We start from the raw sequence: 60,948 nt of genomic DNA on the forward strand, positions 1-60,948 counted from the left end.
CTATTTATCATTTCAGTAGTATCGGTCTTTTGCTATGTATTCCTACCATACATTTTTATTGCCATTTCTGGTTTGACTATCTTCTCTAGGAACCTTTGTACTTTACAGTGCAAAACCTCAGATGCAAAGGTAGTCTTTCAGAGCCAGATCCTAAAATTCAAACTCAGACATAAGAGGGCATAATCATCTTTGTTGTGCTCAAGTTTTCAGACTGCTGAGTTAATACACATTTCCTTGATGGATGCTGGGACGACTTCCCAATAGTTTCTCAAACATGTTGTGTGGATAACGGTGATAACAAAGCCAAAGCCAAAGGCTGAGTTTAGCTATGAAGCCAGACCTTTTATCAACTACCTACTGCAACACTGGCAGGAAGACAGGGTCAAAAGAGCTTCTGTTGAAATACGTCTTTGTTTTGGGCTTAGCCAGGCTGAAGTGTGCCCTGATGCCCTGATATTGGACTGCCAGGCACTGGAAGCCCAATACTTAGAAAGAATAATTCTTCCAATAATGCAACACCATGGCCATTGTCATAAAATTAAGAAGGGCTTTGTGCTAGTAAAAAACTGTAATATGTGATTTCTATTATCTGGCTTTAAGTTTACATGGGAATAGAACTTACAAGCCTTTAACCTACGCCTACTCCCTCCACAAAGTAATGGGTTTACATTAAGTAAATGCCAAAGAAAACTGACTTCTAATATCTTTCTGACCAGATGACGATTTGTTTTTCATTCCTAAGTTTACTTTCTACATTTTCTTTTGCATTATTTTGTCTCTTTTTAATCCTCTTGGATGATAAACCAGTCCATTCCCATCATTGCGGCTAACCAAGTCATCAAATCAGTGACCTGCCCTTAGTCTGACAGTTCCCATCCCCTTGCTTTATTTCCCACACTGTCCATAAGGTAATAAATTCTGTTTGTAATTAAATAATCCCTGAGTAAAATTCATAAGCAATCTTTTTAGCAGGTATCCTCTTCCAGAGGAATATCTTGTCATCAATCTACAAAACTGTGCTCACTCTTGCTGCCATCTATTACTACAATGAATTGTGAATTCTTTATTAGCGCAGTGGCACTGTTTCACAAAGAAATAGAGGATAAATCCACCCCACAGTAATTAGGAGAAGGGAATTCTGGGACTGAATGTCTCAAGCTGAGGACAAATCTATCAGGTCGGTTCTTTGTTTTCTGCAACTGTGTTAGGGAAATGAATGGCTGATCCATGAGTTTTAAAAAAAAACATGTAGAAACCATGATGGAAGAAGTTACACAGAGTATTGACAACAAATTCCAGCCCAGCACATGTCCTGTTACAGCCCCAAATCAGGTACCAAAGTACCAAAGGACATGGATCTTCGAAACACCTCCAGTTTTGCATTCCATGGACCTTATTTTGAGGTATTTGATTGTCCTCAGGCAGGGCATATGGTGCTCCAAGGGCTCACTCAGGTACAACTTCTCTGTGTTGTGCAGTCCCACACTCCTCACTATCATCTGTATTAATCTTAATAATTACAAAATTGAAAAGAGTATCAATTTATTACCAAATTAATTCAAGGCTACCATCACATAAGAAATACTTTGCATTAACAAAGTAAATTATCAAGCACCAGTCAATCTTTATCTTCTGAGTCACCTACATTAAGATGCACAGTTTACTGCATCATTCACTTTTGAACCAGGGGCTTGCTCAGTCGGCCACAATTTCTTTCTCCTTCAAAAAGTTGCAGTGTTACCTGCAGATCTAGCTGCACACAAACCGGAGAACTGACAACATGTTCATTCACCATCAGGCTGGTATTCAATACTTTGCCTTCCTCTTCTCTCCTTTTTCTTTCTTTTCACTGGCAGCTACTGTTAGTTTGACTTTCCTCTTCAAAATGACCACCTTATGCCCTTATGCAAATCAGGGAGTTTGTGCCTTGAGCAGTTCTTAATGCTAAATGGACTGTATCCCATCTTTTCCTCGTTATGAAGAGGGAACAGGCTCTTTCTTATTTTTTTTTTTTTTTTGGAGGCTTACCTCCGAAACACAGAAGAAAAGAAGGAAACACAGGTGCTAAAAGATTAAAGATTAAATTCTGGGCACTGAGAGATTTTTATGAGAGCTGCCAAAGGTCACAGCAGTAATGCCCAGGAACGTGCATTTGCTAAGTCCCAGTGCAAAGCCTGCTGTTCATCCTTTGTGTTTCTTACAGAACAAGATGGGTTTCAAAGAAGGCTACATCAGGGCAACCCGACATCCTGCTGCAGGCTGGGTGCTGCACCCTTATGTCAGCCTTCCAGTGGTTAAACCACTTGAAATGATTCCTTTCTGGATATTTCAGAAAATCCTTTTGAAAGAAAGGTGCTATAGCCCCCAGAAACAGGATACCAGTGCTATTGCTGATTTAAATGCAACCATTGTGCTGTCAATGCCTATAGTTATCTGATTTATTACTTTGAGTTTTGGCCTTCCCTTTCCATTTGGATGAAAATCTTTGATCTGAGTTAATACCTTCATCTGGAGATTTAGACAGCTGTAGTGTACATACAAGGGATGGTATTGTTTCCATAATGATGGAGGTTTCCTCACCTGCTGTTTCATTTTATCTTTTAATTTAGTTAAATCAGGAGTTCTTATTCTCTTGAATCACCTTCTGCTTGACAATGACAGAATTTGGATCAAAAGGGCAAGGCCAGAGTGTTTTTACCTTCAGAACTCTGCATTTAGCTCCCATTGCTTCTGTCACTTTCATTCAATTATCTCTCACAATTTAAAGCACATCTAAACAGATATTGCAGGTGGCTATAAAATTACAGAAATGGAAAAATACAGACATTTCAATGTATTTGTTGTATTTTGTGCTCAAATTGGAAGCAAATGAATGTTACCATCTTATGACTGCATGTTTCTTTGTATGAGATAATTACTGTACACATTCAGACAAATTAAACTGTGACCTGAGGGCCACATCATAGCAGTCAGCTCCATCACCTTTTGTGAACAAATGTGATACTTAACACTGACATCAGTGATTAGATCAGGTTCTCAGACTATTTCTGAATAACAAATGCTTGTTCAATCAAAATAAATTACGCCTTTGGGGCTACTGCTGAGAAGAGATCATATACGCAAAAGAGTTGCACTATTTAGATGCCTCAGGATGTTTTATTTATAAGTTAAGGTACTGTGACTATCAGTGCTTTTTCAGAAGATGCATCAGAAATCTCAAGGTCAAGCATTCAGTGTTAGAAAATGCCACCAAATTCCACCGTGACAGTGTGCTAGGAAATAAGTTTAATAACATTGTTATATACTCTGTTCCTATGAGTCAGTCTCACCCAAGGGATAGAACAGCCATTAACATCAGACAGGCAGGTATGGAAAGCATCTTTTGACATTTAGCATTCAGTGCACAGCTTTGGGCTCCATACAAGAGCTAAAACCCTGCTCTGAAGAGATATTTTGATTTCCTTACGAACATTTCATGATATTATAGTACCATACATGCCTCACAAACAGTAAATAATCTTTTCTCGAACACTTTAGAAAATGAAAGAATCATTTCTCTCCAAAGGGGGGGGGGGGGGGGATAGAAATTAAAGGAAACATTCTCCATTCAATTTCCATTTAATTTAGGTGAAAAATACGATCCATAGCATTGAATTTTCAAAAAAAAAGGAAATTCAGGGTATTCTTACTTTCAATTTCAGTTCATGGCTCACACTTTGCAGAAGATATGATCTCAGAAAAGCTTCCCTTAAGAGTGATTTACACATTTGTAAAAAATCTGCTGGTAAATGCCTTGAAAAATGCTACACAGGAATTTTGTACTGGAGGCAAGCAAGGAATCTAGTCCCACAGAACTCAGCTGCTGCAATTCCACATTTTACAATTCTGTATTCAACTGTCTGAAACAAAAGAGCATTTTTCCTTTCTCTATGGATCCCTCCATCATAAGAACAGATCACAACACAAAGCCTCTTTCACTACACAATTCTTAGTCTTCCTCAGAACTCTATCCATCCTTCACATTTCCTGTGGGAAAATAATTAATAAAGGACTGTATAATAACAGCAACACAGAAGAAGATTGAATTGAGGTTGCATAGGGAATTTCAGTTCCACTATCTTTCTTCTTGCTACCATAATATTCTTTTATGCACTTTCTAGCCAGCAATTTCCTAGGGTTTTAAGAAAAGTAGGCACAGACCCCAAAAATTCTCTAATGTGGAATTGCAAATTATGTCCACACATAACCTCTCTACATACATAGCAGGATTAAGAGCAAGCTGAAGGGTGGGAAAGCCACGCCTGGACTGCCCACATTATTTACTGTGGACTCTGTTGTAGCTTGGCTGAGAACATTAAAACTGCTTAGAAAAAGCCAGCCTCAGGGTATCTGCTGGTGGATGGGGCTGTGAGCGTGCTTGGCTCAGAATATCCTGACCCTCATGAACTGGGTAAAAGAGAGCTTGGCTCTACTCTAAAGCATCTAGAACATCCAAGCCTTCTTTTCCTTTGGGAGGTCTCTGCAGTCAGCTTCATGTAAGGCTTTCAGGCAGGCCTGATTTCAGGAGCTGTTCTGAAATATCAGGAATGCCTCAGCTTTTAAAGGGAAGGATTCACTATTTTGTCTATTGCTATTCCTACTAAGTTTTTGCCCTGGAAACTCACCTTTTATCCATTAAATTATATCATATCTAAAACCCCTTAAGATAGCCTTTTGCACATTTTCCACTAAAATGTACCAGAATAATCAAGTAAATCTGGTAAATTCTGTTTAGTCTATTGTGCTTACTAAGATATACAAAAGAAATGTTCTATGGAATAAAGTTGTATCATGTACTAATTGTGAACCCTGAAAAAAAGCATATTCATTTTAAAGAGTCTATTAATAGAGATTTGTTTTTATTTCCACTCTGTATGACTGTTTCTAAACAGAAAAATTAAGCCACTAAAAGGAAAAAAAACAGCAGTAAATTATGCCCACATTCTGATCCCTATTAGTACTGTCATGCAAATTGTTACACTCCAGTAGAATGATCTGTCTGTAGCCGAGATAAGCAGCTCCACATGAATGTAGGGATCCAATGCAGAGATCTTACCACGAAGAGCTAACAAAGAGCCCTGGAAAAGTCCTTCTGCCTCAGACGCTCTGGGTAACCAGAGATAGGTCAGAGAGATCCATGGAAGTGTGCATGCACGTGTGTGCCTGTATGTGCAGCCTCTACTGGAATCTGATTTCTATGAACTGTATCAGTCTGATGTTCTAGGAATAAGGAATGCATATCAAATTATTTTATAGCAAGGATGTACCAATGTGCTTTATAAAACAGAACATCATGAATGTGACACAATCTTCAGTTTCTCCTCCGTATGTATATTGATGGAAAGCAGCAATTCTTTTGACTCAACACCTTGTTCCAGGGCACTTTGTGCCTACATGGGTCTCTCTGATAATCTCTGTGGTTAGACTCTGTGGCATGTAAAATCAAATGCCCTTCCCACACACATACTTTATGAGAATTTGTCTGTCTGGCTCTGATTTTACCTCAATATTCCTTCACAGCCACATGATGGCCTTCCAACAAGAACTTCAGCACAATATGCTATTTTATGCTTTACTCAATTGTTAAAAATATGACAGGCTGGAAATCTCCTAACGCCTAAAAGCAATCTAAATCCTGGAATCAAATTTCTTGTGATGGTCTTACCTTGGATGGACAATTATGCTGATAATAAACTGAAGTATTCTTTTCTGTTCTACCTGCACAAATTTCTGTCTGAAAACAGGAGTGTTATAAAGCACAGAAAATTGTTCATATATTATAGTGAAGAACATAAAAGAGGCTAGTAAATACCAGTGACAGCTGAAGTTCTGACAGTTGAAATGCTAATTGCTTCTTTTCACATATCGTTTCGCAACATTATAAAATTGGAAGAAAATGATGTTAAAAAGCAAACACTGTATGTGATGAAGCAAAGACCTTTGATATAGTATTTTTATAATTATTTCCTGATGTTAACTTAAGAGACCACAGCACAAAACATAGTTGTACCACACAGTAAGGGATTTACCTTCTACATCTGCATTGCTTTAATACATGGGGCAGGAGGGAGAAGTTTTCAAGGATGAAAAGTTTTCACATTCACCTGATTCTCATTTTTCAGTTCATTAGGACTTTTTAAATTCTGAACAGAGCACCACATTTTACTGCATTTTAGGAATAGCACTTCATCTGTTTGCTCAACCAAGCCTTAAAAGCACTAAAGATGAACCTGTCCTTTGAAGATAACAAATCACTTCACAGTTCCTGAACAGCTTCAGCATCAAAAAGGTCCTCAGGGAAAAAGTATCAGCTGTAGGCCAGCTGCTTTGCCAAAGACAATATACCAGCCTTCTGCAAGCCTATTTTTCTTCTGTTTGCTAAGGTCTTTGTTGGGTAAATTCAAGTAGGACAAGCTCTGGGTGCGACTGGGTCTCTTTTTGCTGTCTGACACTCTTGAGCCCGTATTGGAGAGCTCTCAAGAGTTGAAGGGCTGAGCTCAATCAAAAAATGAGGCAGTGGCTTTCTGAACCTATGTCCCTACAGTGAAACGGAACCTCTGCCCTGCAGTTTTACTTCACACAGCTCTTTCTGTACCAGCAAGATGGGAAAGAAATGCCAGCACAGCTATGCAAAGCTGAATGGCCAGTCCCCAAGGCAGGGATGGGCACTGAAGGACCATGACAGGTCCTCTGACTGGAATGATTAACATTAAAAGGTCACAGTTCTGGCTTAGTGGGGCACAAGTTATTTGCTGCATAGGATGGTTCTCAGCATCAGAGAGAGGAATGGCTTCAAATAAAAGGTGAAATTAAGAACTCAGGGTAAAATAAAAGAGTAAAATAACATTAAAATGCATGACGTGGAGAGAAGGGGAAAGGTTGATATATAATGCTTTTCTCCTATTTACTGATTAAAAAATACTAAAAAACCAGCTATAAATTAATAGCAGAACACAATCTTTGGCTTCTTTTGGAAACAAGGAGCATAAGATAAAATGTTTGAATACTATAATCACACTGAGTCTGCTGTGAGAGGGACCCAAATCAAGCTCTTTCTCCATTAGACTGTCTTTTATTTTAAACTGCCCTTTAATCAGCATGTTCTTTGACAGCCCACACCCAACTGTACTATATATTCCCTAAAGTATCTCAGCTGGCTCCTGCCAGTCAAGCTGACGAGGATCTCCACCCAGCTTTTAAGAGAACTGCTATTTCAGAAACCGACTGGTTTCCTTCTTTCAAGCAGATGCAATAGGTGAGTACAAGTCACACTCTGAACGGATACACTGAAAATATGCTGAGAAATATTGAGTGAAATGGGGTGATGACAATTTACACAGATACAGTTTCTTATCTCTTACTGACTTTCTCCTCCTGTATTATTCATTTCCCAGTATCATTCTTTTAACAAACACTGTTTCCTTCTCAGATCATCTCTCTCTCTCCATTCCTGCCTTTCCCAACACCACTCCACAGAGTATCAATCTTACCAATAATCTCTTCTCATATAGCAGTCATCCCATCCTCCAAAATCATCTCTCTTTCACACTTCTCTTAAAACAGTCGTTGAAAGCATCCAGCCCAAAGGTTTCTTTTTAGCCAGAAAATTTTCCTTGCTCTACACATCCCAAGATGTACTTCTCTAGCTTTGCAGTGAGAAGCTCTCTGAGTAAAGGAGAGGTAGAGGACTCTTGATCTTTAAGAGAGCTTTATAATTTGATGGAGCATATTGTTTTTTTCTCTTCAGAAAACCAAATAGACAAGAGTTCTTTCACAGTAACATTGTATCATACGCAATTCTGGGACAATAAGCAAATGATGGGCTGCTTAAGGCATTACTAAAATGTCTGAGTGTGTGTTTATGTGAAAATGTTGTGAAACAGAAAACTACTTTCTGCCTTGGACATTCCGGTAGGAGATAAGTACTATCTATATCAGGTGTCTAGCCAAGATTTCAGGCTTGTGGACAGTGTGAGATGGTGAACTCTGCCATGTAGCTTTTCAGGATTTTTTTAAAGTAACACAGTTTAATGACGTGTCAACCATTTAGCTAAAAAGCATTATTTGCAAGGTGTAAAAGAAGGTGGCTTACAAAGGAAGTGTTGGGATTAATTATATGGTCTGGTTGCAGTGTGTATCATAATCGATGCATGTTAAAACTTGAGTTTGAAGGAGCAACTCTCTTGTCTGTCAGGCAGCCATGCCATGGCCAGAGCTTGTTCCACCGCCCCAGACACGTACAGGGTGGCCAGGGGGCACTGGGCCAGGCCCAGCCCCAGGCAGCAGGCAGAACACCACGGGCAGGAGAGGGGGAATCTGGCACAAGGAGCATCAGGACTAATCGGGGTCGTAGGTGTCTTCAGGACCCAGAGAAATTCAGTGCAGAATCTGAAGCACATTCCGACTCCTAGAAGAAAGACTCCATGTCTCCTTCCTGAAATTCCTTTCCTGCAGGAAAAAACCCATGCTTTTTAAGCCGCCTTTGTGGGATAGCTGTCATCTGAGCTATGTATCCCAGGGAAGTGGGATAAAAACCAAAGACCAAAAGTGCCTGCCTTAATGCAGCATCTGATGTATCCACTAGCAGGTTAGGGTGAAGGTAGGTATTGCATTCCCCAATCATTTTAACCTGGGGGTGGATGGAAGGTGTGCACATCGCTCCAAGGAGCAACTTTAATATTGTCCCTGCTTGGCTCCGTGGGGCACCACACGCCCCCACAGACGCACGGGTGGGTTCAGTGTTACAGTCGGTAGCAAAGAGTCGAGAAGGGCATTTGTGTGCATTCTGGCAGGAGCATTTATCGCTGCTACACTGTCAAAGGGTGCACAGGCAAACACGAACAGGAGCCCGAAACTCAGAGTTTTATCTGGGGGTGGGGAAAAGGCAGGACCAGGGAACGGGGACCAATGGGGAAGCTCTGGGGGAGTGACGAGGGGTAGAGGCCAACAGCCAACCAGGGAATCCAAACTGGGATAGATTAACAAAACAGAACATGGCAGCCTGGGGGAAGCCTCTTTCTCTCACCATGACCACTAAGTCTCTGGCACCAGAGATTGTCTTACCAAGACCTCTTTCTGTCAGGCCAATCGGCCACCACACAACTTCATGTGTTTTGGCAAGTTTTATCAGACCTTTAGGAGCAAAATAAGGATTAAATAAAATACATTCTTAACTATATCCAGTTCTAGAACACTCATCTCCAAAAGGGTATATTAAAAACCAGTAAAAGCTAACAGAAGGACAACAAACATTGTAAGTGTGGAATAGCTTCCACAGGAGCAGAGACTGCACAGCTGCACAGTTGTGCTAAGCACCTCATTTAGGAGATACACTTGGGAAGCATACAAATATGTATCCATATACATATGGCTGGATACCAAGGGGGTGGATAGGGATGAGCTCCTTACTGTCCCTTGAACTGAAATGTAGGAGCCAAGGATGATCAAATGAAGTCAGAAGGAACAAGTTTTAAAAACAAAAAAATAGAACTTAATACAATAGGTAACAAACATGTAACCCCGGGAAGAGGTTGAACATAGTCAAGGGAAGATAAGAAATACTTGGGAAATAAATGCATTAAGAGTTATTAAATAACACCACTCAGGATCAGGAAATCACGTGAACTTAAAATAGTTAGAGGATAAATATCATGCATAGCTTTGACCTTTCCTACATGTCCACTTAAAGGAATCACTGGAGACAGGCTAAGGTACAAGACTGAGCTTTGACCCAAAACACTGGTGTTGTAGAGCACTAAATCCAAATTTAGTTTAATTCTGTGTGTTTGTTTCTAAATAACATCAACACAAAATCACGAAATGATTCTTGTTGTACTTTCAATAGTGAATGGTTTGGACACATATTGTTGGAGTTCTCTGTATGCAGAGTTCTGAAACTTTGCTTATGAGCTCAACACATCTTATGAAATTCAGTAGAGATGTGAAGGTAAAAAGACAAGTGCCTTTTGCTGGGTGTGGGAGAGGGTTTTTTAGTGCAGGAACATTCTGGAAGACAGAACCAATTTTTTTAAATCAGTTATTTCTAAAGCTAATTAAAAACCTTACTGTTCTGAGCAGGGAGAAGCACTTTTAGATAAGCTGAAAATACATTTAAACTGCTGTAATATAAAAGATTGACTTCTGCTAAGCAGAATAAAGTAGCTTCAGATGAAGCTACTGAACATCTGACTTCATTGATTCTGCCTTCCTTGCCAACACAACATTCCCAGACAATGTCTGCATGAGAAAGCTTTTTGGTGTGACAGAAACAGATGAACATACTGGAGCATTGAAATCCCTGGACCTACACAACATTTGGTTCAGTGGTTTTACTCTGGACTAAATGTTGTCCAGGGTCCTCAACAGAACATACACATGTGTAGCATTTGAGACTCTCCAAATGACCAAGCTCTCATTTGGATCCCTGTTTCTCCATCTGGACATGAATATGCTTGGCCTGCAGCTGGAACTCACCTTCTGGTTTTATTTCTTCCAGAAGAAATCTAGATCTGAACCAATGCACTGCAAGGCATGGCCTTAGACTGAAAGAAAGGAAAGTGTTAATAGTTTCTCAGCTTGTTTCCTTGAGTACCTACTATGGGCAGAAGTTCTGCAAGAGAAAGGAGGTTTGTGCTCATCAGCAGGGTGTGGGAGGTCAAATCCCCAGCTGACAGGAACTGGTACTAGGAGAGGTGTTAATGGAGTTTTAATGAGTGAGCTGGGCCAATAATCACACATCTACCTGGCTTCCTAACTGCCTTCATGATAGGAATGTAATTTTGAGCCATCTCCTTCTGAAAGATCTGAAAATTTGTACATTCTTATTGAGGTTCATACTAGTTGTCAAATCTGTAGGGAATGAAAAGTAACAGGATTTCACAGATTAAGAACATTTGCATTTCTCCCATTCAAATGCCCAATTATCTATCATATGTGCTGAAAAAAATCAACTGGTCACTGAACTTAAAACCCCTTTTGTTAGGAACAGAATCAGGAACCCCTCTTCATTAGTACTAGCAAATTGCTTTAAGGATTATCAGAAAAGGATGGTAGCAACAGAAGAGCTTAGTAAAATGAGATGACTAACACATGAATCTTTTCCTTAAATTCAGATCAGTGCATAATGATAATCTTCTTTTCTAAATGCAGGGGTGCAGATGTTTTGCTTATAAAGATTATACTTAGGAGGCTGAGTATTGCACTCATACAAAACTCTCTGAATTCAGCTGTTGATGTACACCTGCAAAATAGCTGCTAGGATTAAGAGAATGAATTACAAATAAATAAAATAAAGTAAGAAGGATGTTTATCACATAAACAATCTAACAGCTAACCTGACTTTTCCCTGGTAGAACATTTGTACTCTAGGAATTTAACCTATAGACACACATAATTAGCTCTTTCACCTTAAAGTTGCTGAAAGAATGATTTGCTTAAGAAGATTAGGGTTTTTTAGTGTTCAATAGATGTACTGACAAATGAGCCTAAAATGATTATAAGGGGGCTCTTTTAACACCATCTTCTGATCTTTTATTTTGAAATAGCCTTTCAGTCAAAAACCTTTTAGTCTGACCTTCTGTATTTTTCCAAATCAATGCTCAACTTTTAATACCTTCTGTATACAAATCGTGTATGTGATGAGATGGTTTTCAAGGCTCTTTTCATCCACATGGACGATGACCACAATAGTCTCCTTATATAGAACTTTAGTGCTACTTTATTTCTTCTGCTCATTGTAACTGCATGCAGCTTCCTGTCTGCACTGCAGTACTTCACCATGCCTGTGCTGACAGGACAACTCTTTTTGAACTGTGCTGTACCAAAATCACTTGAGTTAAAAATAATTTTCCAGAAGGGGGGAATTTTAAGGGCAGGTGTAAGACAGAAGAGGTGATACTAAAAAGGAAAGATGGAAGAAAAATGTCTCAGTTGGGTCATAGCTGGGAAATGGATTTTTCCATCATTTTCCCTGTGTACCATAAACTTGAGGTGTGGAGTAAGCACTGTAATAGAGTAAGCATTGTAAGACACCTGCAGTGGCTCTGTGGCTATTGTTTGCATGACAGTCTATTTCCTCATATAAAAGCTAAGGATTGAATACTGGGTTACTGATACAGACTTACAGACTAATCATCTTTTTTAAGGTATAGAATTATCTGGATCCTTCATTGCTAAACAGTTTTATACAAACATTGAAATTAAGTGAGCTTTATTTATATTTTTCCTATTCCTATAATTCTCAAGCTTGGGAAATTTATCCTAGTTAGCTGTTAGCATCATCTGAAAAACTGATGCCACAAACAGAAACCAATTAATATTATTAATTCTTGCTCAGTAAGAGTAGACTTCCCCACTGTAGCTTTAAGTTATGCTGCCATCTACAGATTGAATAAGCACTTGCAATACTCTGCTTAAGATACAGGCAATCCAGGTTGGAAGAGGTCTCAGGCCCCTAGTTCAACACAAAACAATGATAATAATAACAATAATAAAAAAGGAAAAATAATGTGATGCTCCATGCAATTGCTCACCACCCTCTGTTTGATGCCAGACCTCCCCTTCCGAACACAGATCGGCTCCCCTCAGTTTATATACTGGGCATGATGTTCTGTGGTGTGGAATATCCCTTTGGTCATTTGGGCTCACCTGCCCCAGCTATGCTCTCTCCCAGTTTCCTTTGTGTACCTCCTCACTGGCAGAGCATGAGACAAGAAAAAAGCCCTTGACTCAGGATAAACACAACTTAGCAAAAAACCAAATCGTCAGTGTGTTATCAATACCATTCTCATTCTGAATCCAAAATACAGCACTGTAACAGCTACTGAGAAGAAATTAACTTTACCCTAGCTGAAACCAGGAGAGTTGCTAAGAGTTTTATCCCATTTGTTCTTACAAACCTCCTCAGATGGAGGCTGCACTGCCTCTGGGCAACCTGTTCCACTGCCTGACTGTCATCACAGGTAAAAAGTTCTTCCTTTCAACCATTCTATATCTCATTTCAATTAGGCTCGTTGTCTCTCGTTCTCCTGCCCCACACACTATGAAGATCCTGGCTCTGCCTTCTTGCTAACCTCCTCATAAGTACTGGTGAAATGCTGTTGATTCACCCCCAAACTATGTCTTCTCCAAGTTGATGAAGCCCAGGTCCTTCAGCATCTCCTTAAATGACAAGGGCTTCAGTGCACTAAGAGCTCAGGGGCCCTTTGCTGAACTTGGTCCAGTTCTTGTATGTTTTTCTTGTGCTGGGGACCAAAACTGATTGTAAAAGTTAAATGTGGTTGAACAAGTGCTGAAAATTTGGATGTAATACCTTCCCGTGATCTATTGGTTGTGTCCCTACTAACCTGTTTCAGGAGGCTGTTGGCCATTCTTGCTGCCAAGGAACAGAGCTGAACAGGGCCCATGTTCAGCTGCCCACCAGGTCCCTGGGGCCACTCCTGCAGAGCTGCTCTGCAGGCTGGGCTGCTGCCTTGGCACTTCCTTCCCACAGGCAGCCCTTTGCACTTGTCCTTGTTGAGTGTCATACAGTTCCTGTTGGCCTCTTCCTTCAGCATGTCTAGGCTGCCCTGAACAGCAGCCTGACCTTCTAGAATATCATCCATTTGTTCCCTTTATTTAGTGTAATCTGCAGATTCAATGAAGGCGAATTCCATCCACTCCTCCAGACTACTGATAAAGACATGAAGCAGGATGGGGCCCAGAAGACACCCCAGTGACACTTACTCCTGGGAAGGTGTGACCCATTAACCACTCCTCTCTGAGCCTCATCATCCAATCACATTTTCATTCATCTGGTTGTCCACCCATCCAAACCCCATTGTCCTAACTTGGTTTCACAAATATTGTGGTACTGTGGCAAACAGACAAGGTAAATGATGGTTTTTTGTTCTCCCCTTTTTCACAAATCCACTCATTTTATCACAGTTAACTGCCTTTTATTTTCTTAATCAAGAAGAAAATAGACAAGTTTTTTTTTCCAAAGTTGGTTAATATTTTTTTGTGCTACCATAAGGCTTCACAGTAACAGGAACAGGGTCTGCATCCTGTAAACAATGTTACATGGTTTTGGTTTTATTATAAATGTTTTTTCAGTGATGTCAAGTACTCGCCTGATCTCGCAGAGCTTATTGAAATAGGCACTACCAGTTATGCACTACTGAATCCTGGAATTGTCAGCATTAACTTAATTTGGGGCATTCATCGAATGTCTGATAAAGCAACAGACAACTTGTCACTGTTGATTCAGGACTTTTATCTTTTAACACTAAGTACCTGAACACAATGAAAACACAATATATTTAGCAAACCTTGGTACAACAACTTTTCAGTTAGAAACCTTTAGGCTGTAAACTTGTAACATTATTGCTCAAATAGCATTTAGTATAAAACATTTTTAAAAAATACTATAAATTACAAGATACATTTGTTTCCTGCAAATGCTTTTCCAGGACTTAACTTTGCAAGCCAGATATCTATGCAAATAGGAAATTCATGCTGGCTGCCCACAGTTTCTTTACGTTCTGTTAGACCTGCCTGGTGTAACAGAGTTTTACTTCAATGGAGTTTGGAGTGTTTTTGAAACATTCCAAAGGATTTCGGTAAAGTTTTTTTTCCTAATCTGTATGAATCTCAATCTACAGATTTTTCCTGTTCATGAACCTGTTATTCACCCTTATGTTCTTGGCATTACATGTAAAATATCAACAGTGTACAATATTCCTGCAATCTTTCATTAAGTGGAATCTTAAAAGTCACATTTCATTATTTCTCTCAGACAGACTGTTGCATAACATGAAGGATCAAGGTCAAATGATATATGAAGAGAGACTTTCACATCATTCAGATGGTTGTCCTCAATTTTGCTCTCTTTTTCACTACCTTCCAAAAAATATGAGAGATTCTGAACATTTTTCAAAATGAGTCTGTAGCATCCAGGTATATTCAGCTGTAATGGAGAAACTCTGAATTTGCACAACTCCAGCTCATCCTTAGAAAGTCTTTCATGGTACCATTGTCCAACTTTATTACTCGGATACTTGATACTATGTCCCACCATTGGAAGAACCACCTTCAAAGGAAAAAACAAAACAAATGTATTTGAGGTAACGCTCACCCATTCCCCTTTAAATAAATGTGATCATTTTAAATGTGTTCAAGCCTTGTGTTTTGGGGCCTGAAATAGTAAACCAGCAGTTTCTCTTGTGAAATGAAGCTGTGCATGGCAGGTATATTGAATGTAATTAAAGCAGAAAAAATAATCAATGTATTAGGATTCCTAAAACAAACTAGAAATATATAAATATGAATTTTCTTGCTTGCTGGGAAAAATACAGCAGTAAAGAGATTCGGTTGCCATATATTCAGTTGCCATGCAAGACTTCACAACTACACTCTGAAACTTTCAAAAATTAGAACGTCAACTGCTTCTGAAAGTTTTTCCCAGAAGACTGAAATCTTTTCCAAAGTATTCAGTTTCAGGATAAATATTGCCATGCTGCAAATGACACTGTATTTATTTCCACTACCAAGTAAATTTGTTATGAGAGTGAAGATTAGTTCACATGTGTTTTCTTCAATGAGCATTCTGGCAGGGAAGAAGATTGCACCAGATAAATTAGTCACATTATTTAAAACAAAGCATTTTAATCAAATAAAGAGATCAACAACTCAGAATTTTTCATACAGACTTACTTGGTATATAGAATATTTGTTAGCTGATTCTTCTGAAGCAGTGACTACATGGACCTGACAAGAAATTTAAGAAGAAAAAACCACCAACCTTTTAAAAAGTAAAAACATATGCTGTATTTTAGGAATTACGCACTGTACTCACAAACTTGCAAAGAATACTAAGGTTATTTAACTACTGCAAGGGAAATAAACTCAGATATGAAAAAATCTTAAGATATGCTTAATATAAAGTACCTTGCCCTTTACTACTTTACCAAGAAGACTGCTGCATTTTTTGAACAACTGTTACCAGTTTAGACCCAGCATCAGTGAAATTGTGCTAAACAATGCTTTGCCTCTGTAGCTGCAACAAGATTATCAGTTCAGTCTGAGGCCACCTTTCACCCTGGACTTACACTCAGCAATGTGCATAGGAAAGGCCTGATGTGGAGAGCAAGACTCAGATCTGCACTGACTGGTAATATGGGCACACCCAGAGCCCACTCTGAGGGTTTTCCCCAGTCAGATCCTAAGAAGAGCATTATATACCATAGAGAGTAAATCTTATGTGTATCATTTCTGACATTCTGTTCCTTCCTCTCACTTGAATAAACTGAACAGCCAAAACAGATAAAAGCTGCTAATCATTTGTCTAGCTCGTAAGTCTATTTATGGTGAAACAAAAAAAATCCTACATCATGTTTTCCAACTTTGTCACAAATATTAAATATTTCAATGAATGAACCAAAATAAAGGCATTAGAGTATGTCTGCTTATGTATTCAAGTGCATTAAGTTGTTTGGGGTTTTTTGTTGTTGTTGTTTTCTTTTTACAAGAACTACTTTGGGAAGACTCACCTTGTCATTTAGGGAAATGCTTTCATCATTTTCTTCCATGAAAACAAGATCACCCTCAACCACTTTTGAGCCATAAGTCTTCAGCCTATATGATGCTGCTTCATTCCAAATTTTACTGCAATAAGCATGGACATAGAATATGCGCAAGGAATGAGGAATGTTGAGCCATCCTTTGGTACAACCTTCATGATTTACACCATAGCGATTTAAAGCTCGTAGCAGCATCTTCTCTCTTACTTTAAATTCTGGCAGCATCACAAGTGTGCCCTTTGCATCTTCTGATATAAACAAAAATAACCATGTCAGTTATCCCTGATTATTCAAATATTACCTGACACTTAAGAAGATGAAATAATCAAATATGGAAAAAAGGTGTCAGTCTACTATCTCAATGCTTTGATTATTTCCTTTCCTTCAATGTGTCATATTAGACAAATTTCATCTCATATGCCTACCAGCACAGAACCATGAATTTTATTCTGTTTCATGCAGTATAAATTAAATTACCTGTCATTCAGTTATTTGGCCTAGTTTGAAAAAAATTTTTTTTTAGAAACTTACTTTATCACTCCAAGGGCTTTTTTTGAACCAGGTAACTGAAAGTAAAAACCAAGCTGTAAAAGAACATTAAAATCTCTACTTCTGGTCATTTGAAAATATGTATTTCACAGCAGGTAAAAAACATGTCTTTATTTTAAAGGTAAAAATTACATTAGCCTCAGGGAAGTCTGATCCTTAACCAAAATGAAAATACATTTAATTGGATTTGTGCTACATTGTATAAATATATTTAAAATTTTATGGGTTTTTTTTCATGTTACAAGTGATTACCTAACAAAGCCTTTTGCACTGACTTCTACATTTGCTTTCAGGAAAAGGCAAGCAGCTGCTTTCAGGGTCCATGTCAATGTTTTTCCATGCATCATACAGCCATGTACAGAACAGAATCATTCATCTTACATTTTTTTTGTGAAACCAAACATATCTTTGTCTTTTGAAGCTATATATCATAGTTGTTTTGTCAATCTACAGTGATAAGCAGGCTAATAGGTGTGGAATATTTTAAAAGAAAAATATATTTGCAGTTGAGAGCAACTTCAAATTGGAGAGAAAGTTCAGATAAATGATAAAAGCAATAAATATGGCAAACAGAGCACTTTACTTAGCACACTCCTGCCTTTGACATACTTCGTTGATTTTAGTTCAAGAAAGAAAGAAAGTAGATGTGTTAAGTGCTGAGTATGAGTTGGGTGCCACATTCCCGTATACTTCCCTCACTAGGGAGAAGAAGTTCACTATCCAAAAGCAGACAGATGGAAGGAGGCCAAAACTCCTCTGATAAATCTTAAGTCTTTTCCAGCATTATGATATACAGCATTTGCAACTCTGTTGAGTTTCACAGAATGAAGTGTAAGTGGCATAAAGAGTAGGAAAAAAAAGTATCTCCCTGTGCAGCAACACCTTACTACCTCACAATATCAACTCTGCATAAATATATGGACAATTTAAGTGGACATACCAGTTTGAAGAAAGTATCTTTTTGCATTGTTTACAGGATCATCAGTATCTTCGGGTGTGAAAAATAATTTCACAGCTTTCACCTTAAAAGAATAATTTTTTTTTTCAGTTAAATATAACTATTTGTCAGCTAAAGAGATAATCATGCATCCAATTCTGTCTTAACATATTCTGCAAGCTCTCAAAATTAAATCAGTTCTTTAGTGTCAAAGTCAAATTCTCCCTTTCACAGAAGATCCCATGAACCACAGAACAATGTGTTGTGTCCCTTCTCACATTAAAAACAGGTTTTAGTCACCCAGAAAACATAAGACAGTTTTCAAAGATCTGTGAGAAACCAGTCACTTTCTTGGTCATCCAGTTCAAACTTCTCCACTTGAAATTGTCATCATTTTATCCTGAACAGGAAGGCTCCTTCCTTCCATCCTGCATGCTTCCTGCAAAATTTAGACTGAACACTTTCCACAGTCTCATACAGAGGGGCAACCTTTTTTTCTTTTTTTCAATACTGTATTTACAGATTTTAAATCTGTATTAGGTCAGATGACACTGTGACAAGGACAACTACAGGAATCTCTGCTGCTTGCAACATCAGAGGAGCTGCTCAATTTGCTAGTACTTCTACCAACCTGCGACACATGGCTCTTGTCCTCCTCTGTACTGGACTGTGCAAGCACATACTGGCACATTTTTAATATTAAAAAAAAAAAAAGTTCCTACCTATTTTAAATTAAAGTAACTACATTAAAACTAAAGATTTAAATCATTACTCCTCAGGGACTGGCACCTGGTTCAACTGCTATCTGATGTCAGATACATCAATAGTAACTTTTATGGGCTGCCCTCAAATTTTGACTCTTCTATTTGAAAGATAAGTTTTCCTGACTTTTCTCAGAATCAAAACAAGATTAGAAGAAAAGGATACTCAAGTATCCTTTTGACTTTGTAGTGCCTGATTAGTCTTTTCACCTGTGACAAATACTATACCACATACATTTAAAAGTACATTACTCTTATCCTATGAATTATTACTTAATAAGCTCAGAACTGAGAGTTAGGGAAAATAGTCTAGGAATAATGGAAAGCAGCAATCTCTTTCATATAGAAAATAAATTACTGCAGTATTGAAAAAGCAAATCCTTTCTTATGAACTTATGTGTGTTTTTAAGAAGTAAACAGACCCCCAGCACGATAAAGAAGCTACAGTTTGGAGGCGATCAGGATCATGAATAAACACTGTATGAAGACTGATTCTTTTCAGTGTTTAAACCCTTTATGGAATGCAACCACTTTCCTGCCAAGTGGCATGATGACAATCCAAATCACATTCCAATCACAGACAGAACTATCACCCCAGAACTATTTAAAACTTCACTTGCTGTTTAAAAAAGGTTTTTATTTTCAGTAGGAATATCTTCATGCTTATGTTGTGATCTAGCAATTGCTTCCAGCACACAGATGCGTTTATCTCACAAATGAAATTGTTCACTGAGAAGGTCAACTCCAGTGCTAGATATTGCAACAGTAATATGAAATTCTCTTGACAGTAAGTACCCAAATTACAAAATGGAAATACCATATTTTCATTCAGTAAAGCCAATCCTATTTGATCTGTCTGAACAATTTGTCCTTGTCCAAACCGCTGAGGTCCGTAGTAATTTACAAAACCTTTTGTCTATAATGAGAAAGAATAAATAAATATGCTACATGCATGAAAGTACAATATGATTAATAAGACCAGGCATACAACACACATACATCTATATTTACATTCAAAATGCATAAAACCAGGACTTTTAAATCAGAAGTAACATGGAACAAAAGCATAACTCATAATTCATTACCATATTTTGGCACTTAAGTTAGAAACATCTAAAAAGATTATCAAGTTCTACCATTGTCTTCACATCATTAAAAAGGTCACAAGTAAATGAAATAAAATTATTTCTATATAGTTAATTATTATAAATACTACTACAGGTCAAGTCAAAGTAATTAAGCTTTTTAAATATGTCAGATCATGAAATCTCTACTCAAGCAAATGCAGCACAGGTAATGAACAGTAACCACTGTTGGATATTTTTTCTTAAAAACACTAATCTTTTTCACATGAGATAATTTCTATTATTATTGCAATATAAAGGTCAAGAATGAGCACTTCTGCTAACTGGGATTTTAAATCTCCTGATGAGTTCTAGGTCACATGTGAGAAGTAAAATCACAGTCATGTGACCCAAGGAGCACACCTTTTTCTAGAAAATAGTAAGTATACATAGAGTAGACAAACAAAAACATATGATATTTGTTTTTCAAATGGTTATTCAGTTAAAATTTTATAATCTTTGGGCATCTGTAGGTCCCATACACAATTCTGCTTTTACAGAAGATGAAAAATTCATCTTTTGGATTAATACATATCCTGTTTTGTCACACATCATCTGACCAGTAAGGTAAATGTAATAAAGCAAGGCACACAATCATAGGAATTTGTGTTCATTTTCCAAATAGCAAAACAAAACAAGTCAGATGGAGCAGAGAGAAGAAAGCATTAGAGTACCAGCTGAATGCTTTTCTCAATAATAAAATTAATTTCTAAAATACATGTAATGTATTTTGCTTTTGCACACTGGGTAGTTTTTATTCAAGACTTTATTCCTGGATTAATCTTCTTAAAGCAGTTTATATTATAGTTATTACTTAGAAAGATTGAGCAGGAAAATCAATACTGTAAAAAACATCTACAGGTTTTCCCTTCCATTATTTGCTTTTATTTTTGTTAGTAGTTTAAGAATGTCTGATGATAGGCGTTTTCTTCAGGGACTAAGGAAAACAGAATCAAAATCCACTGCATTTCAGGGGAATCTTCTTTCTCAGAAATGGACTTTCTACATATATTCACACCAATAATGTTTTTCACCCAAGCCAACCAAGCATGTTCCTCACATGACCAAAAAAGGCAACCAGCTGTCATGTGCACTGAGCATATGCATGCATATACACGTATTACATACACATTATATAGATGTGTAAGTACATTTTCCCCCTTCATCTGCCACAGTGAGACCCATCACTTTGGTTGGCCTCAGGTCTGTGCACCAATGGCTCTTACATCCATGCTCATTTGTTACTGAATTCCTCTTGCCTTTTGCTGCACCACTCTGGGGTCTCTGGTCTGTAACACAGAATCAATTCACTTGTGGTCCCTCCTTGGAAGGCACTTTTACTCCTGATCCCTTAAGCAATGCAGGAAAGACATAAAACTGCAAAAAGCACCAAACTTGGGAAATACTGCCATTATTGTGCTATTACAAACATTTTCCTCAAAAGTACTTTTTATAACAGCAAAGAATTAAAACTCTGTTCATTATCAGCAACCATGTGTCTTTCTTACCTCAACATTTTCCATTGCTTCAGATATTCTGTCCTTCAAATCTGCAGAAGAGTCATGACTGTGGTTTTGGAGATCTCTCACAACTATGTCAAAGTGATTGCCCTTCAGCTGACCAAGTCTGAGGTGCTGGTATGCTGAACGGATGTTGTATATTCTCATGCCCTTTTTTTCCATTTTGTTTCCAATTTCTTTCAACCTGAATAAATAATTGGGAGAAATTATGAACCATCCTCTACTAAAGCTATACAGCTTCCAAGGAATGTCTTATTCACCTTTGCACTGATATCAAAAACACTTAAATTAAAATGAGATGTCAAACAATTATTATAAGAAAACCAAATCAAATGCAGAGATAGAAATCTTAAAATTTAGTTATAAACCAGAAATGCTTTTTAAATGTTTGCATCATTGGCACTGAAATGATATTGACAGATGCTGGAATGAAGCAATTCATCAAACTTTCTCAAAGAAACTGCACTGAATTTTTGATTTTTTAAATTGAAAAACTAGTCATTTTTTTTACTCTTCATTCTTCAAAACCTGTTTTTCATTAAAGACAAAGGAAAAGGAAAAGAAAAGGTAATGTGCTCTAGCAGACTCCAAAACACAATTGCTCTTTCTCAGTCAGCCTTAACAAAAACAAACTCAGTGCACTGATTCTCTGGGTGTGCTCACATATGCTTGTAATTGGAAACATAGCTGACAGTTCAAATACTTGCCCTTTAAAATATCCACTCAACCTCTTTGTTCTTATGTGTAAATAAGTCATTCGAATCAAAGGAAACTTTCAGCATAAGAGCTTAAATTCTAAGCAATATTTCAATAACTTTATAACTGCTTATTTATAAAAATTATTTATTCTCCTGCTGTGTGGATGCATTTACCTATTCTTCTTCATCATTTAAACACTAATGCAATGTTTTGCTAATTATCTCTTGGACAACTAGCCTTACAGTCCCGTTTGCAGTGGAATTTTACCATTGACTTCAGTGCTAAGCTGCAATTCCCTAAAGCCACAAAAGATCCACTGTGCTCTATACAGGCAAAGGGAAGACAAATCAGTAAGAACATTCCAAGAGACCATACCATGTTGATACTTATTAACACAAAAAACTATGTGCTAAACTGATTGTACCCAGATTCTAAGTACCTCTCAGGAGTCACCTTCTTCACAACCATCGGTTGCAAAGTGATAGCCTTCTTATCTTTGATGCCAGTGTAACTGAAGTCTGAAGGAAGCACATCAAGTTCAGCTGCCAACAAGCCGATTGCTTCTAGCGTTTCTAGATTTTCTTTCTGAAGGGTGAAAGCTGAAAAAATCATCTCAGAATTATTAGGAACTTGCCTTTATGTTTCAGCGTTCTGCCATGACAGACGGGCAGGTTCTTCCCCTCAAACTGTAACAGCATGGAAACTGCAAAGAAACTGTCCTCCTACCCCACAAAACTAAAGTAAATGGGACTTTTACAGCACAGCAGGACAAAAAAAAAAAACAACGCTGTACACAAAACTCAGACCAACCAAAAACCCCTGATACCTTTAAAAATAGTACCTCATAAAATGCAACACAATTCAACAAACATGCATTAGTGTATTGCAGGAAACATTCTCTGTACCAGAAACTGCTTTAAAGAATGAGATCACAAGTCAAATTTGACCTTACTAACTTGTTCACTATCTAGATGCACCTCCTAAAATCCCACAATTACTTTCAAGGGAAAGCTATCACAGTGGGAACGCCACCTAGTTAGTTAGTGGCTACAATCAAAAGAATTGTAACCATTATCACCAAGCAGTTTATGTCAAATCGCTACAGTAACTTGATTCATGCATTTAATTCTCCAGGGATGTAACACCACTGCATTGATAATGATGCATTCAACATAAACAATGGGTTGACCAGGCCTATGTGTCATACAAAAATGATCCTGAGTTTCAGTCTTTCTAGAGAACAGCATAATGCCTGCCATCTTCACTAAAAATGTAGTATTTACCTGTATAAACATCTTGCTTCTCCTGAAAACCACCAGCAGACCGTTTTCTGGACCATTTTTTTTCTCGAAAACGTACCATTATTGACATATTTGGCTGATCATTGACATTTGTCACAGTAAAAGATTTTGTTTCTAAAAGCTTTCCAAATTTTCTATTAATAAAGTGATGAACTATTTTTCTGTGCTCTTTGTTTCCATCAGGCTCAAAGGAAAATGTAGAATTTTCTATCTTTGCATCTAAAAATTTAAAGAAATCACTTGCTTCCTTTTCAGTCACTAATTGACAAAGTTCTCTGTAATCAGGATTTCCTTTTACAATCATTTCATTGTCTTTTGTAACAGTGACTAGAAAGGGGAATTTCTGCCTAACGGCACTGTGTAAATCAGCTCGAATTTTCTTGTCCAGCCTACGTCCTAGCGAGAATTCCCTAGTACCAGCGTCCGCACTGTTTTCCAAGCCCCACGCATCCTTCAGATCACAGGCAAATTTGTTGAGCAGCTCGCTCACGGGCTTGTCGAGTAAGGACTCCAACACAGGGGCTTCCCCGAGGCCGGACTGCAGCTCGGGGTCTCCCTCACGCTCAGTTTCGCCAGGGGATGCAGCACAGCCGCCTCCCGCCCGGCTTGGGCTGCGCCCCGGGGGCCCGGGGGCGGCATCGCGGGGGCACCCAGGGGCACCCGGCCCGGGGGGCTCCGTCCTCCGCTTTTTGTGCTGCCGCGGGCACGGGCTGCTCTGGCCCGGCGGCGCTTCACTGGTCTTCTGGAGCAATTCAGGGCGGGCGTCCCTAAGAAAGAGTTCGGGCACCTCGAGCTCAGTCACTGCGAAGTCCCTCGGAGAGTTTTTGATAGTGCCGCGGAAGCCGGTGTGCTCGGTCAGGTAACTGAAGGAGGGCAGCATGGCGGCGGCCTTCCCCGCTCCCGCCCAGACCCGCCGCACCTGCGACGGGCGGAGAGGAAAAAAGGCAGGGGGGCGGAATAGAATCAACTGCTACAAAAAAGGCTGCTGAAAGCCGGGGAGGGAGGCTGGCAGGCAGGGATGGATACAGGGACGCAGGGATGGAGCGAGGCAGGGATGGAGGCAGGGAAGCGGGAACCCCCACAGCCTCCGGGAGCCGCCGCCAGGGGGCGCCACGACCTCCTCCTCCTCCTCCTCCTCCCATGAAAGGGGCCCAAGGACGTTACCAAGTTCCCCAGGCCCGGCGGGGAGAGAGAACGAGGCAGCGAACCCCCTCCTCGCGGCCGCACATGGTGCGGGCTGGAGGCGGGGCACCTTTCGGGCCGCCTTATGGGAAGGCCGGGTGGGAGAGCGCTTCCGCTGTGTCCTCACCGCGCTGGTGACGTCAGCGCCACCCGGGTTGGGCCCCCGCCTCCTTAAAGGGGAAGGGTTAAAGGTGCAGGGGAAGCAGCGCGCTGGTAACGCCTGATGAGGAGCGGGGCCCGCGGGGATCGTGGGTGCCGCGGCCAGGAGGTGACGGTGAGGGGAGTCCGGGTGGTCCCCGCCGCCGGCTGCGGGGCACAGGGGGCGCTCGCAGCCGGGAATGATGGGCGGGAGCTGCGCCGCTGGGGGCGGGCCGGGGGCGGCTGCCGGAGCCGTGAGGGCGGGGGCGGCTGTGGCGCCTCCTCGGGCGGCCGGGTCCCGGCGAACCGCGCGGGTAACCCTGTGTCCCAGCAGGAGCGGAGGATGGGCGAGCCCGTGACGGATTCCACGTACGTCCGCTGCCTGAGCTACGGGCTCGTGAGGCGGCTGGCAGAGTTCATCGACCCGCAGGAAGGGTGGAAGAAACTTGCGGTGGATATAACCAACCCTTCCGGTGAAAGCAGATACAGCCAAGTGCATATAAGGTCCTACATAAAAGTCCCGTAATGTGAACTCATGCATTGCCCGTTTGACATAAATACCACGTTACTCCCGTTTTTCACCCCATTACTGTAACTTGCTGCACTTTGCGTGCCGGTGGGCACTTGTGTCTTACAGTCCCGTTTCCTTAGGGAACTCAAGGTAATTACTCCTAATTGTTCTGCAGCTCAGTTTTTAGGCAAGCCGCAGAAAATTGAGTAAGGAAATTAGGATTAATTAGAGCTACAGACATAGGTATTTTTAGCAATACAGCACTGGTGGCATAACTTTCTGTAGCCTAAAGACTAGCAGACATTGACCTTATTGTGCCCAAGAGACAGCTGGACTGTAACTCCTAATTCACTGTTTCCAAGAAAATGTCCAACAGACGTGGGGAGCCCGAGGCCTAAAACCAACAAATTTACCTGCGAAGTAATGCTCACAATATTGTATGAGCACGTCATTGCTTGAAGGATTTGTTGAATCATAGTTGAAGCTGTTTCTAAGACTATGAGATTTTTAGATGCTGTATGTATCACCTTGGGATTCCAGTCTTTTCTAGTAATGTTAGTATTAAATCTTTCTTTGTCTTTCAGTAATAGTATTAAATCAGTCAGAATACTGGATCTCATTTTCTTCTTAATGCCCATCTCAAAATATTCAAAATGGGATGTGAATGCTAGATGGATGCAAAGCAATTACTTTTCCATTTGATCTGGGTCTGACTTTGTCTCTGGCTGACATTCTCATTTTCTGACATTAGTCCGAGGTGCCAATATATTATGGATCCTGAACAAACTGCTGAAGCCATGTATATGTGTTTTTCCTGTATTTTGCATGTTTTTCCCCGATTTTGCATGTGTTGGGATTTTTGGCTGTACTTTCAGAAGATTTGTGATTTTTGCAGTACATTCAGAATTTTTTTGTAATGTGGATTGTTTTTTGTCATTTGCCTTTAATCTCTTTCTCTTCATGCTTCTTGAGGTCACTTTTTTTTTAATGTTGGTCTTATCTTTTAAGGAGATTTGAGGCATTTGTACAAATGGGAAAGAGCCCCACATGTGAATTGCTTTATGACTGGGGAACCACAAACTGTACAGTTGCTGATCTTGTGGATCTGCTGATTAGGAATCAATTCCTAGCACCAGCAAGCCTTTTGCTTCCAGGTAACTGTTACTCTTGCACATTTTGTACTGTGTTCTTAGTTTTCTAAGATGCTAAAGAGCTTCACACTAACTTGAAAATAAGAAAGGATTAGGTTAAAATGACCAAAAGTGGATGTATTTTCCATTTTCTATCACTTGTAATAACAGTTTAAATAAGAGTTTCAAGTTTCAACAAGAGTGCTGAAGTTTACACATGGTGGCAGAATATAACCTTGTGATACTTACGTGTCTTCTAATTTTCAAAAATTTCAAAAATATTGGCATTAATATTACTTAGTTTTTTCTGGTTCCTAATGTAGTTAACACTTTCTCTAAATTCCCTTTTCAGAAGCTGTAAGGATGCCACAAGAAGTTACATTACCTCTTTCTTCACAGGAAACCTTGCCTATACATGAGAAACAGCTACCTGTACAGGAAAAAGAAGTGGCGTCTGTAAAGCCTGTTTTAGCTCAGAGTACTGAGAAGCAACATTCAGATCCTTCCTACTTAAGAGAAGAAAACAGCAGCTCACAGTCCAGTAACACAGGTAGACACTTACTTTGGTAGAATTCAGTAATATTTTTTTTTCTGATCTGTCCTTCACCCCATGTGAAATAAATCATAGCAATGCATGAGAGTGATGCCTCTTCCTGTCATGGTGCATCTGTGGGAAACAGCATCTTTTGTCTTGCCAATAAGTCGCCTACTTTGAGGGAAAACTTAACTGTTAATTAAATTGCAGTTTTTTGTGCCGCACATAACCCCATTGCCCTTTTCCAAGATTTATTTTATAGACTGTTCAGCATCTTATGCTTTAAAACTAGATTTTGTATGTCAAAAATGACAAAGAATGCTGGAGAAAAGATGACTAAAGAAGGCATTTTAGGAAAGTGTGTGGTTGGTCTGTTCCTTCCTAAAGGTCTGCTTCTGGGTTGCTGCCAGAAACATGATGTAATCTTGGTATATTTTTTATATTTAAGGCAGTGTGGCTCTCTGCGATCTGCTACATGCTTAATTTCTACTACTTGTATTATGAGTATGAATAAAAATACAATGAGATCGTGCTGCAGTGCTAGTTGTGAAGAAAATTATGCATAGCTAATTATAGATGTTTATCTGCCTTCCTTTTGTTTTCCTGGTATTTTCATCACAGAACTGGAGGTAGGGCTCCACTATGTCAGGTTTTATGTGGTGGCAAGTTTTTGTTTTAAGAGAACTGAAGCAGGAGACCTTGTTCCTTAAGTGAACACGTAGCTTTGTGCTAAATGTTAATGTCTTTCAGATTTCCAGAATTTTTTGTTTCGTGACTTGGAAAGCATTACAAATAATTTTGATGCCCGACCAGAATCAGCTGGAGGTAATAAACTGGGAGAAGGTGGCTTTGGCATTGTGTTCAAAGGCTACATCAACGGCAGAAACGTGGCTGTCAAGAAGCTCATTGCTGTGAGTTGCCCTGAGAATTTTTCATTTTAATGACTTTATAGTACAGACTTGTTTATCTTGTTTATCGTGGAAAGTGTTGAATGAGGCATTTCAAAGTGTTGTCACCATGTTAAACGTTAGTTGGGTTGAGAACCTTATCCTTAGCCCCATCAGTGTTGTGAGTCAGCAGGAGCTAATTCTTGCCTGCCCTGTAGCTCTCCTTTGAGGGGCTCAGGTGGGTTGTTGGGAAGAGCAGATTGCTCCCCCAGTTGTCTTCCACCCCACCCTCAAGAAGTGGCAGAAGTGAAGGGATCCTAAGGAGGTTTCCATTTCAGATGAGGATGGGTAAGATTCACAAGCTAAAGGTATTGTCACAGAATTTTAGTCTTCATTGGTTTGTGTGAATAATGAATTTTGTAATGAGCGAGTGCTATTAGGGGGTAACTGCAGTGAATGGAGTAGGTTGGTGGCTGCTGAAACTAGGTCCATTTGACCAGTAATACAGTGTTCCAAGGAAGTAAAAGTCATGTTCTGATACTTGAACTCAGTAGAAAATGTATTGTAAACACCTAACTAAGAGGCTTACAATTCCTTTTTTTTTTTTTTTTTTTAAATGAACAACTGCATTTTGTTACGGCCACTGATTTTTATGTCAAATACTTCTTTTTATAGATGGTCGATGTTAGTGTTCAGGACTTGAAACAGCAGTTTGAGCAAGAAATAAACATAATGGCAAAGTGAGTACATCATTATACAATTTTTGTCTTTCTAACATAGTGATTTTCATGTTAACTAAAAATGTTTCTTATACAGCACAATCACATTTTGTTTGTTTTAAAGCATCACCACAGAATCCTGGCTTTGTTCAGTAGAGGTGAAACAAGTAACTGGGAATCAAGTTCTCTCTGCCTTTTTTTATTTTTCCCAATAGGTGTCAGCATGAAAATTTAGTAGAATTACTTGGTTTCTCAAGTGATGGTGCTCAGCCATGTCTGGTGTATGAATATATGCCCAATGGTTCGTTGCTTGACAGACTTGCTTGTCTGGTAAGTGAAATCTTTTCTAGCTTCCATTTGCCTTACTTTGCTAAAGTCTAGGAGTCCGTGGAATGTCTTTCAAATGGAGCTGGACCGTGATGGCCAAATGATGTTTTACTACTTTCTTCTTGTGTTTTAGAAAAAAACACAAGTATTCTTCCAATAAGATTTTGTACAAGTGTTTTAGATAGATGAAAGTCAAATCAGGCAGACAATACAATGTCATGTACCGGTACTTGAAGTGTCACAGAAATTTGGACTGACTGTGTCTGTGTAAGGCTGTAAGGCAGTGCAGAGGGTGCTGCAGTCTTGTTCCCAGTTCTGATACTGGCATGTTCTCTGCTAGTTCCTGAGATTCTGCTTTGTGAAATTGCTCTTTGTTCATCGTCCTTGTGGTAGTGGTTATAATACAATGCTCAGTCTGCTTATCTCTTTCTGAAGTACCTAAGTAAATGTCACTTTCATTTTAAAAAAATATTGTTTTGTGTAATGCTTCTGATTTAATCAAATGGTGTATCTTTAGCCTTGGCCTTAAATAAATAATAAGTTGCTTTGGTTTGGTGAGGAAACTGTATCAAGGACACACAGTCCAATAGTAAGCCAGACTTAAGATAGCAGATTAGTGTCTGTGTTAGTTTGTTGAAGGAGTTCCAAAAATCTGCTTTATACTAAGCAGGTGCAGCTTCTGAGGTTGTAATCTGGTGAACATTTTAAATTGGTGATACTTCAACCACCCATGTCCCCAGACCTAAAAATGTTTGGCTTGTGGTTTTTTTCTGCACTGATCCTCTGATTGTACTGGTTCAAGTATCTATTTGTTGGAGAAAGATCTGGGCTAGGGAACTGATCAGGCTGATAAAATAATACTTTGTGAAAAAAATATTTAATTTTCACCTGGAGACATTTCCTCTGTAGGGCTGCACAAATACTTCTGCCCCACTGGGAAAGAAGTGGTGCTATGATGAGAATGAGTAGCAGTGCTTGGGGAAAAGGCTAGCTCTGTTCAGTAGCACTGCTGTCTCAGTTTAGATTGATTGATTTGCTTGCATACACTGCTGCATGTGCAATTATTTTATTTTTTTAACGGAATTAGTGCAAAAAAGAGACTAAGTCTTACCTAAGGACAGTGCAAGTTTATCTGTAGAAATGAGCAGTGCTTAACAAGGATATATATGAAAATGTTCATCCATGTAACTTTGGCCATTATCTTTTAAGTGAGCTTAAAAGATTGGTGATAATTGAAAGGTAAAGGAGAAATAACTGTGTCCTTTAAAAGGAAGAGACAAATTTATGACATAATTCAGGGAATCTAAATCAGAATCTATAAATCAGAAAAATTCTTTTTCTAATAAGATCAGATAGGGGAATAATGTACTTACTTCAATATGTGTTCTTGCTGATAACTTTATTTTGTGACTTCACTGGATGTGTTTGATGCACAGACTCTTGCTTGTGTCATCTCTGTGTCTGGGTGTTGAGCAGGCGAGGGAGGTGATAGAATGGTGAGATACTGTAATCCTCTTCCCTTAGCCACTGACAAGATTCAGAAGTGGTTTTGAAATGTAGGTGTCCTTACTTCTAAGGTTTAGTTAGTAGCATGAATAAAGCTAAACTCTGGAGAAATCCAAAACCACTGGAGGATTGACTTTTTGTTGTTAGTAGAAGCTGTGGATTACTTTGAATTATTTGCTTCAGGTTGAAGGTTCCCGTATCGGGGCCAGTATGAAGTGGGAGGTGTGGTAGATACAGACAGGTCTTTGCAGAGCAGCTGGCCTCGGAGGGTCAGAGTCGAACATTAACCAAAAACATTTTTTGTAACTGGCAACTTAATCTAAGGCAAAATGCAGGGAGAGAACGCAATGTGACAAATGCATGTATTTCTGCTCAAGTCAATTAAGAAATGTATGCTGGTAATATTTTTAATGATCTACTTGAAAACAACAAAACATAGCAAGAAGTCACTTTTGGGTTGGGCAGTTTTTGTATATTTGTTTTGGTTTATGTGAGCGTGTATATATATATATTTCAGATTTTTACTTGCCTTTCTCTCTTCTTAATCAAGGATGAAACTCCACCAATTCCTTGGAATATAAGATGTAAAATTGTTCAAGGTACAGCAAATGGCATCAACTTTTTGCATGAAAATAGTCATATTCACAGAGATATTAAAAGGTAAAAGCTACCAGACTATTGCTGGCTGCATTTTCACTTCTTCATTTTTCTTTTTTTCTACTTTGCCTTTCCCCTGTTAAAATAATTTTAGAGAGAACAAACTGCAAAAAGCATTGCTTCAGTCAAGGGCACAATCTTCTGCAAGTTACATCCATCACTACAATCTTGTCTGTGCTACAAGGACATGACCAGTACAGACTTCTAAAGATAATTATGGGGCTAGAACCACAGAATTGCTTAGGATGGAAAAGACCTTTAAGATCAAGTCCAACCATTAACCCAGCACTGCCATGTCCACCACTAAACCATCTCCCCAGGTGCCACATCTACATGTCTTTTAAATACCTCCAGCACTGGTTTCTCCACCCTGGGCAGCCTCTTTCACTGCTTCACCACCCTTTTGGTGAAGAAATTTTTCCTAACGCCTCATTTGAACCTCTCATGGCACAACTTGAGGCCATTTCCTCTTGCCCTATTGCTCGCTCCTAGGGAGAAGAGACTGACTCACACCTGGCTGCAGCCCCCTGTCAGGCAGTTGTAGAGAGCAATAGGGTCTCCCCTGAGCCTCCTTTTTCTGCCAGCTCCCTCAGGCACCAGACAGCTTTTCAGTTGTGAGGTTTTGCATTGTAATTGTAATTTGTGTTACAAATGTAATATATAAATTGTAATTTGTATCATCAATCTGTTGCTTTCAAATAGTGAGAACACACAAAGTCCCGTTCTTTCACACCTGCTTCTAATGAATAAGCTGCTGTTGAAGAACAATTAATTTTTAAACAGGGAATTTCTCAGATGAAACACACCTTTTTTTTTTTTTTTTTCCCTTTTCTTAGAACACTTCTTCAGAGTGTATGCTTTGATTTACTCCTATTTTTTATGAGTACAGTAAAATTACTTCAGTCAGGTTCATGAAGTTCAGGGTTCTTCAATGATAATAAATATTCACTGTTTGTTATACCAGAGTTTTTTTCTATGGATATCAGACTCAGAAAAGGTGAGTGTTTTGTTGTAGGTTTTTTTCTGGTGTTTTTGTTGTTGTTGTTTCTTTCCCCTTTCCTGCTACAGTTTATTACGATTTTTATTACTGTTTTTTTTTTAAAAAGCAGCCCAAATCTTGGAAGAAAAGCCCCAAATACCTTTCTTCTGAGGGTTAAGAAGGAGCCACTGACCAATTGGGTGTCATGCAGGAATGTTTCAATAGCTTTCTGGCTTCTGGCAACTCTGCTAAATGCAGGCAACTTCAGTTTTGTGACCTTTCAGCTTGTGAGGAACAAGCTTTTGCTTCAGCTGCCTCATGTGTGTGCTTGCTGCTTTGACAGTTTATATTTCTTCTTTCTTCCCTGCTTAAGCCTCTGGAGAAGTGTAAAGACTGGAAGGGATGCACTTTTACCTTACTCTACCCTTCTAACTGCTGTGAGTTGATCATATTAGAGAATTGGGATTTGGGGTTTTTTTGTTTGGATAACATTTTGCTTGTAGTATGAACAGTTCAATTAATTAGATTGGTACTGTTAATAGTGCTGCCACTCCCAGATAACACTAAGATGAAGAAACATCTAAGAAGATTAACTTCAGTCTTCATTTTACTGTGACATGGGAAAAGCATAAACACACAGGCACTGGAACAGCTTCTCTAGGCTAGAGGGGACCTGATTTAATGGATGTTCTCACAGTCGTTCATAGTTTTTTGGATTAGTTATGCCTAGGAAATAGTCCATTTCTCTTTTGAAGCTTGAAACTTGCATTTGTTGTGCTTTTTGTGGTGTATCCAAAAAAATGACCACATTTTGGACTTGACTCAAGTTGATAAGAAGCTGAGATTTATGAAGTTGTGATCTTGTTCTCTTTTTTTTTTTTTTAAGAAGTTGAGCTTTAAACAGGAGACCAGTTGGTGGATGATGCCTTGACAAGTGTTTGGCCTTTTGTAGTGGTCATATTTACAGCAGTTCTAACATCACATGATCCATTGTAACTTACAGCTGTGTTAATTTTGTTAGAGTTTGGTGAACAAGAGGGAAGTTAGAAATACAACTTTCTAGTAAGTGTTATATGTTGTATCAGGCTGTGTGGCTTTCTTACAGATCCATTAAGGGGATCAGAAAATGAGGATTACATAAATATTAAATCAAGTTATTTTAAAATGGTTCTAAATGGTACAAGTTTAAAACCCAGTAGATTTCTGCTGTAATTCATTCCACTGAGTATTCAATGAAAGCATTAAGGACTTTGAGATGAGCCTCCTTTGTCAGGGTTGCTTTTTTTAAAGGAGAATAAAAGCTGGGGGTAAAGTGAAAACATAGCACATACATTATTCTGGCAGTAATAAGTTATCTGGTTTTCTTTCCAGACAAGAATAAGAGTATTATTACTCATTTGGCACATGGTTGACATAGTATTAGATAATAGGTATAAAAAGCCTGTTTTTGTTAGTTCTGAGCAGAGATTTAGACTATAAGAATTACACTGTGATCCAGTACAAGTTGATCAGAGCTAAGTATTCTCTATTGTCCCTCTTAAAGCCAAACCATAAATGTAACATAATTGGTCTGTTACAAGAAAGTTTTGTTTTTCTAAGGTTTGGGAGTAGGGGGAGTGTCTAGTTTTTTCCTTGTGTTTTGTTGTTTTGCCTTTTTTTTTTTGGCGCATGCATGCACACACAAGAAAAAACATGGACGGATCTTGCAGTCAGTTCTTCCTTTATTTAGAGCAATGAATTTTGAAAATGAGCCATTTCCAACAAAACAAATTTACATAATTTGTTATATGAATAATGTATAAATATCTTAGCTTTCAAGATAGTCAAAATACCAGTTTGCATTTGGTTACTAAAGAATTATTAGTCTGTCATAAAACCTATTTACCGTACTGTTTGGAAAATTTTCTTTTTTTTTTGTTTTTTCCCCTCCCTCTCCTCTCCACCAGTGCAAATATCTTATTAACTGATACATATGTGCCCAAAATTTCTGACTTTGGCCTTGCAAGAGCATCTGTAACATTCACACAGACAATCATGACTGAAAGAATTGTTGGAACAGCAGCCTATATGGCACCTGAAGCTCTGCGAGGAGAGATAACGCCTAAATCTGATATCTTCAGTTTTGGAGTAGTAAGTAGAATGTGGGAGCAGTGTATGACTTCTTTTGTAAATGATAAGAGCACACATAATCAAGTATCTGAAGTTAAATAATTACTCTGGTCTATAATTTTTCTTTTTCCCAGTAGATATTTTCTTAAGATAGTGTTTCTAAACTTTGATTGTTTTAAAATCATTTGAATATGTTCATTTGCTGCATGAAAGACCAGAGTAAAATAATATTCCAAGTTCTAGCTAAATGCAGTTTGAAGTGGTGTGGAACGTTGTTTCTGTTTGCATGGTATTGCACAAAAGTGTAACTCAGACTGAAAAAGAAAATTCAAGAAAATGGTCCAAAATTACTGTGTTTTACAGTATTCAGCACCAAAAATACAATGTCCATGTTGGATTTGCCTTAGAGCTGAGTACAAAAAAGAAATGAACTTTCTATTTGGAAGAATAATGAATCCATTCTGAATAGATCCAAGACCCTACTCACTATTGACCACTTCCTTCATAGCATTTAGTTTCACGGGCAGGTATGCCCAACACTATGTCTGAACAGTTTGGAAATCCTTCAGTCTTGCTGTGAAGGAACACCATGTAGGGCGAGAATAACTTGTGTTGAAATTTGTAGGCCACACTGCTAATAACAGTTAATGAAAATAAAGGTAGGAGCAAAGATAATTAATTTTATAGGAAATCTTTGGACAAACACAGATCCTGGGAGTATTTGTTGACAGACTGGAGGTCATGCTCCTTTTTGCAAATCATATATATGCTAAGGCTTATTCTGGGCTTCATCTTCTGTTCTGATTTTTCTTCCTCCTAGGTCTTACTAGAAATAATAACAGGTCTTCCTCCAGCAGATGAAAAGCGGGAGCCACAGTTGCTGGTATGTTCTTTATTCTTTCTCCTCCCCTCCCACTGCGCCAGGATCACTTTATGTGAAATCATAGTTAACAGGTTCTGAGACAATCAAATTAGTCATCAAAATATGTAGGTGTGAAAACAGCTTTTATGTCAGTCTTTGTCTTAGAGGTGAGGCTGAAACTTTTGTCTCTTGGCTGGTAGATTTGTTCAGCCCTCAAGGTTGTCATCTTCTAATCTGATACTGGAATTCTTTGTTTTGGTACTGCTTCTTATTGTAATACCATTGTACTCTATTAGCATACTCTCATATACCCTCATAATTCCTCATTCCCTGAAACATTTTGAACTGTTCATCTCAGTTGTTTCCTTATGATTCCGTATCAATTTCCATCTTCTTCAACTTTACTGATCATTTGCAAGTACCTTATGCTTTTAACCTTAGTGAAGTTGGAAATGTAAGGGCTTTTTTTGCAGATTGGAAGGTGGGTTGAATTTTCTTTTCTTTACTATTCAGTTAGTTATTCAGTCTACTAATTAGGAAACTAATGTCTGAGAGCTCACTCTCTTGAATTAAAAACCTTACAAGACTCTTCATAATTTAGCCTTTCATGTAGCTTAAAATTAAGTTCTGAACTACTTAATCCAAGGTTTTCCTAGAATAACTTTTACATAAAGACTAATTTATTTCTTAAGTATGAAATAGCATTGAGGTCTGGATTGATTTTGTTCCATACTGTTTGGAACAGTATAAATCACTTTCTTCCACAGCTTTAGGAATACCTGTGTATTATTAATAGATTTTTTTGTCCTTCTAAGGTCTATCTTCTGGAGTAGCATAATAATTATCATGTTGAGCTTGTAAACACCTTGGAGAACTTGGGTTTTTTGAAGTGGGCTTTTTCAGAGATAGGATCTAATAAGGAATATGACTGGTACAGTTTATCTTTGTAATGTACTTTTGGGAGCATAAAAAGAATGGTCACTGTAAGATCATATGGCATCGTTAGCTTGAAAGGAAAATTTTGAGGTATTTGAATGTTGGTCAGCAATTTCAGACTGATCCATAGACAAAGGCAGAAGATCTGCCTCTACTCATTGCCTCTTATTTATTTATTTATGCTTCCTCAAACAGTATGTTTGATTACAGATAACACATTTCAAGTGTGTTGGAACTGAGGACTTTCGGACTAAACCAGTCAGATTTGAAACTTGATTTCAGAATAAAAGTTTCCAGTAGATACAGCAGCCACTGAGACTGGAGATAGAAGTTTAGTTTACAGACAGACATTCGTTTACAGAAAGAGGCTTTATAAAAGTGATTAAAAAAATTATACTAACTTAAGCTTGCATATTTGTGGGTTATTAAGTAAACATAAGATATTTTGTTGATTGTACCTCTTCTCTTACAAAGGAGACAATACTAGAAAACTGAGCCTTAAAGTGGAACAAAGTTAAATCTGTATGATGCAGCTTAAATTTGCTGTATGATGTTGTGTTAATTAAAATTATATACAATAAAAATAATTAATAAAAATTTATAGTTCATTTATACTCTCACAAGCTGTTCAGATACTTAACAATGTTTATCTGCTTGTTGGTTAAAATTCTCTTGCAGTTAAGTATAAAGGATGAAATTGAGGATGAGGAAGCAACTATTGAGGATTATGTTGATGAAAAGATGAGTGACTGGGATGTACCTTCAATTCATAAAATGTATTCAATTGCTGAGCGGTGTCTGAATGACAAAAAAACCAGAAGGCCAGACATTAAGATGGTATGTAGTCTTGCAGATAAAGGCTTATTTGGGCAAGTGTGTGTGTGTGTGTCCCCTGTGTGTGGTTACAGGATCAGTTAATCATATTTTTGTCTGTTCTCTTGCAGGTCCAACAGCATCTCCAAGAAATAAAAACTTGATAATGTGTTTCTTCTGATACACAAATGTTTCTGTAATGGAGTAGAGACCAATACCAAATATTTAGTTAGTATTTAGTGCAACATTATCAGCTTTTCTGCTTTCCAGAACTTTCTGGACACATGTAAGGTGAGCTGTTGGCCTGTCAGCAGCTCTTTCACATATCCTTAGCCACTGGGCCCTTAACATGAGAACTCTTTCTTGTGTTAACAAATAGCAGTGCTGGTACATCATCTTCTCCTGCGGCTTTTTTAATGCGTTTCCGTACTAGAATCTATTTGATTATTTTTATTTCCAAATATCAAGTACGTCTGCTGCAAGGGCATATGACTGTAACAGGGGAAAATGTTTTTTCTGCAAATTGCTTTCCTGATCAGGTGTACTAGACCTTGGTCTATTGAAGGCAAAACCATTTAATAGCTATAAATGGTTCTTAATGTTGTCTTTTTGGGAAGTGACAATAGTATTACCTGCTTAAAACAAGCTTCTACTTAATATTTTTGCTTGAGAGTTCATATTAGCATGAATGGTCTGGTAGTGCTAGTGAATGTGATTATTATCAAAAAGTCTTCTTGGCATTAGTTTTAGTCAAATAAATGCTGCAAGATATTTTCTAGGTTGTGTTTTCCTTTCAAGGATTCCTGAGCAAAACAGTTATCTTGCTGTGCAGATGCATTTGCACTTGCAAATGCTTTCTTACAGTGATCTCTATGAGGACAAACCATTTAATTTTTATTCACAGGAAGACTATCAGCTACTTTGACTATTTCAGGAGAGGATTGAGTATTTTTAGTACTTTAGGAGAGGATTCCATATGGATTATAAATACAGATGGTTGCTTTTCTTAAAGGGGTCAGAATAATGATGTTAAGACCAATTCTGCATTTTACTTAGTCAAATAATGAAGCTATTTTTAATATATATATGTACGTATATTAACTAAATACAAAAATACACTTCTAAAAGTATAACATGGAAAGCTTTTTAAAATAGAAACATTGACAGATCAAAGCAGACTAAAAATGGAATGAAAGTGACTAGTAAGATTCCAGATACTTTGGACTAAGTAGGAACATATTACCATTGTAAATGAAGGATGTTGTTTTCATATAAACTCATTTTGCACCTCATGAACTTTGTTAATAGCTATGGGATAGGAAAATAGTCTGGCTTACGGTTAAATTTGAAATTCTGTGATTATGTGTGACTTCATTCAGGAATATATATATCTCGTTGCAGGAAGCATGTGATTTCTAATGTATTGATATCATTAGATTTCTGGCTATTAACTCATTTTGTATTCCCTTTTCAAACTGCTAGGTTAATTTAGAAAAAAGGATCTACCTAATGGCTTCTAGCTTTATTGAGTGTGAATTGTAAAAGACTGTTAACATAAATAAAAACTCTGCATTATTACTTCTTTCTGCTGTTACAACTTTGAGCCTTGGAAATAATCATCATTTTATGTTGCTTGCATTTCTGTTAATAACATTATGCTAATGTCACTGCCTGGAATAAAGCTGGGCTTGTGGAGAAAAAAGCTGCTATAAAGCTAAATTAGAATAAAATCTGCTGAAGCCATTCTTCAGTTTTAAGCATCTCCAGCTTGAAGTGAAACACTTCACACTTATGTGAAAGTGTCTTATTAGATCACGTCTGCTTTTTACTATTTCCTGGAGCTGGAGTACATTCATAGTGTTGTCCAGAAGTGCATTTGCTGTAGCAACTTCCTGGTCAGCTCTGTTCACCTCTGGTGTGATAGAACATTTTTATTCCTGTACCAACTGTGATATTCTTCAGTAGTAGGAGAATTTCAGCTACAAGCATGTGAGTTCCTGCTCTGTTATACTGGACCACACTACTATTTGCAGTGCTGCTCTCAGCAGTGAGGTTTTGGCAGTAGTTTTCCCTTCCTCACTGAAAATGAAGCATGTTAGCTATCATTTCATACAATTTAGAAAAAAGTTTTGAACTTTAGTATTATTCTAGCAAGGAATGAAAATATGAGGGGTTAATTAGCTAGTTTTACCTAACTTATGTGGGAATTATTTTCTTTTTGAGGTCTTCATACAGTAAAGTCCACAGCTATAGACACAGAGGATAAGAGTAGCTGACTTCAGTTTCCTTTGTTCCCTACAAAAATATTAAATTATCCTAGAGTACATACTCCTTTGTGTTAATTACTATGATAAGGCTTTCTAGGACACAAATCAGTAACTTGAGTCATTCAAGATATTTGTAAGGGGATGATCTGGTTTCATAGAACTGGAGCTGAGAGAAATCCAGTACAGTTCCTGGTGGGTGAAGAAAGCTCCACATGGGACAGAGATAGGGCTAAGCTGGCTGGCCTACATCCTGTCTCAGCAGGCAAGGTGCCATGGAGGGCAACAGGGGATCACTATGCTCAGTGAAAGAGCCAGCCTTTTGCACGTTAAGGGTCTAGAGAACTGTAACATAAAGCAATTTAGTCACCCAGAGAAGGACAGATGAATGAAAAATACCAGGAGTGATTAACTGCAATTCCAAGATTTAGAAAGCAATAGCAGGATGAAAGCAAATTATAATGATCCAAAGAAAATTGCCTTTTTAAGAGAACTTCATAGGAAGGGCAACAGTTCTCCCCTTGACTACAGCAGGGGTAACAATGGCTGTTTACAGGCCGGAGCAGAGGCAGCTGCACAGCCCTCAGGCCAGGAGTGGCTGCTGAGGAACAAAAGCAAGAACAGGATATGTAGCTAGAGATACTGCACTGGACTATGATAGCTTTGTATAGTTTGCAACTCAGTAACTTTGAAAAGAATGTAAGGCCTTCCTTAAGTTATTAAGACTCTATTAAATTTTCTTAGATCAGTTTGTCCAGTTGCCTTCTGAGCCAACACACCAGACATAGCACTTCATATTACTGAAATGGGAGATGTTTCATCTTTATATTTGGGGGGTCCAGCTGGGAGTTTATTTACCACTCACTGACCAAAAGGCAAACAAAATTGTTTCTGTGATTCCTGGTTACATAGAGGCCTAGCCTTTTCCCTCCTCATATCTTACGCCTGTTCTCTTACAGCTCTGACTGTAGATAGCATTTGGCATTAAAATTATTCCCTTAAATCCTAGTTCACATCTTCAGATTTTCTTCTTTCAATTCCAAAATTGCTGCATCACAAATATTTCCCCATGGGGATGTGTTGGCAGGACAGTTAAGAGAAAAGCCAAACCAGTAAATGTTCTTTTCAGCTTGAACTTTCAGGGCAACAGGAGGTCTTCAAGAAAATTATTTTCAGTTTAGATGAAAAAAAGGTTAATGGAACAACATAACTTGAGTAGTTTCATTGTAGTAGTTCATGCAGAGCAAGTAGGAACAGATAGAACTGTTAAATCACCAGTCAACTAATTCAGCATTTTAAAAGGATAGAAGAACTTTTTGAAGGGGCTTATTACTGAAAACACAAAAACCTCAAGAGAACACCCTTGAATTCTGCTATGGAGCCCTCAGTGCTGCTTACATAAAGCAATGGAAAAGTAGCTGTTTCTAACATAGTTCTTTTTCCTCTAATAGCAAGAAGCAGGAATTCTGTTTCTTCTCACTTCCCTTCTTACACCCTGCAGTCACTTTCTTCTCCCATTGGAACTGCCTGTTACACTTTCTCATGTTGGAAGATAGATCTTCGTTAAAGAGACTATGAAATGATTCAGACAACACAAAGTTAAAGCATCAATCTTTATTTATAAAGTAAATTACAAAATAGACAAGGTAAACAGTTAATTTTAGCATCTGAAGGTGGCTTTTGTTGAATACATAAACACATTGATAAACAAAATTTCTGATTTACAGTGTCTATCTGAGCAACAGAGCAATTACTACCTTGATTAGTTTAACCTTTGATAGGAGTGTTTTAAAAGATAAAAATCTCCCTACCTTGCAACACAAACATTTATTAAATAATTACTTGTCCTGTTAATTAACTGTTTAATAGCTTGAGTTAACTGCAAGCAGCTGCATTGCTTTTGGGCTTTATGAAGGCCAACAACAATTTGAATGGACACTTCCAATTATTTAATGACCAGAGACAGTTAAAGGAGCAACTTTGATTAATGCCCACATTTTGTGCTGGCTCTGAACATTCATGAACAGAAGTGGAGGCAACTATGTAGATGTAAACGTGATAGATCTTAGAAAAATAACAGATACTTCTTTATTGCTGTCAGGAGAATAGCTACAAGAGGCCTGGAGAGACAGCCAGCAGTGCAAGACTTCATACAGTTCTGTTTTTGGGGAAAGGTGAGGGGGAGACATGCTCAGGACATCACTGACTGCTGGCTGGGTAGGGTGTGTACATCCACATAGAATATTTTCACATAAGGTAATTTACAATGTCTGGTTTTGGCTGAACTCTAAAGCAGCTCATCATTATACAAGAGTGTTTATCATTTAACCAGCTCTCATCATCCTCCAGATTAAGTTTTCCATTTTCTATCCTCATCTACCTAGAGCAGGATTAAAAAAAAAAAAAAAAACAAACAAAAACCCACCAAAAAAAAAACCCAGAAAAAAACCCCAACAACAAAACAAACATCCAACAAAACCCCCACAATATGCACACAACCATATCAGGTCAAATTGTTTAAAACATTTGGTATTAAAAAGCTGAACTTTTTACTGGCTCAAAAGAGTATAAAGATGTATGTGCACTCTTGCTATGGCTGGCACATGAGCAGGAATACCAAATTCAAACAACCCTCTAGCAGTAATTTTTAAATGCTCCACTCCTTAAAACCAAACAAAAACAAAAACTCCAAAGTAAATTAGGTATGTTGCAAATATTCTGAGTTAATCTAAAAATACAGTTAATTACAGTGTACAATGAGCTGCACATACAGTAACCATATTTAAAAAACAATGACACTTTCCTGACACACAATATAGAAGAAACACGTCAAAGACCAGCTCCTTACCCTAGAGGGAGAAGCCAAGAGGCAGGAAAAGAACACAAGAGCTAAGGGCAAGCAGGAGATTAGCTGAGGATCAAGAGCTATTGAATTTGACTGATGTAGTGTGTCAAATTAAATTTAAAAAAGCTGAAGTGTCAGATTTCTGCTGTATATAAAAAAAACACAGTAAAACAAACTATTGCAACCTTCACATTATATAGTGCAATCTCAGATGTCAATAGCAAGCTAGTATTGCCAAACAAAATAATAGATAAAACAATTTTTTGTCAGGAACTACTAGTGTCAAAACATTTTTCCCTACAAAACTAGATTAAAGTCCATCTTCCACCAGGTAAACACACGATTCAGCTCTATAATGAGTATATCCAGCAGCTATGATAATATCCACTTAACCAAGGCCGGCAACTCCCATGTAGCTTTACAAAACCCAAACCAACAAAACTCAAAAACCACAAAGGTCACATACAAGACACTGAAAAGCAAGTCCTCACTGGGAATATAATCTATTCACCAGTATTTGCCTCATCACACAGTTTCATATATTTAAGATCATCCAATACTTGATTTCCACATCTAATTCTTCCTTAATCCATTTATTAAAATAATCTATTTTTCCTCTTCCTGTTAAACACATTACTTACAGTTCAATCAAGTTTAGACTATTGTGGCTGATTTTAGTATTTTGAAGAAGGGAAGTGAGGAGGAAAAAATTCCCCAATCCTAACTAGGTGCTTGCTGCCAGCAGTTATTCAAGACCTAGCTGAATTTAAATTACAGATGTAAGTTACTATTGAAGTTCAAACATTTAGGAAAAGTCGTTTTCAGAATACCTTGAAAGTTAAAATTGCAGTTGATACTGCAAACACACTAGGATCTCAAGGATAACTCACCATTATGAAGCAAGACTATTTCAATTTTACTGAACTTACACATTTTTAGATCCAAGTGCACAGATAATTAATTATGAGATACTTTAGGCATATTTTTCTATACGAACTCATGCACTTTTAATCACCTCTTACTTGGTCATTCAGTACCATATGTAAGGCTTACGAGTGATACAGACATATGGAAAAACTATGGTGGTTTTATGTCAGATTTCTTTAAAAGATAATTCATTAAATTAGTTATAAATTTGAGATGACCAAGCTTTTGCCTAGGAAAACATCCACCTATTCCTGAACACTTACATTAATTGAACAATAACCGATTTTAGTTTATCTTTTCCATTACAAGAAAAAAAAAAGAACAAAACCAAACAAAACAACAACAAAATTCAACAATGCGTCCTGTCAAAATCCAAAGACAACCTTCTATTTTACTATTGTCCATAAGTGCTACAAGGAAAAATAAAGTTTGAGTTGGGACAATGCTATGTAGTCCTTCATCTCTTCTCCCGTGGAAAGTCTTAGAGGTTTAATAGGCTATGCATAACAATACAGCTGTGACTTACCCACAGAATACATGGGCTCCATAGTCTTATGTCTGCAAAGTTTATGATCACACGTACAGCTATTAAATAATGGATTCTAAATTAAAATAAAGGGGTACTAGCTTAGTTTTTCTCTTCTAGCTTTAAAATAATTGTCTCTTCTCTGTGTCATATAACATGGTCAACAAATATAATCATGTAACAATATAAAAACTGTTGAGGTCAGAAAAGAGAAGAGTAAAAAGAGCTTTTTTTTTTATCCCTAGCATCTATGAATGGAATGATTTTAGTTCATTACCAAAAGCCAGTATTTAATTTCTTACTCCAATAGTTTGACAAACACAAACAGTTTCTAATCACTAGGTGTTTCAGTCTCTGCTGGACCTCTAATCAGTCTTCGTATTCCCCTCTTCCCCGCAGGACCTTTTGGTTTAGCAAAACTCTGTTTGTAAGCGTGTTGTTTTGGATGTACTTCTTCATAAAGAAAATCAGCAGTTAATTCGTCACCATTATCTATTTCAATCTGGCAGAAAAAACCATCATACTCATATTGAAGTCAAAAACATTTAGAAACTTTGCTGAAACTCAATAGTATATTAAAACCATATGGTGCAATAATGTTCAAAGTCCAGCATGAAAAGTTCTCCAACTTGTGCCTAATGCCCTGAGAAATCTTAGATCGTTTTTCTGAGAATCCCATATATTCTTACCAGTATTAAGTGTGACTTAATTATTTTCCTGAAATGTAAGCACAACTAAACAGTACGTATACCAAGGAATTTTTTTTGTCCCAAGCTTTAGCACAGTGTATCTGTTAATACTAACTAGGAGAACACATTCCATGTGAAACTAGTGCTTCTCTACTCATTTCAAGTATTTACACATTTTAAGAATCAAAATTGTTCACTTTAGCATGCTTTAAACACTAACTGTATAAGCAATGTGCATACATATTGTTGCCTCTTGAGAAAGAGGGGGAGGAGTATAAACTAGCTTGTATTATTAGCTGGCTACTGCCACTCAGAAAGTATTCAAGTGTTTAGCAAGGAAAAGCTAAAATAAGTTTAATGAACAAAACGGAGGGGAGTGGCTTAGTTTTCAAAATCTAGATATATGAAACTGAATAGAAAGAAAATAGTGTTCTCTAGCCAAACTCCACTGTTTTAAATTGCAGGAATTTAGAATTCAGAGAAATGCTATGGCCTTGCTCTGCTGAGCATTCAGCACTTCATGCCCTGCCAACCATAACACTTGACAGACTTGCCAGCCCCAGCTTTGCTGTTACAAGTACATGCTTCAGAAATTTTTGTCTACAGGAATTTTCAGGAGTCACATAGTGCATTTATTTTGTTATAGAAAGGCAATTTCAGAAAAATAATTACATACAAAAACACATAGCAAAAATCTACTTGATTCATGTCATCTCAGTAAAAATGTATTAGTATTAGCTCTGCTATTTTTAAGGTAAACAATCTCCACAGAAACTAAGCTTCCACAAACGTGTTAAAAAAGTAACCGTAGGTCACAAGTGGACCATTTCTGTGGTCTCTGCTCGGGAGGTGAGAAGCAACTTTTTGCATCACAGTAAAATCTATACAGTGTGAAAATATTAGGTTACTTGCAAATCCTTGTTTGCCCCATCAAGGACTCCTAAGATAGCAGTTCTAATTTCCAGAACTACAGCTCAAAATTATTTTGAAAATCCCTACATAACTTTGGCTTTAAAGGAATTAAGTGTTTAACAACAGTAATGTGTTGTGGTCCAAAATATGACACAACTTCGAGTAAGAAATCATTAAGTTAATTCTATAAAGTCCTTCAAAGCACCCTCAAATACTTCCTTGACGCACAAGGATATATTTGTACAAGATAAAAGTGTTGAAATTTTGAAATAGAGTAAAACTTCCATGACTTAACTTTGTATCTGTAGCTACATCAACCATTATTTCCTCTTGAGGAGAAACTAAGTTGCACCACACTTTTCATTCTTTAGACAAAGTGGTGACAGAGACAGTCATAGTTTTTCATTAAGAAGGCAAGAGAGCGATGGAGAAAATACCCATACACCCAGTGCACTTACCTTTCTAACTATCTGCATCCACAGCTGTGTTTCTACAATTTCTAACAGTGGACTTTTGCAACTGGAGTAGAGCATTCGTTCTCGTATACTACAGGTATACCCTGGCATAGAGTAGATGAAAACTGCAGGAAAAGAAAACAACACAAATCAGACCATAAATACCCTCCATCAAAAGCTGCATCATAAAATCATTTAAAGCAGAGAGGCATTGGAAATCAACTATGCAATCTGAAAGCGAAAAATGTAGTGCCATTCTGGAGCTTTTTTACTTCAGCGAGTGTTTCATTTCAAACAGGAGATAAGAGAACGGCTGGTATCTGTATGTTTTCACATTTATGGGTGTTCATAATCAAGAGGGATAGCTCACTACTTTCCAAACATAAGGGCTCTTCTTCACAAGTTCACAGTTTCACAACAAAATGACCCTGAAGTTTATGATCATGCTGATCATAAACACATCTTTCTCTCTGCCTCAAAATTCCTAAGGAATTTGAAACAAGCCAGTTAAGTTCCATGTCAAGAAATTTTATCATACTTATGGATTCCAAATAGTCTCCTTCGTGTGTGTGCTTATACAGGAAAAAGTGGTAACGCGCAGCATCCTTTGGAACTCTTTTTGGCAAGTCCTTAAGTTCAGTATCAAGTGTGTTGGCCAAAATAATAGTTTCATTTTTCATATCGATTTGCTGTAAACAAAGCAAACATGAAGTTAATACACAAAAAGCAAACCAGAGAACATGACAGGATGGAAAAATGTTTTAATTAATCTAATTCAAAATGGTAATTTATCAGCATACTGTATCAACACACATTGTTTAGTAAGTGGGTAATCTATTTTATACTCATTATTGAAAAATAGTTAAAATATTTTATACTTGCCAGTTGTACATAATTGAGTTTCTTATTTTTCAATTTCTCCAGAGCCTGAATAGCTTCTTTAGCAATGGGGAATGCTACTCCTTGCAGTGTTTGATGCTTGGTATCTACACCAACATCTGCCTGTACCTGGAACACAAGTCAGCTGAGATGTTAACAGAAACCTCTGCAAGCATTCATTTGGTTTTATACAGTGACTGAAAATGCATTCCATATGGTTACACACAGAGCTAGCAGCAGCTGTTCCAAGAATAAACCACACCAAGAAATCATCCCCATACACAAAAGATCTGCATTTTTTAATTTACAGGTCATGTTTGTTTGCTAGCCTGAAAAGTTTCATATCTCTGAAACAGGTCTGCTTAGCAGACAAACCAAATCATCAGATGGAAAACTGGTTCAATTGTCAGTGAAGAATTTTTAAGTTAAAATCTGGTATAGAGGCACAATAATCCAGGAAAAAAAAAAAATCTTGATTTTCATATACTGTGTTACACTTTTGAACTGACAATATTGCTTATAAACTTTGTTATAGCTTGAGAAATCTTAGATCAAAACAGAGAAGTGATTTCTAGGGAGTCAAAATTTTTGAAGGAAGAGAGAAATTATGAGACAATCCAATCTTCTCGAAGGAAAAGTAAAGCTACTACTCTCCCTCCTGCTTCAACACACTCCCTCAACAAGTCTATACCAAAACCAAAGCAAACAAAAGAAACAAACAAAATCCTAATTTCTTACTTCTAGGAGGTCTAACACAAAGTTAAAAAAAAAAAAAAAAAAAAAAAAAATCCAGGACAAGCCAGACAGTTGTTCATAGTCCAGTTATATTATTTCTCTCAAATTACTCGAGAGAAAAGACAGTTATTCTAAAGCTGTTTTTCAAGAATTTATGTTTATCTTAATATTCATTCAGTTCCTCTTAAAATGTGCCCTGACCTCCAGTCTTCTTCAGTCTTAGTTTATTGTGTAAGTACTAGCTTTTGAGTATATTCACTTCCTTTTATAGTTTCACAATTACATTTAATATTGGTTATAAAGCTGCAAAAGTCAAAAAAGTATACCAAATGGAAAGTGTGGGCCTTAGATCTACCACCTAAAAGATGTGTAGCTTTATTAAAAAGAGATGCTAACAAAATATGAAACAAACTGATAAAAAAAATAAAAACAATCATACTTCTGGCGAGACTAAGTTATACTTCACATTTTAAAGAACAGCTTGTCAGCAACAACTAAAGAGGAAAAGAAAGCAGGCGGAGAGCTTACTTTGTACAAAGATCGATAACTTTATGAATGAGGTTATAGAAAAAAATGTTTTGCAAAATATATATCTCCATAAAAGCCAGATTGACAAATCTAAAATAGGCATCACAAAAATAATAAACCATAATGTAATATCATACTCTAGAAACCATATTAAAATACAGGTAGAAAATAAATACTCCAAACTAAAACCAAGCTGTCAAGTGTGGAGATAGACAAGGGAAGAGAGTAAACCAGCATAACTCCAGACATAAGAAAATGAACAGAACCACCTAAGTCACTTAAGAATATATAAACTCACTCCACTAAGATGTAGTTAGTAATGGCTGCTGAGTACTGGATAAAATGGCAGATGAAATTTCCTGTGAATAAATGTAAAGGTATGCAGGAGGAAAAAAAAAACCTCTTCTTTGTTTGTATGGTGATGGGCCTGAGCTAGCTACTACCATTCTGGAGCAAGACGTCGCAGGTCATTCTGACTAGGTCTGAAAATAACCCCCAGCAAACCAAAAAACCCTCGAACACTCCCCACCCACAAATGAAATGTTATAAATTGTTAGAAAAAAGAGTAGAGAACAGAACACATTATTACACACTGTAGATATCAGTAACATGCCTGCATCTTGAATACCACATGCAGATCTGGCTTCCCCATCCCTCCATTTCATAAATTATATAGCAGAACTGGAAAAACTGCAGAGAAAAGCAAAAGGATCAGAAGTATGGAGTGCATTGTTTAGGAGGAAGAACTACCCAGGTTAGGACTCTTCAGCCTGGAAGAGAAAACTGATAAGGAATACAACAGAGGTCCATGGATAGAGAATCATGGGACAGTTGGGGTTAGAAGGGTCTTCTAAAGGTGATCTAGTCCAACACTCCCTGCAGTAAGCAGCAACATCTTCAAATAGATCACGCTGCTCAGACTCCCATCCAACCTGATTTTGAATGTTTCCAAGGATGGGGCATCCACCACCTCTCTCAGCAACCTCATCACACTCATCATAAAACAAATTCTTGCTCATATCTAATCTGAACCTACCCTGTTTTAGTTTAAAACCATTCCCCCTTGTTCTATTGCAACAGGTCCTGCTAAAAGATCTGTCTCAGTATTTTTTATAAGCCCCCTTTAAGTACTGAAAGGCCACTAAGATTTCCCTGAAGCCTTCTCTTCTCCAGGCTGAACAACCCCAACTCTCCCAGCCTTTTCTCACAGGGAATATGTTCCAGCCCTATGATCATTTTTGTGGCCCTCTTCTGGACCTGCTCTAGCTGGTCCATGTCTTTCCAGTGCTGAATACCCCAGAGCTGGATGCAGAGTTCCAGGTGGAATCTCACCAGAGGGAGAGAATCACTTCTCCTTACCTGCTGGCCACACTGCTTTTGATGCAGCCCAGGATATGGTTGGCATTCTGGGATACAAAGGACTTTGTTTAAGGGGAGGGGGAAACTGAGGATTGATTTAATGACTCTTCTTTGCCTTCACCACACTCTCCATAGGGGCATCAGAATAAACTAGAGATTTTAGAGAGCAGTCAGTGGTTCTTTGGATAGTATTTTGTCAAGATGTAGAATATGCTGCCACAGGACCTGTGGCCAACAAAAACCTTTCTGTGGATTTATAGAAATGACAAGGCTAGATGATGGATGAAAAACCCATTAAGAAGAGTTATATAGTAAGATGTCATCTTTTGTGCAGGAAGATCCCTACCTGAAAAAGTTGAGACAACAGAAGAGCATTCAAGGTCATTATGGCCTTATTGCCCTGTTCCTACATCCTTCCTAGACTTCTGCTGTTCTCTCAAGGACTTGACAACAGACTAGGTGATCCTTTGATCTGGCGCAGTAAAATATTTCTTAGGGTAATTATGAAAGAATATACATATGGAAAACTTTTTCAAATCAGAAAGCTTTTTGTTTTTTAAGTTTAATTACATGCTTTGTAATGGTAGAAACAATGAAGAGAAAAATGACGTAAGTTAATGTATTGTGAGATGTTTCAAACAAAGCCAAAATGGCAGCAATGTACAATTTATGTGTCCCTGAAAAGCACAGGTATTGCTGCTGAAATTTCATACCACATAAAGACTTAGTCTGCATGAATTAGCTGCTGAACACATTGTATGTAGTACATACACTAATACCAGAAGTGATCACTGATCCCACAGAAGTTTTACATTCATTACTGGTTTTTTTAAAAGCTGATGAGGTAAAATGCAGTATTTAAAGACAGTGAATGTATTTCTGCATTGAATTGTTAAAATCAGGCATGAAAACTAACAAAAGACACCACTGGGGAAAAAAAAGTCAATAAACAACAAAGTTGCAGCAAAAGAACAGTAAAGTGAACACATAAGTGAAGATACACAGCTGTATTTAACACAATGGCTGCCTGGTATCCACCTGCAGAAATAAATCATACTTCAAACATGCACCACAGCTCTAATATACAAGTCTAAAGAACAAATAAGTTCAGCACATGACCTATTTTAATATACATCTGACACAAACAGTGTTCAAATGATGGAAAAAGGTGATAAAAAGTATCCTCTGAAACTTTTCAGTCACTAGGTAGCTGGCAATCATCAATTTTTTTGGTTAAAGGCATTTGTTAGAGATTTTTCTAAAGTGTTTGTAGCATAAGCAAATCAGTCTCTTGAAGAGATTAGCTATTTGGTTTGGATTTCTATTTTATTTTTATTGGAATCCTCTTCACTTCATCTCAGTTTTAAAGACAAGTGCACTGGTACTGGAACTATGTGCCTTTCCTTTAAGAATAAGGCTGCTGAAATAAATACTCCTGGCAATCATTCACTGCAATAACTGCTATTCTGTGTTTTCTCTACAACTTCTGCCACCATGGGAAATGCATGGGGGCAATCACATTTAGACAATGACTGAGGTTGGAAGACATCTCCCATAGGTCACCTTGTCCAACCACACTGTTCAATCAGGGCCACCTAGAGCCAGCTGCCCAGTTCTCTGTCCAAACAGCTTCTGAGTATCCCCAGGATGGAGACTCTCTAACCTCCCTGGGCAACCTGTGCCAGTGCCTGGTCACCCTTCAAAGAGAAGGGCATCCAGTGATACTAAAAGCTGAAGTTGCAACAATGAAGCCCTGCAGTTGCCAGGTCTCTGATTTAGACACAAGGCCTTTCAAACACAGTTAGATCATTCATGCCGCTTCAACTCCAGCCATCACCATCCTGCAGTTTCCACCCTTTGAGAAGTACATTTATATGCTCACCCACCCACACTTTCTGAAACTTTCCATTTTCTGTTCTGCCTTTTTTACCCTACAATACATTTGGAACTCTGCACCATTTCCCACACATGCTTGAAGACATTTTAGGTACCTCGTTAATCTTAATTTGTCGAAGTTCCTCTTCTGCTGCAGTCAAAGGTGCAGGGGAGGATTGTGATATCAAATATTTTTTATATCCATTCAGTGAAACATCATCCTGAAAGCACAATATCAATATTTATCAGGGTTTTTTTAGAATATAACTTTTCTTCAAAGATTTTCTAAGGAGCATTGCAAAAAGTAGTTGTCTTCCATAGAATTATGGTCATTTTATTTGACTATTCCAATATTCCATTATGTCTTGTTTCAGAAGCCCAGAGGTATCAAGGTTAATACATGTGAATTAGAAGGTGGGACCATAATAGGATTCCACCAGAATAACAGAGATGGTTGCAACTAAACCCTCCTTAGGTTTAACAAAATAAAGACAAAGTAACCCGCTGGATGTTGATGATCAAGGTCCTGAGTGAGATCAGCGACTTGAACACCATGAAGAAGCTGTGATTTTTCACATGGATGAACATTAAAGCCCAGCTACAATTAAGAAGTTTATAAAGACACAGAAACCAACAATTTAGAGATATATAAGCTGTAATATAATGAGCCAGGAAAAAGTGAGGTATATCAATGCCTTCCTCCATGTGCCCCAGGCCCATTCTGAAACAACAGTAAGACATGGAATGCTCCTTCCTTAAAACTGAGCCGGAAGCTCAGGCTTGTAGGACTAGACACAAACTCCACATATTGCATAGACTGCTAATGGTTTGGTGCAAGCGGCAGCAGAGATTGGCTGATTGAACAGACAAGAAAAAAATAACAGGACCGCTACCAGTAAACCCTCTTAGCAACTCAGTTATCTACTTCCCTAGAATACAGCCTCTCTAGAGAAGTTTGTTTACATGTTTGTTAGGATAATGAAACCTCCACGACAGGTTAATGCTGAATATAATGAATTAATTACTCAGTAAGCAACAAAATTGTTAGCCTCATGTCCACCACAACAGCCCATTTCTCTTTCACAGCTTTTTTCCCCACTACAATATCCTCTATTCTTCCCCAAACCTCCAACTCCTTCCATTCCTTCAGCATCAGCTGCCTGTGTCAATAGCAGCAGTGCTTTAGTTCAGATTTGTTCAGATGAACTGATTAACAGGTCAAAGAGAAAATAACTGCTGCAGTCTTTGCTGAAAGAGGAACAGAGGAATTTATAATGTAAGCCTCTAAGTAATCATCAGTTTTCATGAAAGTTATAGGAATTCTTTATCTCTGAGAAGTCTAATTTGTATTTCTTTTAAAACTGGCAACAGATTAAAAAGACTGATGTCTGCCTTACAAACAGGCAGGCATCATAACCATGTAAGGTTTATTTCTCACAGAAACTAAGATAACAAAATAGTCCCATATTTCCCTTAAAGCCTTTTCAACATCCCTTAGACACTCGCTAGATTTCATACATGCACCTTCCAACTACCTTACCATAAGTGACCAACTATTAATATTTTCTTCGAACACATCAGTAGCTACAAAAATTCTGTTTTCCTAAGTTAAAAAGTTGACAGCAATGCACATGAGTTATATTTTATGGTCAAATTCTAAAGAACTGACAACTTCATATCCTTAGTTCAAAAGAAAACCATTTGTTTTCAGGTGTTAATGGCTTACAGATCACTGATCCATTTCTGATTCAGACCCATACATCCAAAATGATTTTTGTATACTGTTGGCCTGGAAATTAATGTTGCCATTTTTAGAGGACTCATGCTCATGCAGTGAGATTAAGAGATATACCTATTATTCTCAGGTTATTTAGTTTTCATAACCATCTGAAGCAAAGTCTTCTAAGGATTTAGCCTGAAGATGTTAACTACACTTAGTAACTTGTTCAAAGGAGCTTAAATACACTTTAATACTGGAATAATACATGTAGTTTTTAACTCTTTTCCTTAATCCAAAAAGGTCATAAACAATCAACATTCATACCAATAACATCGGCTACTTTATTCAGTATTTAAAGTCGCTGTCCTGACTTTAACAAGAAAAACATACCTGTACTGTTCCAAATACTTCATCCTTAATATGGCCACCTCCAAATTCTTTCTTAAGCGTTGCTCGGGTTGCTGCATACAACATTTTTTGACGAACCTAGCATACAATAAGAGTGGTTTTTTTGGTTTGGTTCCTTTTTTCAATTTTGCTGTACACAGAGAATCTAGAATGTTGGTATACCAAGTCCATTAACAAACATCTTTCTTGAACAAGTATTTTAAGTGTTGAAACTGCACTATAAACTTGTAGAGCTCTGGATCATGATACTTACTCATGCTATTAAACTCACAAGGTCATGATACTATATATTATTATCGAAGTAGTTGCAAAACTGAATTGCAGCCTTAGTTGGAGTATGAGCTTTTTTTTAAAATGGGAAAAAATCGACATAATCTTTACTAATTTTAAATAGGAAAAAACCACAATTGTTTGAATCTTTTGTCATCTGGTCTGTGTACTAATTGATACAACAGACAGCAAAAGAGCAGACTGGAAACAGCTCATTATTACCTTTGATTTGATAGTGACTCCAGATAGTTATGGTTCAACTACAAAGTGGAAAAATTAGGTTTGCTCCCTCTTAACCTGTGTCTAACAGTCACTTACTCCTGTCTCAGCAGTCCCACCTTCCCTCCTTATCTCACCATCATGCTATCCTCTCCACAATACTTCACCATTTCCACATAATCGTTTCTATGCACTCCAACTTTTGGTGTCTTACTATTTCCTAATTGCTAGTGAAAGCAGTAGGAATATTGGAACACCTTTGCTTTCTGTCTTCCCTCATCTCACATTCCCAGAACCTGTACACAGTACCCCAGTTTCTCCTAGAAATCCTTAACTCTAACCTCAGTTCTCTTCCATGCTCTCAAACTACTAAGAAGCAGCCAGCAAGCCAAACAGAATAAACAGCTTGAGCTCACACTATAATCCTTCTCTATGTGAGCACCCATTAAGATTTCTGTCCTTTACTCTTCCATGAATTTTTATCAAGTACTGACAGTAAGACAGGGCAAAAAAACCCCTGTATTGTGTCTGCCAGTCAGGCTAAAAATACATTGGATCAGCTGTATTCCATCTAGACCTACTGATTTGCTCTTCAGTCATCTTGAAGAAACATTTTCCTAGTTTTCTTCTGGGAATGTAGGGGGAGGTTGGGGAATGCTTCATTCCTCAAATCCTTCTCCTTCATATCTTGGATTCAGATCAAATGGTACTGTTGAAAAATCATGAACAGCATGAAGCCTCTGATGACTATTACTTACAGGAGAGTGATCAGGTGACCATGCAATGAAGATCCATTCATATCCTTGAGCATTCTGAGAATCTAATCTGTATAATATATAACATGGTTGCTTGTCTTCAAGAAGGGGAAGGACAAAGGAATCATAATCCTTTTCCCATGATCCAACTGGCCGTCTAGAGGATCCCACAACAAGCTGCTCTGTAACCAACAACCAAAGCTACAGGTTAGCAACAACACAGTCAATACTATCTGTCAAAATTAATAATTACAATAAGAAGTTAATTGGACACTTAATCTTTCATTATTGTGCCCAGAAGAATGGAAGACAAGAACACTAAGTCTAAAAGTGAGTGAATTCCTACAAAAGCTGTGCATGTTCAAACTCTAACTTACTTTAACCCAAATACTGATAGTTGAGAAGTAATGTGCTGGTTGTCATCAAGTTCTTTGATCTGAAGTGATAGCACTGATGTTAGTTTCTCTAGCATAACATACACAGAAGGGAAGTAAGAACTGTCTTCTACCAGTTAGTTTATTTTTAAATTTGGAATACTTAGGTATAAATGAGATAAGAGTAAGCTTTCAAATTTTAGAATTATAATTACTGATGCTCTTGCTATAATGTATTAGTGTTTGTACTCATTGTAAGGCGTCAATAACCCAGTTATACAGTGAAAAGAGTTTGGAATAAATATGCTTGCACTAATCACTAACTTGACTATGTAAGTAGATAAACCTCTTTCTAATAGAGCTCCACAGCTATGGTCTCTTTAAATGACTGAAGTTGTTTATTCCATATAATTGGCTTAAGTCTGTATAGAGTACTTCAATGGTATTTAATTATGTGAACAGCTGTAGCAACAAGATTTTTCTCTTATTTATATATCACATCTCAGCTTCCAAAGGAAAGTATTAGTATACTGTCTCACAAAACAGTGAGTTACCAGTTTCCCGAGAAATACCAGCCCCCACAAGTGGAATAGAAAAACCTTGTTTAAATGGGGTCCTGCAACAGTTTGAAGACCATCACAGTAGCTAGTATACAAACCACGTTTTGAGAGTCTAGCACTTAATTTATAAAACTTCAGACAAAAGTACAACAGCACACAAATGCCTCTACAGCAAAACTTCAAGCAAAGCACTCCACCACAGTAACTCACAGAACATGAACAGCTCAGGGCAAGGGTGTTTGGCCCTTCTTTGAATTAGATGCAAAGTACCTGAAGTACCTGAAGTTGTACACCTAAACCAAGAGCATTTAAAATGTACCTGCCAATTCTGAACTCTAGGTGGATTTATACTCACTTGGCTTTAGGATACAGCCAGAGGAACTTTATGCCCAGCAGCAAATCTCTTCTCTTATTAACTCAGATTAGCAAAACTTGATTTGAATCTTATCTGTTGGCTATTATCTGTTACTAAAAGATCCTGATGACAGATGAGGCAACTGCCCTTCTTCCAGTACTCTGAAGTGCTGTGGGAGTTTTAGAGGTTTCTTTCTGAACTGCAGAAAATAGTATCAAACACTGGATTCTGCTTCTTACAGAGGTGAAATGCATATGTCTGTATGTTTATCTCTATATATGTGTATACACATGTATACATACACACAAAAATGAAAAATAGGGAAAGTCTTCCATTTGTATCTTATTTCTAGGTTTCATTTCATATTATAAGGTAGCATATACACAAAAGTATATTGTTTTGCCTTGCTTAATGGGAAAAAAGCCCCAAAACAATGGTATGTCAGCATTTACCTTGTGCTACTGAGACTATCACAAAGTCCTGCCCGTAAACTTACTATTGCCACTGCCTTAAAGAAAGCTATATTAAAATATCAGAAGACCTTCTAAGAAAAGCAAACACAAAGAAGGTAACAGTAACCTAAAAATAAAAGTGTGTATGCATGTACATGTACCTTTTTCCAGCTAACAGATTTTTAATGTACTGTAAATTAATGAAGTCTAGAACAAACCACTTGAAAGTGGACAACTGACATACTTGAAAAGATAGACTAAACTAGGAAATACCATCTACAACCAACCAACACTGCTATTAAAGAAAATAAAAGTAATTAAATATACTATCTTTCAATGTTTGCAGCCTATATTCCTGACCAAGAAGTTCAAAGATCAAACCCAAGTTCTGACAGAAATTATGCAATTTTTCTATTTATACATATATGTTGAGGTTTAAGAAACAGTTTTAACTTTGAAAGTTTAAATGAAGTTACAGATTTATAAAGGTATTTTCTATGTAGCCAAATTACTATCTAAACATCTACTTTAGCAGGACTTTCTACATGCAGTACTTTTATACTAATACATCCAGGAAAAAGGCAGATGAAATTTACAGTTCTACATCTAAGGTGATTAGTTGTTGTGTAAGACTAGCTCTCTGTCTAATGAAAGTAACCAGAGTGTCCAAGCACTACACAGGTGTGGAAATTTTCATTCCCTCTACTCTTTCTTTAGTAAGAGATAAGAATAAGCTTATTTATGTTATACATATTAAATACACAGCAGTTCTTGGTAAAATATGAAATTACAATTGGGAGAAAAATTCAAATGCAAAAATACAGTAGCATTGTGGTGAAAAAGCTTAGGATCACCAAAATTTAAATTTTACCTTCTGTATATGAAAAACCTTAGTAACATTAAGTTTGGCAGAGTTCTGTTTTTTAAACAATTGTACATGTAGGTCATCAAAGCAACTAGGAAAATATCTAAAAGAACCAGAAAAAAAGAATAAAATTTGACTAACCATTGTCAATGACTATTTTTAAAAGTCTGTATTGTCCATTTCTGGCTCCAACAAAGATGTCTTTAACGCTTCCACTAGCTGAAAAAGAGAAAATAAAAGCAATCAAATTAACACATTTCACTTCCCTAGGACAAAGAATATTCATGAGGGTAAGAACAACACTGGAAAAACTTACAACTGGCCCTTTGCTACAAAGTTGGACTGAAAAACGAACACAGGAGTGATGCTCCTGCTATGCTGCATACTGTTCCAGCCACCAGCATGCCACAGAAAGATGAAAGGCAACATTACAAAACAGCCCTGCTTTCTAGCATAGCAAATGATTTTCAACATTGTGAAAATTAAAGGTGACATCATATCATCAGTCTCAGGTTTCAGAGTTAACACAGCAACACAATAAAAATATGACACATCTCAAATTACAACAGCTTCATGAAGTCTGCAGGCTTAGTACAAACTTTCAGAGAGAAAGTTTACGCCTGCCAGGAAAATGTTAGAGCTTGTCTGGCAAAAGTGATGGTCTTTCCTGAGAACACCTCTCTGCAGAGTACCAGTGAAAGCTGCCACTCATTGCTCATCTTTAATACGACCTTATCTCCTTCTGTGGTTGATGACATTGTTTAAGCCCCAACCTATTGTAACAGGATGGCTTTATAGTGAATTTACAAAGTAACTAAAATATTTTTACATGTTTGTAAATCACACTGACACTATACCACCAACATGGTAGACTCACTTCCCTAAGCACACTGAAGAACTGTGCTCGATTCGCATGAAGACCATTCTTACCTCAACTGCTCCGCTAAATAATCCAAGTGCAAATCAGTTTAATTATACCAGACACAGAGGGTTGTAAGGATTTACTGAAGAACATTTATTGCAAGCTGGTCCTTTAAGTAATCCCATAGCATAGAGCATAGTGCCAACAAAACCAACATCAAACCAGGAAACAAATCGATTGTTTACAGTCAGGTGGAGGCCAAGTGAACAGATGGTATCCAGCAACATTACTGCCCATACTCAAAACATTTTACATTTATGTTCATCCAAGTGGTGCCAGGCCCATCCTGAGAGTCCAAAACGGCATGTTAAATGAACGCATTAAGCAAACTGAACTGCATTGGGTCACCAGTTCAATCCCAGTTTCATCCCGGTTGTCATCTTCCCACTAACCAGTACAGATCCTCACAGCAATTTGCTGCCAGCTTTTCATCTGTGCTGGTCTTCACCATTCCATAGAGCAACCAAACATTGTGCCATTTTCTAGACCTTTTGTTCCCCCAGAAAATTCTTTGTCCTCTTCTTGTCTATTATCCTTCTTTCCTTATTCTCTCCTTTCAACCCCACACACCAAAACAAGACCAGAATACAGCAGTCCCTACACCAATTCCAGAACTGTGACAGGTCCTGAAAAAATATTTTGAGACACTTGTGAAACCAGCTCACCATCAAGTGATCTATGGGGTTTTATCCTTTTAACTGTTTATAAATTCACAACAATATTATTTTCTGTTTAAACTTTCTGCATAGTAGAGGGCCACAGAATCAAAATTTGGGCGTATTTCAAGAATATTTTACAGGAAATATTATTTTAAAATTATTTAGAAGACTGTGGAGCCATTCAACTGTATCTTCTCACAGTTAATGCATTCTGTGACTTGCTATGGTATTTATCTGCACTGGCCTGTTTAAAAAGTCCAGTCCTTTTAGCAACTGCCTGGTACATATCACTGTGCCCATGACTTCATTTCTGTTTCCAGAAAAAAGCAGCCCATGCTGCCAAATCTTGTAATTGTTTATGAGTGACAGTAGCCTGCTTGTAGCTAAAGCCAGCAATGGCACAAGCAGAGCTATTCCTCTTCCAAATTGCAGAAACTGATGCTTTGCTGCAAACAGGAGTCCTGATTAGTGCCTGCTGAGGCAGGTTCCCAAAGGAAAGCTGCCGAGTTTGTTCTCTACAGCTGTCCTCAGAGGACAAATGATTCTCAGACACGAAGAAGAGCAGCAGAAGAGGCTTAGCCACTCTTTTGCTTACAATAAGCAACAGAGTATTCTTCTGCTCCTCCCTCCAGCATTGCCAGGAGAACAAGGGATTAAGAGTTACTAACAGGTTTCCCCAGACAGGAGAAAAAAAAAAAAAAAAAAAAAAAAAAAAGTTATTCCAGGTACACCCCTAGCCTGAGAACGATTGAAGAATTTAAAACAAGAAGCTGCAAAAAAGACCAAAGATTGGCATGCAAAAGAAGAAAAAGAAGAGATGGAAAAGGGTGCAGACCACATGCAGCAAATGGACAAAAAAGGGCATAGAAGAGCAGCTAAGGGCTGCAGTGGCTGGGACAAAAGTCACCTTCAACAATAAATACCGGAGTGCAGGCAAAGTACATGGTACTAGTCACCGAACACGCAGATTGCAGAAATCCAGACAGTAAAACCCGACCCCTCCATAATCCTGCTGTATAATCCCTGCTTAGCAATTCTGTGATTCACGGGAACCCGCTAATACTGCGAAACAATACGCCGTCTTCTTCCAATTGCTCCTCGCACCCTCCAAGGCCTGGAAACACGGGGAAAAAAGGTTCCCACATACTTTTTCCCCTTGTGGCCCCCAGTGATGGGCTTTATAGTGGACTCTCCTACGCCAGGGCTCCCGCTTCAAGGCAGCCGGCAGCGACCCTCGGCATTTCCCGTGCTGTCCAACCCATCCCAAACTCGCTGCGGCGACCCCGAGCAGGAGACAGCCCCCGGCTCGACGGTCACTCGGCCGCCGCAGGAGAACCTGCACTGGAGGAGTTACCTTAGCCCAGGCGGGCCCTCCCCGCCATTCATGGGGCTCTGCACTGAACACTTTCCTCGGGCGGGCTCCCTGCCTCTCCGGGGCGGACAGGCGCGGTTCGCCGGGCGGATAAACCCTACAGGCTTCGCCTGACCGGGAACGGAGCTCTGGGTTCGACCCCGAGTGGCGGTGCCCGCCGGGGACGAAACCAGCAGCAGTTCCCCCGCTCGCTCGCCCCCCCGCCAGCCCGCGACGCAAAGGATGGGCTCCTTCGGCGGCAAACAAAGAGCGCAGTAGTGGGAAAAATCCCGCCGGGACCGGCCCGCTAACCGCCCGCCACGGCCGCCTGCCCCCGCGCCGCGCCGCGCCCCGACCCGCGGGCAGAGGCGCTCCGCCCGCCTCCCGCCCGGCTGCAGGGCCAGAGGGCAGACGGGGCCGGCTGTCATGAGGAGCAGTGGGCACCGCGCAGCGGAGGTGCGGGGGAACCGCGCGGGTACCTTGGATGCCGGTCTGGTGGGACATGTCGCACCGCGCCCAGGCACCGCCGCCGCCTCCCCGCCCGCCCGGCCGGCCCAGCCCGGCCCGGCCCGGCCGCGCGCACGTGACGCGCCGCCGCCACTCAGCGGCCGCGAGGGAGCGCGGCGCCTTCCGGGCCCCGCCGGCCGGGCCGGGCCGGGGGCTGCGGGCAGCGGCCGCCCCTGCCTCGGCACCGCCCTGCCCCGGCACCGCCCTGCCCCGGCACCGCCCTGCCCCGCGCCCCCTGCGCCTCCGAGCGGGGCTTCCGAGCGGGGACGAGGCGTAGCTCTCTGCTCTACCTTCCCTTTGCTCTCCCTCTCCTCGCCTTTCTGTCGCCCCCTTCACCTGCTGTCCCAGAGCCTGCAGCGCGACCCGCCGCGGGCACCGCCGGCCCAAAGCCTGCGGTCATCCTGCCTGGCAGGAAGGGACATGTGCCCCCCGGCCTTGGTTGCTTTTTAACTGAAGTACTGAAAAACAACTGGGGTGAATTTAGTTGATCTGTAGAAGTCCGTGGTGGAGCCATGTCGGTCTTGCTTGGGGCAGCACATCAGGTGTGTGTGACAGCCGGCTGCATGCGTATATTCTAAATTTCGGATTAAACAGTCCCTGACAAAGAGCCCACAAGTCAGGGAACAGAGCCCAGACCCAGGGCTCGCTCAGTTCTGGCCCTTGCCCCTGACAAGGCAGTCTTTCTCTGTTAATTTTGTGGTATTTGGTACATGGTGGCACTGCATCAACAGAAAAGGTGAAGATTTCCTCTCTTTCAGTG

The 60,948-nt window shown here is 38.6% G+C and overlaps 3 protein-coding genes across 12 annotated transcripts; 1 reads left to right on the forward strand and 2 right to left on the reverse strand.

The window, feature by feature from the left end:
- Nucleotides 1-13,966: 13,966 nt before the first annotated feature.
- Nucleotides 13,967-24,609, reverse strand: PUS7L (pseudouridine synthase 7 like). Of its 4 annotated transcripts, none has more exons than XM_039571707.1 (8): nucleotides 23,469-24,606; nucleotides 22,625-22,784; nucleotides 21,475-21,670; nucleotides 19,660-19,758; nucleotides 18,085-18,166; nucleotides 16,566-16,843; nucleotides 15,730-15,783; nucleotides 13,967-15,106 (listed from the first exon to the last, which is right to left on the reverse strand). In XM_039571707.1, the coding sequence occupies exons 1-8, from the start codon at nucleotides 24,364-24,366 to the stop codon at nucleotides 14,783-14,785; spliced, it is 2,091 nt and encodes a 696-aa protein (XP_039427641.1). In that variant the 5' UTR covers nucleotides 24,367-24,606; the 3' UTR covers nucleotides 13,967-14,782. The 4 variants fall into 4 exon arrangements, with proteins under 4 accessions (XP_039427641.1, XP_039427643.1, XP_039427642.1 ...); XM_039571710.1 differs by having other exon boundaries at nucleotides 15,018-15,106; nucleotides 15,730-15,817; nucleotides 23,469-24,609; XM_039571709.1 differs by lacking the exon at nucleotides 19,660-19,758 and having other exon boundaries at nucleotides 23,469-24,607.
- IRAK4 (interleukin 1 receptor associated kinase 4) lies at nucleotides 24,255-38,359 on the forward strand. 7 transcript variants are annotated; one of them, XM_039571714.1, is made up of 12 exons: nucleotides 24,255-24,345; nucleotides 25,141-25,310; nucleotides 26,326-26,471; nucleotides 26,800-26,997; nucleotides 27,733-27,893; nucleotides 28,545-28,609; nucleotides 28,804-28,918; nucleotides 30,972-31,081; nucleotides 34,004-34,187; nucleotides 34,987-35,049; nucleotides 36,643-36,801; nucleotides 36,909-38,359. In XM_039571714.1, the coding sequence occupies exons 2-12, from the start codon at nucleotides 25,150-25,152 to the stop codon at nucleotides 36,939-36,941; spliced, it is 1,395 nt and encodes a 464-aa protein (XP_039427648.1). In that variant the 5' UTR covers nucleotides 24,255-24,345; nucleotides 25,141-25,149; the 3' UTR covers nucleotides 36,942-38,359. The 7 variants fall into 7 exon arrangements, with proteins under 7 accessions (XP_039427648.1, XP_039427645.1, XP_039427647.1 ...); XM_039571711.1 differs by lacking the exon at nucleotides 24,255-24,345 and adding an exon at nucleotides 24,780-24,942 and having other exon boundaries at nucleotides 25,138-25,310; XM_039571713.1 differs by lacking the exon at nucleotides 24,255-24,345 and adding an exon at nucleotides 24,780-24,936.
- Nucleotides 38,360-40,640: 2,281 nt separating this feature from the next.
- TWF1 (twinfilin actin binding protein 1) lies at nucleotides 40,641-60,244 on the reverse strand. The gene is made up of 9 exons (XM_039571717.1): nucleotides 60,161-60,244; nucleotides 56,891-56,968; nucleotides 54,147-54,325; nucleotides 52,882-52,977; nucleotides 50,888-50,992; nucleotides 46,278-46,403; nucleotides 45,934-46,084; nucleotides 45,399-45,520; nucleotides 40,641-43,841 (listed from the first exon to the last, which is right to left on the reverse strand). Exons 1-9 carry the CDS (start codon nucleotides 60,183-60,185, stop codon nucleotides 43,671-43,673), a joined length of 1,053 nt encoding a protein of 350 aa, XP_039427651.1. The 5' UTR covers nucleotides 60,186-60,244; the 3' UTR covers nucleotides 40,641-43,670.
- Between the last annotated feature and the right edge of the window lie 704 nt (nucleotides 60,245-60,948).

This window comes from Corvus cornix, chromosome 1A, assembly GCF_000738735.6.
Source record: "Corvus cornix cornix isolate S_Up_H32 chromosome 1A, ASM73873v5, whole genome shotgun sequence".
NCBI classification, from domain to species: Eukaryota; Metazoa; Chordata; class Aves; order Passeriformes; family Corvidae; genus Corvus; species Corvus cornix.

Bases quoted from the DNA above. Each gene is read 5' to 3' on its own strand.
- PUS7L (XM_039571707.1), bottom strand. From the start codon at position 24,366: ATGCTGCCCTCCTTCAGTTACCTGACCGAGCACACCGGCTTCCGCGGC. The intron at 19,759-21,474 runs GTAAGAAAGACA...TTCTCATTATAG, and splicing joins AAGCAATGGAAAATGTTGAG to ACAAAAGGTTTTGTAAATTA. The intron at 16,844-18,084 runs GTATGTCCACTT...TGTTTATATCAG, and splicing joins AAGATACTTTCTTCAAACTG to AAGATGCAAAGGGCACACTT.
- IRAK4 (XM_039571711.1), top strand. From the start codon at position 24,892: ATGAGGAGCGGGGCCCGCGGGGATCGTGGGTGCCGCGGCCAGGAGGTG. The intron at 24,943-25,137 runs GTGAGGGGAGTC...CCTGTGTCCCAG, and splicing joins GCCGCGGCCAGGAGGTGACG to CAGGAGCGGAGGATGGGCGA. The intron at 25,311-26,325 runs GTCCTACATAAA...TTATCTTTTAAG, and splicing joins TACAGCCAAGTGCATATAAG to GAGATTTGAGGCATTTGTAC.
- TWF1 (XM_039571717.1), bottom strand. From the start codon at position 60,185: ATGTCCCACCAGACCGGCATCCAAG. The intron at 46,404-50,887 runs GTACCTAAAATG...CTTGTGTTCCAG, and splicing joins GACAAATTAAGATTAACGAG to GTACAGGCAGATGTTGGTGT. The intron at 46,085-46,277 runs GCAAGTATAAAA...CTTTGTTTACAG, and splicing joins AACTCAATTATGTACAACTG to CAAATCGATATGAAAAATGA.